This window comes from Camarhynchus parvulus, chromosome 1 (assembly GCF_901933205.1).
Source record: "Camarhynchus parvulus chromosome 1, STF_HiC, whole genome shotgun sequence".
NCBI lineage: Eukaryota > Metazoa > Chordata > Aves > Passeriformes > Thraupidae > Camarhynchus > Camarhynchus parvulus.
In genome coordinates, this window is record NC_044571.1 from 4,279,581 (window position 1) to 4,351,669 (window position 72,089).

The window sequence follows — 72,089 nt, forward strand, 5'->3', positions numbered from 1 at the left end:
GTGTTCTCCTAAAAGGGAAAAGTCCAATGAGTATTCAAGGAAAAGAAAAATCAAGAAAAGCCATAGTATCTTTATTCTGAATACACCAAGAATATTTAGCAATAGGGATGGAAATAGTGATTTTTATCAGTGGCAGGAAGTCTCTCCTCTGTTGCCTGATACACAATTTCATTCTTGATACCTTGAATGCCAACACTCTCACAAATACACATATGTCCATATAATTGTAAATACCAGGGAGAAAGGAAACAAAAGACCAGACAGAAGTGCATTCCATGACAGCAATTAAACATGACAAAAGAGGAGCAGGATAAAAAAAAATCTCACAGCAAATATTAGAGATAATAAATTTTATTATCGGAGCTTGTGTGAGGGATTTTTTCTACAATTTAAAAAAAGGAAATTTTGAAACATATTTTGAAATTCAGCAGCAACAAAACCCCCAAACTGTCACAGGGTCAAACATCCAGCACTTTTCACCATTTTCCCCAAGATGCATTTCCAGCAGAATTCCCCAGGCAGCCAAATGAGTTTACTGCAAACTTTTGTAAATCCAGGGGACTCCATGAGGAAGTAACTAAATGGAGTCACTCTGGCATAAAACTCCAGCAATTCAGAGGAAGCTCAGACCCAAGAGATGAAAGGTTATGTGTGAAAAACTCTGAGAAATAGGCTGAGTATTCACATGGCAATACAAAACCGCCCCCAGAAATACATAAAGTGTAAAGAATTTGTATGGAAGCTCACTAAACTACCATTGGGATTTCATTTTTTTTTTTTTCTGATTTTGATGATAAGCCTGTTTTTACATTCAAATAATTAATTTATATGCAGGTGTGACTTCTGAAATAACAGCGTATTTAAGATTTTTGCAGAACTTAGTGAAGTCCAGAGATTGGAGGCTTTACTAAACGATACTCAAATAATCAAAACAAAGTAATTAAATTATGGAAAAGGAAAAGAAAATAATTTTAGAGTAAAAATAGTGCATTTTTTCAGTAACTTCACAATTACATAATTATTAAAAATCTTTGCTAGAATTACAATAAATTGTTGATGTCTGATATGCTTTTTTGTTGGTTTTGGGGTTTTTTTTCCCCTGGAAAATAGGCATCTTTATATCTGGCTGATGCACAGTGTGAAAAGCACCAACAATGTATAAACCTGTTGGCAAACCAATAGAGAAATATATCTCATCTCTATCTTGAGACACCATGTGCCTGTTTAAGGATAATTTGTTTCTATCCTAGGACCCTGAATGCTATACTTGTTATTTAAGAGCATTCATTTAGGTTATTAATACCCTTAAATCAAATTTCACAAGCAGCAAACCCTGAGCTTTCACCACATTGTGTGCAATGACCATCCTTAAGGATTAAAACTCTCAGCAATTTTTCTGTAGGTTCTAAAAAATAACCTTATATGGGAACTAGAACATACATTGCAAGCAGGTCAGTTTACTTTAAATATTTATTATGGGATTTTTGTCATTATTTTTTTACTTTGACCCACAAAAAAATTCTTCCTCGAGCAGCACGTTTTGTATTCCAATGAATTAATTATTTGTCATTTCCAAGACAACTCTAATTTAGCAACACCCAAACCATCAAATCTCCCACCTTGGTTGTTTTGTTAATCCTGAAACACTCTCAAAAAGCTGCTGGGATTGAGTTCTGCCAAAACAACACCTGGGGAAGGGACCCCCAAAGGTCACTGACCAAGCTCTGGCAAATGAAGAGGCTTGAGATGCCAGAGCAGTGGGGGGCTGCATGAGCCACCTCAAAACTCTGCTGGTTTAGGTTGGAAATGGGGGTGTGTGCTCTATCCCCATCTGTCAGAGCTGGGGCAGTTCTCTGCTGTCCATGGGGCAGTTTTTCTTTATCTCTCCCACAGCCAACCCTCCCTCCAGGAGATCTCTGCTGTCCATGGCCACTGAGTGTCCCTGCAGGGCTGATCCAATTCCAGCATCCCATGGGGAGATGCTGCGCCCAGGGGAGGAGCCAAGCATTCCTACCTGGATCCAATCTGAGCCTGGCACAGCACAGCAGCCTTTGCCCACTGCATTGCCAGAGGAGCAGCTTTCTGCTGCCCTGCACTGCCAGAGGGAGCCCAGGCCCATCTGCAGCAGCCCTGGAGCTGCAGAGGAAAACTCCCCCCTTGTGCAGGATCCCTGCTGCAGCAGCAGCACAGCTGGCACTGCAGGAGGGCTGAGCCCCCATGGGATGGGGCTGTGCCACCCCCTGACACACAGGGGGCAGGGCATGGTCTGACTCTGGCAGTGTTTTTTAGTTTTGTACTATTACATTTGTATTTATTTTAAATTTTCCTAATAAAGAACTGTTATTCCTACTCACATATCTTTGCCTGAGAGCCCCTTAATCTCAAATTTATAACAATTCAGAGGGAGGGGGTTTACATTTTCCATTTGAGGGGAGGCTCCTGCCTTACTTAGCAGACACCTGGCTTTTCAAACCAAGACATCTGCATTAATGTGTTTTTAGTGCTTTTGAAATGTTGCAGCCTCACACCTCAGGGGACAGAAGCTCTCCAGCCAGATATTAACTCAGGCAGCACGAGCTGCCCAACGTTTGCTCGCCAATATCCTGCAGAGAGCCAGAAGCAAACCCTGTTCTGGCCAAGAAAATCAATGTATGCCAAGCACCACTTTTCCTGGGTTCCTTTTGGGGTGAGGGAAACAGAAATCTGGTTCCAACCCAAGGCTGATAATAGTGGATAAAACCCTTCTGTCAGGGAGGATACAGGGGGAAATCACATTTCCTTCAAGGGCAGCAAAGTTTGCCCAAAGCTGAGAGTGACTGAAAATCACACCCTGCAGTCTGCGCTGAGTCTCTCTGGCTTTCTATTACAGCAAATGCATTTCATGTTAAGGTTTGAAAAATCAGTATATTTTACATTTTTCTGCCTTTGTCTAATAGAAGGGGGGTTGATCTTTCTCCTTAGAAATGATAGCATTGCTGCCTTCAAACTCAGCTGTGAAAACCAGCAAGAATTCTTAGGCTCAGGGAAAAGACAAAGAGTTAACCTTGAAAATACACTTTTTTAGTCAGTAACATTTTATTTGATTTTTTTTCTTAATCTATCTTTAAATATAACAATTTTTCAAATGTCTCTTGTAAATACACATTTTTAGGAAAACATTAATTCCAAAAGCTGCGCATAAATCACAGCAATTTAAAAAAAATTAAAAACCCTAAGCAAACAAAACAACACAAAACATACTCAAATCCAGACCAGTCCTAATTTCTTCCCACACCAATTTTTAGCAATAACAAAGATGCAAGAAGAAAAAATTCTACTTCAGACCACAGAGCTGAGAAGGAAAGTGACTTCAAGAGTTCTTACAAGTCCTCCTCCAAAAAAATACCCCTGGATAAATGTTTGGTAGTCAGAAAAATATCAAAATTTATCAGCTGGACACACACTTTTATCAATGAATTCCAGGAAAACTCCCCATTAAACAATTCATTCCAAAAATTTGTGACCAGCTTTTTGTTCTGCTCTAGCCTCAGATTTTGTCTTTTCTGGTTTAATGGCTCAGAACATCTCCATTTGTAATGGATCAGGTTTCTTCTGGTCTCTTTCTCCCGCAAGATTTCAAAAGGAAATACAGCCCTGCTTTTGAAGCAGTCATACAGGCACAGCCCCAAAATTCATTCACGGTATTCAGAAGGTCAGGAGGACACTGAAAAACACAAAAGAGGTGCAAAACCACAAAATCGCTAAAATTAGCATGTAAGAACTATTTGTCTCAAGGAGGAAAAAGAGTTGCTAAACATTTCTTCTGCAATATATCCAAAAAGACATAAAAAATGTGGATTTCTAGGGTTCTTCAAGCCCACCTCAGTTTATTTTCTTCAGGGCTGACAGCTTCACAAGCTAGTGAGTGTTAGAGGCAGTGATGCACCAGGTGCCATTTTTGAGGTCTGCTGCTTTACCTTTCTGATGCAACTTTTCCACCACCACCTCCCTCCTGCACAGAAGTGAGGCTTGTCTTCTACTTGGGTCAGTTTCACACAACTGATTGTTCCTCTTGGTTCACAAATTAAATGAACCAACAAAAAAGGAGACAAAGGGAGAAATTTTGCTTGCAGTGACACAGGTGATTTCTTAGGGGGGTTGTATCTACCTTGTAGGTCTAAATCTTACTGTATCCATGCTTATTTTGGAAAATAATGTATATCTCAGAATATATATTACATATATATATATATATAATATAGTCAGAAGACTATAGTCAGTCTGACTATATATATATTTGTATTATATATATATATATAGTCAGAAGGAGCTTGGACATTTAGAGTTGGCAGAGGAATAATTGTGTGGAAATAGCAGAGTTGTGGGTTGTGCCAGAGTGTGGAACAAAAGTTACAAAAAAGATTTTCTTTTGGGTTCGGGGGCAGAGGTGTTTTTATTTTGGTCTAACCAAACAAAGAAATAAAGTGAAAACATGAAGTAAGGCAGGGGAAAAGGCTGAAAAACTGCCATAGCAATAAATAAATGTATTCTGTAGGATTACAGAATACATTTAATCTGTAATATTGTATTCTGAACACATATTCTAGCTGGGAATTGTGGCAGCCCTGACTGTATTTGGAAAGTGCAAAAAACTTTGCATTGCCAGAGAGGCAGCACCAGAGGCAAACTCTGCAATCAAGATCCAAGTGGTGGCTTGACCAGGCACTGAAGAGAACTCTTACCTGAATAATGATGAATCAGCTGACCATGATTTTCATTTTCCAAGTTAAAATTGTAGTCCCTTAAGTAAACTCTCTGCTTTGATAGATAAAAAGTTTGGCTTGTTTTAAAGGCAGAAAGCTCAGAACTTAAATTCAAAATCAGGGATGCCAAAAAGTATTGCTAAAGAGGCTTCATAGAGCTTTCTCAAATCAGGCATGTAATATCAAAATTTTGTCCTTCTGTTCACAAGAGGGATTCAGGTTACCTTGATTTCTTTGATCTGCAGAGTTATAAACTCAGCTCCTCCTTCAATTTCCTGGGAAGAGCCCATTAGAGATAATGCCCTTTCATCCAGGGGAAGGGCTGCTCTTCGTGAATCTTCTTTCTTGGCAGATTTAGAATATTTTGATATTATCAATTCTCACAGCATAAAGTAAAAATTATTAGATGACAATGCTTATTTAGTTGCATTGGTGGAAAGACAAAAATATTTTAAAACATTCAATAATTGGATATATTGCTAAGGAATATCACCAGCTCTATCAAGCTGATAGATGTTGCTTGAGGCTTCACTGAGCACAAGATGTTTACTGTCTTAAGTCAGGTCAATCTGCAGAACTCTTGGATTAAATTCCAATTTATTTTGAGACTTATCTTCCTGTTTCCTCTTCATTGTAACCAAAATGAATTTCATAAGCATTTGTAGATAATGACCTGTATCTCTCTGTGGATCATCTCAGTCTTGGGTCTGATAAAGCACACGAGGGTTATTGATGATATTCTGTGCTGTTATTTTATGGCCTTTTGCATTTCACTGTTGTATGTGACAGCATGATTATAAATAATTGATAGATAGTTTCATATTGCTCACAAAGAGCTTGATAGGTGGCACAAAACCCAAATAATTTTTGGTTTTTTCTGGTGTATTTTTAATTCTTCTCAACCAGGAGCTATTTTGAAAGACTTTTTATACTTTTTCTCAATGCCTGTGGCTAATTAATGATATACTTTAATTAATTTATTATGGAAATAACTTTTCAACAAAGCAAATATCAAGCATGGCAAAGCAGATTAAATTGCAATATCTTCTACTGTAGTATGAAGGAACAAGGCACAAGATATCCATCTCTTATATTCCCATGTACAAAAATACAATGACTCCAGGACCCAGACTTTGCTGTGGGAAAAATGTTGACACTTTTTTTTCCACTAAATTTATTTAGAGCTGGCATTAAACTTGGGACATTTAAATTAAAGGTTTCATGCCTTCAGTGTGGATCCCAATCATGGCACGCTGCTGAGCAATTCTTAATCCAAAAATATGTTTAAAGGAGGGAATCAAAGCATTGAAGACAAGCCAAAGACCTCCCTGTGTGACCACAGGTTTGCTGTGTGAATATTTATCACTATTTCAACATCAGGTAATTGGGAACAGGTATTCTCTGCTGAACTAAACCAAAATTTTCAGCCTGTTTTCATCCCACTTCCAACCTCAGGCACCTGCTTGAGGTGTCAGGAGAATATTTGCCTGAGGCTTCAGCTAAAGCCAATGACAAAACAGAGAATAAATTGCCAGCTGGAAACACCTGTGGGGCTTTGACAATCCTTGACAATCAAGGGTATCTAAACTCCTAACACCACATCTTCTACATAGTTAAGTGTATTTTGTTGGGAAGCAATCCAGGCTCTCAGTCATAAGAAAGAGTGGAAAGAAGGAAATGTCAGCGTCTGATTCATCCAACATCTCCCCACTGTGCAGATCAATCCTTAATTATACTATCTGCTTGAGAACAATTTCTAGTCTTTGCCTCAGGGCAAGTTTCCTAAAAATAAAAATGTATTTCTTTGAGAGGAATGATGAAAGAAGGCAGCCATGATGCTATAGAAGCCATAGATGGTGAGCAGTTTTGATCAATACAATTTAAAAACAAAAACGTGGCTGGGAATGTCTGTGCTATTTTGACAGTGTTTAAGTGTTTCTAATCAAAAGCATGGATTTCTCATATTTTAGTGCATTTTGCTAATTTCCTTATATTCTCTTTAGAAGACTTATAAAAACTTATTTCACAGGTTGTTCTGCAATCTTACACATTATAAGAACGTAGAAGCTCTTCTGACCTCAGAAACAATGTTTGGCAGCGTTTGGATGTGCAGAGTCTATGGAAAAGTGGATTCATTTTTGTTAGTCAGCAATTTTTCAGACTTTGGAGAAACCTGAGGCACCTCTAACATATCTCAAGGTGCAGGAACTGACAGTGTGCCTGAGCCTAACTCTGTCCTTCATGGTATGAGTGAGGGACCAAAGGTACTTCAGAGCTCACACCAGGAAAAATGGGCAGTATCCTGATCACCCCTGCACTGAGGAACTCTACTTAAACCAACACACACACACAAAAAAGGAGATCTGAGCCAGGAAAATCATATTTACTCACAGCCTGGAAAGAAAGTCAGCCTAATGCAGCAGCTCATCATGGAGAGAGAGGAGAAAGAATTATCTCCCATGACACAGCTGAATACGAGAATTAGAGCTACTGAAACAGTTGTAGTTTGTAAAGCAATGAGTATCAAGGGACTGTGCTTGGGATTTTTCCTACTGGACACTATTTCTGCCTGAGAGACCTTTAAATTTGAGATGCATTTGTGATTCTGCTGGGGAGTAAGGGCATTGCTCAGTTGCTGGCTGTCAAAATGCAATAACATATTTTATAGTGATAAATTATTGGCCACCCAGCCACAATCATGTACCAATAAAACAGTAGGATTTTCTGGGATGCATCATTTTACACCTTTTTCTCTTTCACTTAGAATTAGTTTGCATTAAAACATATTTTTGTCAGAGACAGGGAATGCAAGTGAACCTGTTAGCTGAGCTCCTCCACAGTCCCTGGACAATAGCCAGGGGACACTTCAGTAAAACCTCCTGCAGTTGGTGGGATAACTGTCTCCTTGCCTCAGGGAACCTCAGCATTAAAGTTATTAAATAAAACAGCAAGTCTGGCAGTTGGCTATGAGAAGCAATTTGTACCATTGTAAATGGATTAGCGAAATGTAATTTCTTTTAACGTTTCCGTTTCAATTATTTCAAATAGATGTGCAGTTATAAATGTTAAGGAATTGTTTAAATGTTTCTCACAATGGGAAACGTAAATATAGGTTAGAGCTCCGCACTCCCAAGTGAATTTTCTGTTTTCTATATTTCAAGGCTTTTCATGAATTGCTATAAAAATTTGCCTGTTTGGAGACCAGGAGGAAAAAAAATATTTGTGCTCCTGATGAAGCAGGGTATTATACTAATCAGGAAAGTATAGATTTGAAATGTCTTGAGGACCAGAGGAAAGCCTACGGCTGTTCTTATCCTACATTCTCAGCTGGTGTATTTTGACATCAAGAGCCTGGAGCAGTGCATGAGATACCAAGAGAGAGACTCCACCACATCTCTGCATGTGTGAGAGGCGGGGGGAGATCTCTCTTGAAAGTACAGCTCTGTGGATTTCCTCTGAGAAGGGTTAATTAACATACATAGCCAGCAGCTCCCAAACGATCACCGTCTCTTCCGATGATTTCAGCAATATCTCACCTGATCTCTGGTTTTTTCCCTTTCCCCCATTTTCCCCCCTCTATTTTTACTGTGCTGTTGCAATTAAGCAATAAGGTCTAACAAGAAGGATGACTACTGGCATGGGATAATGGTGTCCTTGGGGTGTAATCAAGCACCAAGAAGAAACCAGAGCTTCTCGTCCCCAATGGGCGCGATTTCCTCGGGATTGGCCACGCCCGTCGGGAAAGGCAGAGGTACCACAAATGGTCTGCTTTTAAATTTAACTGTTTTAGCCAGCCAAGTGGCCGTGTAGGTCCCCAGCTGCCACATTGTGTACGAGCAGGCAGAAAGGCACGGGCTGGTTGCAGCCAGCCCCCTCAACACCCCGCCAGTGCCGCGCACCAGAGCGGGGAAATTTCCGCCAGGGATTCAGCCGGGTGCGCAAAGCTCCCGCCTTTCAAAACCTCTCTCCACAGCGAGCTGAATTCAAGTTGCTGTAGACTTTAAGAGAGGGGGTGGTGAGGGGCAAAAGTAGGGCAGCAAGGAATAAGGGACGAGGCTATCTCAGTTGAAAGCAGCCGTGGAGGAGCCTGAGGGCTGAGATGGCAGTCATCATCGATTCCAGGGAAGGGAGATGTCAAGGACAGGGAATGTCAAGCAGGAGCAACAATAAGGGTGCTTAGCAGAGCCAAGTCTTCCAAAAACAGCACAAATAAAGCTGCTGGGCTGCTGTGATTGGTCTGTTTGCTGCTTGAGATCGCAACAAAAATGAAAAAAATATGATACATTTACAGTGTACGTCTGTCCTCTCCCTCCTGCCTACACAAAACTAATTAAAAATATTCTCTCCCTCTCTTCCTCTCATGTCCCCACCCCCACTGGCATCATCTTGAAATAGTCTTTGCAAACAAAGTTAGATACAGGCAAATGCTCTACATGGAACCAATCTTGTCAATATATAGATAAGCAGCAGCACCACGCTGGCCCTGAACAAATAATCAAATGTTAAAGGAAGAGCTACAAAAAACACAAACACACAGGTTTCCGCAGTCTGCCACACTGTGTGTCTGTATTCCTGAAGCATCAACACCTGCCTTTGCAGGTGACAGAGTTTTATGGCACAGAATGCATTTATCCAATGGTTTTTTACACATCATTTACAGCAGCTTCTCAAATAGGTGACAGAATGAATTATGTTTCTGCTGATGCAGCACCAAACGTGCTGATACTTTCAGGTGTGCACACACACAGATTTACACACAAACGCATGCAGAGAACAGCTGGAAAGCCAGCTCACCACAATATCTGTTGGGTTGGACCGCTGAGCCTGTTGCTGAACCATCAAATAAATGCCAGCACCTCAGGGAAGCAGCAAACAATGTTTTTAAGATGCTGAATGGCTGGTAAACATTTTCAATGCTTTCAAAATTTGATTTTGCTTCACATTGAACGATTTTTAAATTATCCGTAAGAGAGAAATAAGTATCAGCACTTGGGGTCATTGACCTGTACTGGAATCACATAAGCCCTGAAAATCCCTGACCACAGAGGAAATGATCTGGGACTGCAGAAAATGGTGATTTTCTAGGCATGTTTATAAAGGAAAATCAAAATCCCCTCACATGCATATTATAGGGTTATGGAGCACTGCAGGAAACCAAGAGAACTTCAAATTATATTTTAATTTTCTAAATTATCTCTGAAACTAAAATACATTTGTTTGACTCTGACTTCAGTGAGAAAACCTTCCAGTAGATTATTCCCAACTCAGCTGAGGCATTTTGTGACCCTTACCACCCAGAGGTGATCCTTGACATACAGAACGTTCCTTAGCAGAAATAGTATCATCAATTTAGATACTCCTGATGTACAAGTCTTTTATTCCCTTCACCTTTCAACACATCAAAATACATCATACTTGCAAGGGAGGAAAGCACACCTTTTTGTGGAAAAGCTCATTTTCAACCCTCCTAAAAGCAGTGATTCTGTTTCACAATAAATAAGGCACGATATTCACCCGAAACTTGCACTTACCCGGGCCCTCTGTGACATTACTCATTACTGTGACATTACTTCTGGCACAGTAGGGAATTTCACTGCAATAAACTGTAACCAAGGAAGACCCTCCTTTTTGCTTCTCCTTTGCTGTGCCTTTGATTTTCTGCATATTTAGAAAAAGGAAGATATTTCTGTCTGAATAAATTAGTTTTCTTAGTAAGGGATTTTCCACATACACGAAGAAATATTATCCCCATTGCCCACAGTCTTCCAGTTCAAAGGGGAAAAAAAAAGAAGCTGAAAAAGTGAAACACAAGGCAACACTTGATCATGTTGTTTCTTTCCAGCAGGGACCCTTTCTGTAGCTATTACCAGATATTAGATTGAGTACTCCTTGGCTGGAATAGGACAGGCTTAATAAGCAGATACTCGTGTTCCTCAAAGGCTTTTGGCCTCCTGTGTCAGAGCTGGAGTCTGTCTGTCAAACTCCCACACCAGATTAGAGGTTAAAACCTCATCAGCCCACACTGGGGCAGCCAACAGAGAGGAGGAAGGTTCCTGGAGCATCCTCTTTCCTGGGAGAGCCAGAGGTGGCTTCGGGAATGGCACTGCCCATAAGGACAAAGGCAGGCAGAAGCTACAGATGGGTTTTCACCTTTTGGTAAGTGCTCTGGCTGGGCCTGGAGCACTCCTCATGGGAGTGAGGAGGTGCAGAGTCAAGGGCACAGCCCCCTGCCAGGGGCAGGGACACCTTCCCCTATCTCTGGCTGCACAGAGCTTCAGCCTGGCCTTGGACACTTCATGGGGATGGAGCAGCCAGAACTTCTCTGGGCAACCTCTTCCAGGGCATCACCACCCTCACAGTAAAGAATTTTTTCCTGATATCTGCTCTAAACCTGCCCTTTTTCAACTTAAAGCCATTATTCTTTCTCCTATCAGCACATGCCCTTGTAAACAGGCCCTCTCCTGCTCTTCTGCAGCCCCTTTTAGGCACTGGAAGCTGCTCCAAGGTCTCTGGAGCCTTCTCTTCTCCAGGCTGAATAACCTCAACTCTCTCAGCCTTTGTGGGAAAGGTGCTCCAGCCCTGTGATCACCTTCATGCAGGTGCCCATCTGTCCTGTGTTGGTGACTCCAGAACTGGAGGCAGCTCTGCAGGTGGATTTGCAGGAGAGCAGAGAGGCAGAGTCCCCTCCCTCACGGCCCACACTGCTGGGGATGCAGCACAGGGTAGGGTTGGGTTTCTGTGAGTGCACATTACTGGGTCACTTCCTCTTCTGAGACACAAAATTTCTCTACAGAAGCAAAATTTCATCTGTAAAATATATCCTGGGCTTTTAGTGACGGAGCAGGCTTTCCCTCACATTATTGCCAGAGGTATTTGCACAGCCCTCTTGCCTCCTTCCAGCTCGTGACCCTGCCATGGGGCTTTGACAGATCCTTTTCCCTGTGTCCTGGCTCAGCAGAGCCTTGTGCACCTTCACATCTCCCCCTCTGCACGAAGATCTGAAGGGGATTTTGACTCTGGCAGCGTCAGGACCCTGATTCCCAGCGGGTTCTGTGAATGTCTCATCCCAGCTCTGCCTTCCCATCTGCATGGATTATTGCCTTGCTAAAACAGAGCAAAGGAAAGGCTCTGAGGGGCTGCCTTGTCTCGAGGCTGTTTGTCTTTTCTGTACAGCTGCAGGCAAGCATCTGTAAAGTTTCAATATTTGCTCAAAATGAAATGTCTCTCAGCTAGAGCTCCATTTCATGTAGCACTGCTGGTGCAGACAAGATGTACCCTGTAAATAAAAAAAGAAAGCCCCTTGGGACACTGGTGCTGCTGGTAACAGGTGTTAGTTACCCTTCCTTGGCCTGGTTTTTGTTTACCAGTGTTTCATCTTTATTATTATCAATATAAATTCCTTTCTTATGAGTTAAACAGCCACCATAAAGTTACATGGACATAGAACAGTTGCTGTCAGATATACTGGATGTCTTTTTTAACTATTATGTGATTATTAGGGATTAAGAAAGCACAGGTGTAGACAGAGAATACATTGTATTTTTACAAATTTAATAGCTTGTATTAAATTAAATTAAATTAAATTGCTTAATACCTTGTATTAAACACAAATTTAATGCAATATTAAAGCTAACCCAGTTGTTTGTCCCTACCCCCAAACAAGGGCCACTTTTAATATTCTGTTATTTCTAATAGGTGATAATTTAATTTGTGCTTCTAGATCTCCACAGACATAGAAAAGCTGCAATTTTGGTAGTGACTCCATTCCTGGGTGTCATCAGAACATTGTATCATGCACACCGGTGTGAATATTTCTTGTGATGACATTAATTTGCTGCTTCTCACCTTCTCCAGCATTACCATGCACCATTTCAGCACTTGGCCTTGCTAGACCTGGTCTCCTTTTAGCCTCAGACAGCTCTCATGTCACTTTTTAAGACATAAATCAGGGATAGCACCAGCCTCTGCAAGTACCCCTGAAACATTGTGAGATGCTTCCTGGGAGAGCAATATTTAAGAGAGATTTCTATTTTTACCTTTAAATTTGCAAGTCCAAGAGCTGTACAATCAAATCAACAGGAAGCCTTAACCTCTTGCACTGCAACCAAGAGAAGAAGCTTGTCTTTACTCCAAAAACAGAGAGGAAATTAAAGAAACTATTACACAGCTACATAGAAATGGCAACAGCTTTCAGCTCTGAACTCAGGTGTGGTCAGGTAGAATTATGCAGAGGTGAAAAATGTCTCTTTTCTGCTAATAAATCCCTAAGCAAAATATATTGAATCTCCCACTTGCTAACAATAACTGAAATTTGCTGTTTTGGTTAGGTTTCCAAAGCCTCTTTTCTCGTGTAGCTGTTTAAAGTATTGGATTGGGAAGAAGGATTTTAGCCACTAAATTGCACAATGAAATTATTTTCAGGTTTTTTATGTGCATCATAATAGCTACATTTACCATTCTATTATTAGTGCTTGAGGACATCTTTCATTTATCTACTCAGAGGTTTTTACATAGAACTCCCAGAGGTAAAAGTCATCATCTTGCTGAGTTTGAAAGTTTTCTTTTCCAGCATTTTATTCTTCCATCTGAAGGGCCTGACATTTTTTTTAAACTCTTGGCATTCTCTTCAGTAACAAGGTTGAAATTTGAATATGCTACATCAATTTGGCTCCAGTTTGATGCCTCACTCAGGCTCACAGCCTGGCTGAGGAGAGAGGAAAAAATGAATATGAATGCCAACCATCTATTGGGATAACTCAGTAAAAATCAGCAGGTCTCAGGCTGTAACTGAGAAGGAGCACTACCCCATAAGTGAGAATGAATCTATTTTGCATGAAATTATAGAAATATAAGTTGCCAGTGATATAACAAAGTTATATAAATTTAGCAGCAATCCAAGAGGAATTTAGAGTAACCAGGTGGCAAGGCAGAAACTCACGGCACTTTTGAGGACATGGAATGATTTCATGAAATGATTTAATTGTTTAAGAAATATACAGTCCTAAGAGGAAAAGAAAACCATACAAACCTAAGGTTAATGTAGACTGGTCCCAGTGGATGTCTTTTATTCCTTGATGCTGTCTCTGAGGCTTCAAATGTTCCTGTGTTTCTATGCAAATGAGCTGCTTACAAAATCCAACTCTTTCAAGTGTGTTCTAAGTGCTGCTGTCTATGTCGTTTTACAGTAAACACATTTTTGTTGCACAGCAATATGTTTCTCTTAGAAGATGGGTAAATATGCAAAATGTTTCTGTAACTATTTGTCAGATAGTCAAACAGATTTTTTGTCTATCCTCGGGCCCCTTTTATGTTCGCTCTCTGTGAACATATGCGACAAGAGCTCTCCCAACACAAACACTTGAAGGAATCAAATTGCAGGCTCTTTTTCTACCAACATTTGCACAAAAAAAAGGGGAAAAAAAAGAAAGAGAAGATGAGTATATTTTATCATGTGATAGAGTAGAAGCATCCTGTGAATTTCAATCAGCTCTTACCATTCCTGGTTTTGCAGGAACTTTTAAGGTTTGGTTGATCCTTGTGCTGGTGCCGTTTGATATATTATGATTTCAGGAGGTGAAGTGAGAAATGGAGGCCAAAATCCTTGTTAATATGTCAGCAACCAGATGTCAACGAGGCCATCTCCCAGTTTCCTTGGAGTCACTCCAGATGCAATGTGTGACAAATGAGCAGTTGCTCAAACCATAGCCCAGGCAAAGCAATAATGCTGCTGAGAGAACATGGATGTGCTAAAGGACTTCCCTCTTCTGCTGTTGAGGGCATTTGTTCAGGGACTGGTTCTTTTTGCATTTTCAAGAACTCTGCACTGGTAAAAGTCAGGTTCCCCAGTTCCTTGAGCCAGTGATTATCCACAGGCTGCTCTGGGCACACCCAGCTCACCAGGCTTCTTTCAACCACAGATTACCAGTGGGAAGTTGGTATTTATGGAAAAAAAATTCTTCCTTGTGGGTGGTGAGGCCCTGGCACAGGGTGCCCAGAGCAGCTGGGGCTGCCCCTGGGTCCCTGGCAGTGCCCAAAACCAGGTTGGACATTGGGGCTTGGAGCAGCCTGGGACAGTGGAAGGTGTCCCTGCCATGGCAGGTATAGAATAAGATGAGGTTTAAGGTTCCTTCCAGCCCAAATTATTCTGGGATTCTATTTTATTTTATTTCATTGCAAGTGTGGGATGGAATCTTACCTGGAGGCAGCTTTGCCTGGCTCCCAGTCTGTCTGCCCTGTGTTTCATCAGGCCTTGTCCTTGTCACGTCTCTGTGTGCAGGGGTTTCAGCCCACCCAGTGCCCAGAATGCAGAGTGGGTATGAAGTCATTGAAAAGCACACATCAAGAGCTGGGAAACTGCCATTAAACAGGATTCTGTGATGTCACTGGGACAAAAGCTTTTGTTGAATATGAAATTTTGCCTTTCTTCACTTAATAGAAAATGACCTTGTGAGCAAACAACCACATCTAAATCATATATGACTGTAACAATCTGCATCTCATGGGCCATTGTCCTGATTGCAAGAAGGTTAGTATGGCTTTTTTTATTATTTTGGGTCTTTGCAACCTCAGATAGAGCCCTTAGATATCTGAAAATCTTATTTTCTAGGCAAAAAACACATGATTGTTGTTGATCACAAATAGTCTCTTCAAAATATTCTGGAAGACAGAAAAGACAGTCTTTCACTCTTCCCCTTTCCTTTCTGTGCCCAAATCTAAACTTCGGCTGTTTAGGTGGTTGTGTTGTTCCATTTATGCTCTGATATAATGCACCAAAGATTCAGCCATAATTATTCTTAAAGCACAACTTCAACAGCATCTTTTCAAGAGTCGTATAAAGGATGCTTTGATGAAGCTTCTGTGAAACAAAATGAATGAGACCTTTTATGAAGGGCACTTTCAAATGCACCCAGGAAGCCACAAATGGTGTGACTGGCTACAGGCAAGCCTCCAAACCACTAAGAACTGTTAACACAGTCGTTCCACTTTATCTGGGAGAAAGTTTTTCTGTTTATGAACCAATCATGCAGTCTGCCACTCTTCCTGTGACTCAAAACACGTGCAAGGAAGTGTCATTTCCACACAAGTTCCCAGATTTTGAGATTTGTTTGGTAAACACTGCTGTGATTTTTTGTTCCACAGTCACACAGCCATGGAAGCACAAATGGTTTTTGTTTTTAACAGACCAGCCAACACTCCCAAATTCTTTTCCTGTAGAAGCTCTACTTTTGTGCAAAGCTCCATGATGTAATATTGCTGGAAGTCTTGCAAGCTCTATACATTATCTTACCAATTTCTTGTGTGATATGGCAGAGGATAAAAATTTAGAGAATGAAGGCATCTTGCTATGGACAGAGTCAATTTTATACCCATTTTTACTCCAAACCTGTCATTCTGGAGTTATGAGAGCAGATAAATCAACCCTTATGTGCCTTTCACCAAGGAGACTTGCGTTTTTTTATTGCCTCAGCAAGAGGGGCCCCTCAGCCTGCAGCAAAAGTGGGGCTTCTGGAGGAAGTGATGAATATGAACCTCAGCAGGAACAATTTACTACTAAATAGAGGAATTTTTGTAAAAATGAGGAGTAAAATCTGAGAATTTTAGTTCTTGTTAGCCATATGAATAAGAATGTTGTTGCAGGTATTTTCAAAGCTATCCGGGAAAATGCCAAGGGTGTTGATCAATGCAAAGAGATTCCAGTGCAAGGGAAACCAGGCAATGATGAGGACAACGGTTCACCTAAGTTGGAGGAGTCTCCAAGGTGAGGTTGGTCCATGTCCTGCATCAAAACCACTTCCATGAAGAAAGAAAAGGGATATTGTCATAGGAGACTGTCCTGAGGAGAACAGCAGGTCCAATATGCAGACTTCCCCAGTTTTTAAGGAAAGCCTGCTGCCTCCCTGGGACCAGGGTCAAAGCTTCCTACCCTGCTACAGCCCTCAGATTATTATCCGTGGTGATATTTTTCAATGGGCTGTGATCAAGTTGAAGCAAGAAACCTCAGGAAAGATTTCAGGTCCTTGGGACAACTGTTTAAAGGCTCAGGAGCACAAGCAGTGTTCTCTTCTACCCTTCCAGCTGCAGGGAAGGATGAAGGAGGAAACAGGAAGAGTCCAGAGATCCATACCTGGCTCCAGGCTGCTGTCACTGTCAGAATTTTAATGGTGAGTTGGTCTGTAGGACACACAGGGCACAGCTGCCTTAAAAGGGGGAAAGAACTTTTTGTGCAGGAGTTAACAGGGCTCACTGAAAGAGCTTTGAACTAGATTTGGTGGAGGAAGGAGATAAACCAGGCTCACTAGAGCTAAGCCTGGGGTGGCACATCAGTGTTGGAGGGGTGGTGGTGGTGAGGTCCTGCTGTCTGCCATGTTAGTGGAGACAGGGCATGGAAATCCATGTGGCAGAATAGACACAAGGGTTATTCATGTGTGGGAATGGTCATACCACCAAAAAAGGGTGGCAGCATCAATAGCCCAGCTGAAATTCATCTACACCAGTGCCCACAGCAACAAACAGGAGGAGCAGGGAGCCCCTGCAGAGCTGGAAAACCAGGATGTAGCTGCAACCCTGGAGACATGGGGGCTGACTTCCACACCTGGAGTGCTGCAATGGATGGCTGTAACTCTTCAGAAGGGAAGTGTCATAGACATTTCTTTTATGAAAAATCCTCTCTCAGAATTTTTCCTGCTGAAACTGAGAAGTTCAGCAACAAGATGTAAACAATGGGTTATCTGCTGCTGTGGAATGCAACAGGTCCATCCGGATTGGCCCATCTGGGATGTTTGTGGTTAGTGGCCAATCCAGGACTGAATTCTCTCCGACAGAGTCGGAGAGAGCGCCTTTGTTTTCATTCTTTATTTTTCTGTTCTTAGGTTAGGTAGCAGGTTCTGGAAACCCTCCTTTCCTTTTCTTTTTAGTATAGTTATAATAGATGTATATATCATAAAATAATAAATCAAGCCTTCTGATCATGGAGTCAGATATACGTCTCTTCCTTCATCCCAAGAACCCTTGTGACAGCCGTCCCAGGGAAGTGCAAGGAAGGAGAGGTGGTGGGGTGTTTTAGGGAGAGTTTTGACTGCCTGGGGCTAAATGATGGCAATGACAGGGTCAAGTGTTTATGGGTAAGAGTTGGGGAAAGATGAAATCAGATATGGGGGGATTCTGTTACAGACCACCCAGCCAGGGTGAGGAAATCAATAAAATATTCTGTGGATGGCTGGGAGAAGTCTCACCCTTGTTCTCTATAAATTTCAACTCAACAGATGTCTGCTGGAAATACAACATAGCAGAGAGGAAACAGCCCAGGAGGTTCCTGGGGTGTGTGGGAGGTGATTCCTGACACAGCTGGTGAGGGAGCCAGGCAGGGAACGTGCCCTGGTGGACTTGTTTGTGAGCAGAGATGGACTGGTGGGGCATGTGATGGTTGCAGGCCATTTGGGGCACAAAGATAATCAAATTATAGAGTTTTTCCAATTCTTGGAGAAGTAAGGAGGATGATCAGCACAACGTCTGCCTTGACCTTCCAGATGGCAGACTTCAGAATTTTTGGGAGCCTGGTTGACAGGAGAATCTGGGCTGAAGGGCAAAGAAGTCCAGAAAGGCTGGAGATTCTTCAAGGAGGAAATCTCCAAGGCACAGCAGGAGGTTGTTTCCTTGTGATCAAAGAGGAACTGGTGGGAAAGAGATTTGTGGGTTTGGTGCTTTCCTGCCAAAGGTACCCACATAAACTAACAGTCACATGACAAAATGCAAGGACATCTAAGAGAGGGGCTGTTGCAATTTAGTCCAAAGGACAGAGAGGAAATGAATCAATATTTATTACTGAAAAACTCCGCTGGGAATTTCTGCGCTTCAAAGGATGCAAAAATTTGTCCTTGAGGAGTGAAAAAACCTGCTTTTCTAGAACAGTGGCCTGACTGGAATCCAAATGCTAGTTCTAAAAATTTAGGAATATCCAAAATCAATACCCTTAGCATGCTTTCACAGATTTCTCTGCAGAATTCTCATTCCATGTATTAACAGAGAAGACTATGAAAAAAGAAAAAGAGAAAAGTAGCCACTCCAAAGCAACCTCCAATTCTCTGGAAAACAATAATCGGGCCAGATTATGGGATTTACATTTGATATCTGAAATAAATTTTCACTAGTAACTACTTTAATTTTCTGTTTTACACAAGCAATATACATGGAGCTTGTGGCAACCATAAGAAGACATGGTTTGCATTTTGTTTTTTAAGCTGAATTTTATCATAACCTAATTTACTGAGTTACACTTTCCACTGGTCTTATTATTGCTAAAGTACAAAGAAGTCATAATTCTTGAAGTATGTTGGCCTGACAATAATATATGGTGTAGAGTACTCTGTATTAAGTCATATTTTTGAGTTTATTGTCTTTGGGTTGCCTTTCATTCTAAAGGTAAAAGAATTGTCAGGGAAGTGAAGGTGTTAGCCCTGCTAAAGCCATACTCCTTAGTCATTGTACTGTCACACTAACCATAATGCAATTAATTACTAATTTACACAAGGCTTTGTCCTTCTTTTCCTACAAATTCAGCTTAGCTCATTCCCAACCCATCTTCCGATGTGCGTTTGCATATCAAGTAACATAAGCAAAAGAAAAAAATCACCTCACTGCCTTTTATAACAGCTCTCATTGGTGTGCTTGAGGGGCAAAGGAAGGAGAATTTCCCCATAATTCTGAGTCTTGCTCTAAACCTTCATGCTGTGTTGAATAAAAAAAGTAGGACCCATTTTTACATTAATTTAAAATGTGTTCTGCATTTCTATTTATGGAAGCCATTCAATGTGTGCAAATACCACATTCCTTTGAATCCTGCTGTATTTCCATTCTTGCTCAATAATTAAAACAGATAGTGATTACCCTAAATAAATACCAAAAGCTCAGAGTTTGGGGTTTATTATTCTTCTTTTGTGTGCCTTAAATTGGTCAGCATTTATTCATTTTTGTTGTGTGGGCTTTGCATTTGACAATGCTTTGGGAGAGCATCTCTAATCTCCAGAACAACACCAGCACTACACCTCACTGCCCCTCCTGGAAGCATTTAATCCATATTCATATTAATTAATTCCAACTTTCTCCTTTTATGGTACTTAACTGAATTCATTTTTTACCTTCCATTATTTTTAACACTAATCCTATAATAAATTGGAGCTCCTGTAGCCATTTTGACAGCCATACAAAACACAATTATTGTAACTCAACCCTCCTGAAAATTATTCTACCTTCTCTGGAACATGCACAAAGATGCTGTATGACCTTGAGCACTCCCTGGCAAATAACCTTGAACATTCTTTATAAATCCTATACTTTGATTTAGTAGGAATATTTCTTAAGAGATTTAACTGTCTTAATTAGACTGTATTGTACTATCCGTTCTATTTATTTTCTTTTTCTTTTTTTTTTTTAAGGATCTTTGATATTAAGTAGAAAACAATATTGTTTGAGACAATTTTTCTTCACTAAATAAACACATATTATTGAATTATCCCTTTAAGTCTGATTACTAAATTATCTCAATAATGACTTACTCTTGTCTTGTAACTATGGGATAAAAATATCCTTTGAAGTTTTCTGTGCTCTTAGTAATAGGCTAAATAATGCCAAGATGAAATCCTGTTTTTTACTGAAGTCATTGGCTTCCACGTTACTCATTATTTCTTTTACTAATTCATTACTAATTACTGCAGTGCCCAAGAGACCTGCTCATAGAGCAGAAAGTGCAACACTGCACAAATATTGAGTAAAAAAAGTTTCTTCTTTCAGATAAAAATGGAAATATTGTTAAAACTGGTGACAGATATATTTCAATAAGATATATATTTTCACTCACCTTTCTACTTCATGAAATATTATTCATCTGTGTATTTTAGGCTTTCTTGGTTTAAATTATTCAATTATTTATTTTCAATTACTTTAATAAACTTTGCTTTATTTTAAAGTGTAGTTTTATTTTTCTATTTCAGCAACCCCATTTATCCTATCCATTTAACCTCATCATCCTATCTATTTAGTACCCTAAAAGGATAGGAATGGACTGTTAGTCTCATGAACACCATCTATCAATAATTCCATGTGTTATATTTGTTTATGAATTAGGATGGTGAAGGAAAAAACTCAGGTAATCCTGAATTGCACTAGATGAATTTTTCTCCTCTCTGTGATTTCCAGTTTTAGAGGCATCAGATCCCAGGTGTCTCTAAGGTTACCCTTCCAATGTTTTGTAGGATTTCTCTTGCCAGGGGCTCCTCAGCCCCTAAAATGCTGTCCTAGGAAGCACAAACCTGCGAAAAGTCTGCCCAGACATCATCACTTTAAAATCTAAATACAAAAATACTGGTTTTGCCCCCTTTGTCTTTTTTCCCTCACCATCCTCTTATCACAGAGGAAGAAAAATTAAAGCAAAAAGGCCACGGAGTACGAGTCTTGAGAGAATATTGAGATGTCATTCCTTGTCATTTGGTCCCAAATCATTGTATATTTCTGGCAAACACCTGAAGGAAATATCTTTAATTCTCAGAGCTGGGGAGGAGGAAAGGGAACCTTCAGATAATGGCAAACCATTTTACAAGACATATGCTTAGCCTACAGGGAAAGAGCATTGGTGACACACAGATTTTTAGAAAAAACAATGCAGAATTCTACAAAGCAAGATAAATAAGGCAAAGATTAAGTTGCTTTAATGACAGAAAGAGGATCAAGTAGGTTAAAAGACTAAACAGAATCAAGTACACTGAGATTTTATGCTGGGCCCTGCACTGACAGGAGAGAACATTCCAATACATTTTTGGTTGTTGAACATTTCATTGATCCTGTGGTGTTTTGCATTTCCCAGACATGTGCTACTGCTCGTTTGACACAGCAAGTTGTTGACCATATGCTTAACAGAACGGGGTACTTCTCACAAGAAATCTTGTCTCCTGATAAAACCATTGTTGACAGATTTAAAAGTTGTTGTTTCTTCTCTCTAGAGAGAGATTGTGCGCAAGTAGCTGCAGTGAGAGTTCTGTGTTTATTGTCTTGCAGTCACGTTCAGATCCAGCCCACTCAGTTTGTTCCGACTGTCACCCGCTGGATTCTGAGAGCCACGACTGCAGATTCTCTCACTGGCATCAAACCAATAAATCTGGCAAACAACATTTGTTATAAGGAAGACCAGCTGAGGTCTGAAAAGTCTCTTTGGCCTCTATTGGAGGTGGAGATTCTGCAAGCAAAATTTAGTTCACAATTCCTCAGACAGCAGGCGAGCGACAGTAGAGACCTCCTTGCTCTCTGCTGCCTTTATTCCCCTCACAGCATCAGCAGACGTGGAAAGTAATTCAAAAAACATTGTCAGAAAATTTAGAAGATCATGCTCAGGAGGGAAAGCAGAGATGGGAGGTGTGGGAGAGGATTATGCATCACATGTGAGTAATAACACTTCTTCCAAGTGAAGGGAAAAACAGTTATGTAACAGAGAGAGAAGGGAAAACAATCAAACTGTAGCAAATCTTCATGTGAAATGTTTTCCATTTTTCTCTCTACTTGAAGATTTAGGAACTGAGAAGGGTAATTTGGAAATTATGGGTCAAAATTCAGTAAGAATGTTTTCTTATGAAGTTCTGGGTTTGGTCAAAATCTCAGAGAAGCTCGCCCTGAGGAAATTGGTGCAGATTATCAATGATTAAAGTTTTGCGGAGTTCATCCAGGTCTCTGAGTCCCAGAATATTGACACATCAGTACAAGGCAGTGATACACAGCAAACAGAGAGAAAGATACCTTTCCTCAAAAAGATTTTGCTATGTTTATTGAGATCTACCACAACCATTGCCTTGCCCAGGCCAGGCTGGATGGGGCTTTGAGCATCCTGGGATAGTGGAAGGTGGTGGAATGGCAGGGGGGTGGAACGAGATATCTTTAAAGTCCTTTTAACCAAAATCATAATGCACAAATGGAAGCAGGTCCAACACAGACCCCTAAGGTAGGGAGTGAGGGATGTTCTTCATGGCCAGATTTTGGGCAAAGATTATTTTAGCCACATGGACTGACAAAATTTCCTCACAGAGTCCTGAAATAGGGGAAGGAGAACCCACTACAGTTCTTCTCCCACATGTTCCTGCCACACCTGACCAAAACCTCTGCGCATAGGCAGAGCTCTGTCTGGGCCAAAATCCTGTGAAAGGCACAGATTTTGCCTGTGGAGGAGAGCAGCCAGACAACCTGAAGGCAGCTGAGTGCTTTGGGGAGACTCTAGAGCACAAATCCCTGAGGATTTCACCCACAGCACAGGTGCAGGCCTTCATTTTAAAAGAAAACTTCCAGCACTGTCTTCAGCAAAGCTGATTTCCAGGCCTAACTCCTTCCTTGCATTTGCTGAAGCAGCTCTTAGATAACATGCAGGAAACAAAAGACATGTTGCTGTAGCAGGATTTTGAAGAAGTTATTCATTGCTATACTTAAGTTGAGATCTGTGAAGAAACACATGCGGCGTATTTTGAGAATGTGCTATGCCAGGTTACCCTAAGTCACAGAGTGTTTAAACAACCACTTTCTTCTGCCATCTGGTACATGATAGGTTTCTGATAAATACGTGCCTGCGCTTTGACTGTGGGATGCTCACAAGAAAAGAGACTGTATTTTTCCAAGATGTTTGTCTAAGTCTCAGACAAACAACTTTGGCAACGTGAAGGAGCTTTCTGTGGGTGCAGCAATAATCACAGAATCATAGAATGGCTTAGGTTGGAAGGGACCTCAAAGATCACTTAGTTCTTGGCCTTCCACTATCCCAGGTTGCTCAGAGCTCCAAACAGGCCTTGGACACTTCCAGGGATGGGGCAGCCCCAGCTTCTCTGGGCAATCTGAGCTGAGGCCTCAGCATCCTCTCAAGAATTTCTTCCTGATTGCTAATGCAACCCTGCTCTCTGTCAGTTTGAAGCCATTTCCCCTTTTCATGTCACTCCAGGCCCTTGTAAATAGTCTCTCTCCATCTAGAAGGCCACAATTAGGTCACCCTGAAGCTTCTCCTCTCCAGGTTGAGCAATCCCAATGTCTCAGCCTTTCCTCACAGCAGGGTTTATTCATTCCTCTAATCAACCTGGTGACCTCTTGACTCCCTTCAGAAGATCAATGCCTTTCTTGTGCTGGGGACACCAGAGCCCTTCTCTCTAATTTTCCTCCCTTTTGGCCTCCCAAACACCCCAGACAGCATGAGGGGAACTCAAGAGTATTGCTGTAAGCCACAGAGGTAAATGTAGCTCAAACAAATGTAGGCAATTATAGGCTGGGATTTATGTATAGCCAAAATCAACATTTGCCTTAGGCAGCTGACTGCTGAGCACCCCAGGGTCCTGCTTTGGAGAGTGAGAGGAGAGAGAAGGTCCAGCAACCTCCAAAGTCCTCTGCCACTGCTCTCCTGCCTGGTTTCCCACTGCTCACTTCTGTTTGCCTTTCTGTGCTGCAGGGGAAGGCCTTGCCCCTGCCCTGTCCCCTCCTTCTCACACAGCAGCAGCAGTTCAGGTGAGAAAAAGCTCCTGAGACAACAGCAGGAGGAGGATGCTACTCAGAAAGGAGAGGGGATTTGGTCAGGGATGCACAGGTAACATGGTCAAATTGATACTAAACCTGCTTTTGCCCATATCTTTGACAGTGATTCTTTAAGTAACCTGAACCACTCATTCACAACACCTGGGGCAGGAGGGAAAAGCTCCTGTACCAGATGGGAAGCAGTCACAGATAAAGAAGCAGGAGGTTTTCTTCCAGAAAATTATAATCTTGGGGATAAGAAAGAGAGGGAAATAGTCCTATGAGCACCAACAGCCTTCCAAAGTCTGCACAAGACCCCACAAACCCCATAGATCTCTCCCAGGATCACAGAAACTCCAGGAACCCATCCAAATATAATTTTTTTATCGGCAAGCTCCTGAAGCTGTGTTCCTATTCCAGCCTACATCATCCAGTTCTCCTCAGGGTTTCATCTTAGCCTTCCTCCACCCTTTACTGCCATCAGAACTGATCATATTTCCCCCAAGGCTGCCTTCATTCAGCTTTGCCAACACCACTGGCAAACCTTGACCTCTCTCCAGGTTTTTTTTTTGCTTTCCATAGATTGTGGCAATGCTGCTGCAGTAACGTTGCTCCATGCAGGCTGCAGACTCTGCCCACAAATCTGGGAAATGCTCAGGTTTTTAAACTGAAAAGACAGAGCTGTGAGGTCAGATTAACAATTCCACACATTTTTATGGACCATAGTTCTGGTATATTTATGTTGAGCAACTAATAGCCTTTCTGGCTTGGAGAGTATCATGAGACAACACTTCAGAGAATATTTTATTGACAATAACATCATGTAATGCAGAATGGATCAGATGGCTGGGGTCTAATCCCAAACCTAACATGTTTTACTAAACTTCAGTTTCCAAGAATTTGCCTTCTAAGCTTTGCTATTTCAGCCTCAGCTCAGTACATGAAGCTTCCCGAAAGCACAACCTCTTCATACCTATCACCATTGGGATTGACAAGCATATAAGATAAAAGAGGAACAACCCAACTCCGTGCTCTCCAAATTGTGGGACTGTTGCCATATTCAGTCAGGCCATTCACAGATTCATAGCATTTTCTGAGCTAGAAGGGACTTACAAGGATCATGGAGTCCAAATCTTAAGTAAATGACCCACACAGAGATTGTACCCACAGTCTTGGTGTTATCTGCACCATGATCCAACCAACTGAGTAATGGGACATGTCATCAGACATGTCACCAGCCTTGGCCGGTGTCTGACAAGGCTTTGCAGAGAGCTACAGAGTGCAAGAAATAAACACCCTCATTACTAGGATGAAAGTTAATTAGTTCTTAATTTATATCCTGAAGTGCAAGTGTTGGGCTCTCATAAAACTGCATCCTTTGGAAAACAAGTGCTTCCATTTTTCATCCTCTGCTGTAGCTCTTTTCACTGCTATCAGCATGCTGTTTAATAATATCTTGCAGCAGTAGGTTTTTATATGAAAAAGAAAAGCAGTGAGCTTTTTTAATGTTAGGAAGAAATTCTTCACTGTGAGGGTGGCAAGGCACTGGAGCAGAGAAGCTGTGGATGCTCCATCCCTGGGAATGCTCAAGGCCAGGCTGGATGGGGCTTTGAGCGTCCTGGGATAGTGGAAGGTGCCCCTGCCCATGGCAGGGGGGTGGAATCAGATGATCTTTAAAGTCCTTTCAACCAAAACCATTCTGTGATGTTATAAGTTCCATCAGGGCGTTCTGTGCAGAATAATATGAGGAAAAATAACCTGATAGAAGATTTTGAAGTTGTTACCATGGTCTCCATCAGACTTTCTCTTGCAGACCTACCATGCTTCCCGTTAGACATCTGAGGAGCAATCTACTTTCACCTTGTTAAATCTACTCTATCGAGGAACATTTTCATATTGCTAATCATTTTCATTGTCTCTTCTGAGTCATTACTACTTCTTCCCCCTTATTTGGGTGGGACAAGCAAAACAGAGCAGTGGTTGGGGTTGGCACATTTCACCCTTCGTTGTTTTTCCCTGAGCTGCCATCCGACCTTGGGAAAAAGTTCTGTTCAGGTTTGCACTTGTGTCGTTTCCTGAAGTAATTGCAGTTATTTGTGAACACAAAACCTCCAAGATCCTCTCCCTGGCGTGCTCTGCCTCGCTTTGCTGAAGGGAACATCTTGAACTCTTCACATGCATTGACTCACTGTGACGGATGAAGTAGGATGTGACATCCCACTTGCAGCTTCCCAGCATAAACAGTGGGAACATAATAAGAGCTCCCATCTGCCTCGTTCCTTTGCTCCCCCAAAACTGAAAGTAAAATGAAGACCAGGAGTCATTCACATCTTCATTCAGAATTGTGTCAGAAAGCAGGGACATCCACGTCTTCAAGCAGGTATCCATGATGAAGCTATGTCACAATTATTCCAAACAAAAGTGAAATTCTTACATATTCACTGAGGGGATTTGTTCCTGGTATAATTTTATGTCTGCCTGGAGATGTTTTGCCCACAGGTTGGCTTAGGTTCCACATCACATGCTGGTCTCTGACAGTGCAAACTGAAATTTATCTAAAGGGAAAAGCAGGGATGTGCTATTTCTTACCACAGCATGGCTTTAGCAGGAATAAAATAATCTTTGGGGATAGAATCCATTTCTTGACCTGATTTTCTCTGTAATTAAGGAATGTGCAACAGTTCACTGAAAGTCTCAACAGAACTGCAGTGTCTACAAATGTTTTTAAAGGTACCCAACTGCAACAAAATAAACTGTAATTTTTCCATTTCCTGTTGCTACTTCAAGACAGTGAATGCCACCCAGGACTTTAGTTACCAGGAATGGAAAAGTAATTCATGCCCAAAGCAACAGGGAGAAAAGAAGTCTATAAAAATGAACTTGAAAAAAATACCATTTTGTGGTGATACATAAAAAAGCTTCCAAAACCCAGCTGAGATTTAAGCCATGTAAGTCCAAAGTACTCTGAGTGCTTCGACAGAAAGGATGTAAAGCATTATTTAAAATAAAATCCAAGCTCTGTATAGTTCTACAGGAATTTGACCTATTCTATTGCATTTTATTACTGCTACTTGATATGTTGGGGTATTTCTAAGACATGTTAACTAGAAACCTTATGTCCTCTCACTTAAATGAAATTATTGAAATAATTTATTTTTAAAACACTTGTTTAAATTTTTTTAACTGTTGAAATAACTTGGTTTGGTAAGTGCCTTACTAAACAAAATCCTAAATTAGATTAAATACTTTTTTTTCTAGTGAGAAAATTACCCCCAAGGAGCAATTAATGTATATTTTGGGCAGCGGCTATGTCTGCATAAATCCATCAATACAGAAATTGAGAAAAACACATTCACCTGTAAAGAGCAACATTTTTTCTCCCTCTTCTCACATCAGAGTGTACATTGGAGCAGCTGTGTTTCACCAGATCAAAAGCTCACATGGATGAAAGGTCTCCCACTCCAAGTGGTGGATACCCTGGAAAGGACACAGAGCACTGTCCCCAGTGCCCCACTGTCCCAACAAACCTCACAGGTCCTCAGCCTCAGCTGCATCTGAGCTTCTTGACAAAGCTATGCCCATGAATTTTTGATACACTTTTTTTCTTTCAAGACTGGTTATAGTTTAAACTCCACAGCAACCTGTGGCTGTGAACTCAACAACACAAATAAGTCAATGAAAATCTACTTTTAGTGTGTGTGTGTCTTAATGTATTACTTAATCATCTTGCTGGGTGTCACCTAATTTTGGTGATATGCACAGCATAGGGGATAAGTTTTGGGGTTTCTTATCATAGCAAAATTACCATGTTACCCTTGTTGGTGCTGATTTAATTTCCAAGATAAAAATATAGCATATTTTGTTCTCACTCAGCAGACAAGTTACTCTGTGTCCTTGGCCATCTTTCCTTCCCTTCTCCATACCTTTTTTATTCACTGAGGTTCTGTCTGAGAAACCATGACCAGAATTGTAAAATTTTCAGGATATAAATACACCAAGGAGTTTAGCACAGACACAAGGTTTTCCTCTCCAGTTTGTATTTATTTCTCCTTTTTTTCATGATCCAACTTGCTTTTTTGAACCCTACAGACAATGAGATAATGCTTTCAGAGGGTTATTCACATTGATTTCCCTAAGGACTCTTTAGTATCAGCTAATTTAGAGTCTATTATGCTTCTGCTTAAAATGATGAGATATATTGAGTACAACCCTGTCCATTCCATCATTTAGTTTCACCAACTTTATTACTACCCTTACATTGATTATCTACTGGATCACTGGACAATAGATACAGCAGTATCTTGGGACAGTGTTTTTAGCAATATCAGGCAGAATCCTTGGCCCAGATATCCAGAGATTACATGACACATGCAGGAAAATCAGTTTACTAACACGTTGCCTTGCAATTTTCTCCTACATTCTTAATTCTGTTCCTTGTAGAAGTTTCAGCTTAGATTCAGGTAAATAACTGCTAAATAACAGGTTTTCCAGAATAGATGATATTGCCTCTTCCCAGATATTTTCTCTCAGATATTCTTTTTCTACCCATTTATCTGTTCATTGGCTACACCACATATGGAAGTTCACAATTTAAGTCTGACCTTGCATTTCTTTGTGATAAAGTATAAAATGGCATGCAAATGTAACACACATGAGATTAATCCTTATTTTAATAAACAGCTGCATTACTTCATGTCAAATGGAAATATCTCATATAAATAGACTGTTGTGACAGACTGTTACATAATTCATTAAAATATATATTTGATTATGCATTTAGATATTTGTGGAAACATTTTCTTAATTAATCGTTTCAACACACTCATCAAACCCTATAAAAGGTTCTTCCATACACTGAGGTCTTGTTGAGAAGAAGTATTTACAACTGCTGAATGGATCCCTTTCAAAAGTTCAATAAATCAAAAGGTTTTAGGAAGGTGCTTGAGGAGGAACCAGTAACATTGCTTTTCCAGAAGAAATTCTTTACAGTGAGGGTGGTGAGGCACTGGAACAGGTTGTCCAGAGAAATTGTGGATGCCCCATCCCTGGAAGTGTTCAAGGCCAGGTTGGATGGAGCACTGAGTTATTTGGTCCAGTGAGAGGTGTGCCTGCCCATGGCACGGGGTTGGAATTAGGTGATCTCTAGTGAACTTTCCAACCCAAGCCATTCTATGATTCTATTTGTATAATTCTTCTGGAAAAAACTCTGTCCTGGAAATAGGAAGTGGGTTTGAAGCTGTGGTTTTAGCCTTGGTAAAGTGATGCTGGACAGCATCAGGCTCAGGTCAAATACAGTCTCCTCCAAATACAGAGGAGATTTTCAGGAGGGAAAAGGGGCTGTTACTACTTGGTCTACCAAAAGGATATTGAAAAATGTGGGTTTTTTTCAAGAGAAAAGGATTCTGCAAATCAAAATCATAAGTTAATTACTTCAGAAAAGCTCTTGGCTTGTGAAAAGACAGATTCCAACACTGAAGTTACCAGAGTATTGTGTCTACCATGCCACATCCCTGCCTACAAATGCTGACAGATCCCTCGAGTTTTGGCTGAACTGCTCAAGAGCAGCTTCCTGCAAACACTTTGCATGGAAAATTGTGCCAGTTAGCAACACAAAACTGGATTCCAGGCCAGTGGCTCCACCTGCAGTGGTCACAGACCCCTCAACCGCCAAGGACATCAACTTCCTGTGCGCGCATTCAGAAAGATTTAAGGGAGAGCTTGAAGGGAGAGCTCCTGGGCTGGGTGAAACCTCTCAGGTGGGAGGCTGACCCTGGTGGGAGGAAGGCAGGGTGGTCAAGAGACACCGTTGCTATGGCAACTCTGCCTGGGAAAGACAAAAGAGGAAACCTGTGATGGAAAGGGAACAGCTGAAATAGGGAGGGAAACAGGACCCAGCCGTGACAAACTGACACACACTTGTCACCTCCAGCGGCTGAAGCTGCCACTCACCCTGCCAAGCCACAATGTCACTTGCCCATGTGGCCAAGTGCCCTGAGCTCCTGGGCTGTCATGGGCTGAAAATGAGCCCATTTATTCAAGCCCTGTTTGGGGGGTTTGAATAAAGAGTTCCAATAATTGGTATGGATGTGGTGCCCAACACAAATGTTTAAATTGACTCTAAGTCTCAGGAGCTACTTGGCCTCCCCCAGCACCAAAGTAACTTCCAGAGGGAAAAGACATTGTTAAATGATAAATATATCTATATCTATCTATATCTATATCTAACCGATATCATCTATATCTATATCTATATCTATATCTATATCTATATCTATATCTATATCTATATCTATATCTATATCTATATCTATATCTATCTATATCTATATCTATCCATTGCACCTATACGAGTCAAACATGAAGAGTTGCCATCTTGTACACTCTTTCTCTCATGCTTATAGTAAAACCAGCTGCAGGTTGAGTAACCCTGACTTAACCACTCCATGGCACAACAGCAAATGCCAGGATTTTATTTGTGAATTGGTCTGGACAGAAGAATCAGGTTGGGAGCATTAAGAATCCTTAAAACCACCCTCTTGACTTATAGGAACCCAGAAACAGGGTGCTGCAAATTACTTTGAGGAAGCTGAGTCATCTGTGCAGCAACTCAAAACCAACATTAATCTGTTGCCCAGATCAGCTAGTAAAAAAAAAAAAAAAGAATTTATGATAGAAACTGAGCTAAATTACAACAATTGGCAGACCAATGTTCCCCTGTCAAATGACCACATAAAACTACAAGCAGCCACTCAGCTTGTGTATTTTCTAGGGCAGTTTCCACTGTAAATATACTGCTTCTAGCCAGAAGAGAAACCCAATTGCCTTACATAGAAAAAAACCCCTGATGCAATTAGTTCTCAAGACACCACAGGCTCCTATATCATTACTTTCTACTAAAATCACAAATAAAGGCAACTGAAAGAAAACCAAAAAGGAGAATGAAGAACTTTTATATATATATAATCATATTTTCTTTCCATGGCTGTTTATCTTCTAAAATTTTTACAACACATTTTCAAAACATCATTGAAAAAAATGTGAAATAACAGCCCTCTTTTGTAGTGTAGGGAATTGATACAAAAGGAGATTAAATGGATTCCTGAGGATCACTCAGGAAATATGCACTGGAGCAAAAACCTGCATTTCTCATCTTCTTGTTGAGCACCTGAGGAAGAGGTTGGTGTTCCCTCAGGCCCAGGTGCTCTGCAGCATTGCCACAGACATTGGGAAAATAAGGCCAAGGGCTGCAAGCACTGAACCTGGCACAAAGAATCAAAGAATAGGTTGTTTTTTGTTTTTTGGGGGGTTTTTTGCTACTTTTGTTTTATGTTTTTCCCAGTGCTTGTTCAGAAAGTAAAATAAGTTATTCAGGCTCTGCTTTTTCATAATCTCCAGGGTACTTGGTGTGCGGATAAGCCATCGATTTTTGCTCTCAGTCTGTTACAGTCACATATATGCAGTAAAAGTAATTTCCTCGGGACTAATATCATTTGTTCTCCAGGGTTTTTCCTTATGAAAACTGAATTTTGAACAATCCTTATGTAACCTTTGCTATTAAGGTTACAAGAGATTGAGATCCATTTGTGAGATGAATAAAGCATAACATTTTGCTTCTGCAAACTTTCCTGACAAAGCTCTTTATGTGACGGAAAGGATGAAGCTTTTACTGTGTGACAAAATTTCCAGTTGAAAATAAGGGATCTGTTAAATTACTTTCCCTCCCTGCTTTCTGCACCTATTTGCTCTAAAATCTCTCTTTAATCTAATTTTAACATTCACTCTAAAATTATTAAAATTCAGGTTTTAAGAGAACATGACTTTTCCCCCTCTTAGGGAAGTATGACATTTTTCATTGCCATATTTATTCTAAATCAAAAAAACAAAAATGGCTTTTAAATGTAAATTAGTTGTTCTATTAGAGTTTTATAAAGGAATATATGGGAATACAGTAAGTAAGTTGTATGTCTTTAGGCTACAAAAACTGGGCTAAAAGTTTACTACAATCATTAAAAAAGCAGAGAATCATTTAGGTTGGAGAAGACCTCTGAGATTGTTGAGTCCAACCTTTCATTGATCACCACCTTGTCAGCCAGACCATGGTGCCACATCCAGTCATTTCTGGAACAAAAATATATATTTTGACAGTGGGCATTTGTCCACTTTAACTAAAATCATAGTCAACAAGAAACATTTTTTTGGGGGGGGATAACTTCTCCCAGAAAATAACTTCATCCTAAACAAACCACAAACCACAGTGGTTGCATTCCCGAGGAAAAGGTGGCAGGGTCAAAAGGCTGTTCTCAAATTTAACAAAGAAAAACAACTCAACCCTGAGCAAAAAGAATGCAGTTTGAGCCCAAACACACACAGTGACTCCTGGAGTCTGTCATATTTTAACAGATCAGAAAGAGAAGTCTGGGCAGCACATCTGACCTGGCTGGATGTTGACTTTCTGGTTGTCACCATCTCATTGTCCCCGCGGAGAGGTGTTGCTCGTTAAGGCACCATGGTGATTACAGTGTGCAACACCCCTGAGATACAAGTGTGAGGCATAAAAATTAGCTGCCTGCCAGCTGCTGAGTGCAGGACCTTCTCCTTTTTTGGTTAAAAGTAAGATTTCCTCCAAAATTTCCTTTGTGTTCCTCTTGAAAAAGAGATAAAATAACACCCTTCTTTTATCCTCTTTTCATTCCTATTGATCATGTTTTTCTCTACTTAGAGATAATTGAGGCCTCTTAAAACTAGTGCAGCCAAAAATATTGTTATTGTTTGAAATGTGACTAAAAAGAAGCCAAAAACTCCCCTCTATCTCCAGAAGCACAAAAATATCCCTGAGCACCTACATTAATTCATGGAGCATCTCATTACTCCTGGAAGGGAAGCTCTGAAGGTGGGGTTGTGGTGAGAATTCCATTGCTGTAGTTCCTGACTGAAGGTGGGATCAGTGGTCAGATCTTTGTTCCCACCCCTGAATCAGGTGTGCCCAGTGGGCAGGTCAACATCTGTGGGGTTCATATTTTGTTCAGCACATCCCATATTCTCTTAGACCACCCCATGTTACTGACACATTCCCAAGGCACTTCCAAGCACAGAATTCCTATGGAAAAAAAGGGGTTTTTTGTGCCAGTTTTTGCCTGTGAGGGATTTGGGACAGAGAAAGTTTAAGCCCCCTGCTTTGTGTAATCATTCAACCCCAAGCCTGAGAACCACCTCCCCTTCACCTGCATGATTCCAGGCCTTGTGGAAAATAGGGAGAAACAGGAAGCAGCAGACATTGCTAGAGTTATTTGTGGGTTCCACTGTGGGAGAAACAGGATCAGTGTGAGACCAGGAGATGTCCACTGAGTAATTTTTATCCACTTTGTAGGAGAATGAATGTCCTCTCCAAACTGCTTACATCCAGCAGGACCTGGAACTTCAGAAGAGAAAGTACAGTACATCGTGAAACAGTTCTTTTTCCATGGGGAGCAAAGCACATTCCCAAATTATATTGGTAACAATAAACCCCTGAAATAATACAGAACATCTCTCTCCAGTGAATGGTGTCGTTCTGTGTTCTTCAGAGCTGGGCGGAATAAAACTGCACAGAACAAAGGTTTCAAGTTTCCCCTTTTTGATGCTCTCAGACCTGAGCTAAAAAATAATTAATTTCTCCACATTCACAAAGAATTTTGGCAGTTTTGCCATCCGTGGAACACAATAATTATCAGTGAAAAAAGAGCCAGTTTTCCTAAAGAAACTAATGTGTGAGAAAACAGGCAGTACACAGGAGAACGCCTTCTCCTCTTCGTTTTAAATCAGAGTAGAGACAGGAAGCTGGCTTGTTTTACTTTTTAAAGCAATGTAGGGCACAAACCTTAACTCTCCTCCCTGAGGATGTGAACATACTCCTGCTATGTGCAGTGGGAATTACAGCGCAAGTCCTGCTGGTTTCCAGCTGGGTCAGAAACTCTGGGGCTCCCTAGTCTGGGGATTTTCTCTTTTTGGCTCATACAGATGATGAATATTTCTCCATGGCTGTGATGTTGTGGTCAGATAATGCAAAACCATCTCAGGCCCTACATCAGAGGGTTAAAGCCTCCCCTCTCCCTCCAGTGCTAAATGGATGGATGGATGGATGGATGGATGGATGGATGGATGGATGGATGGATGGATGGATGGATGATGGATGGATGGATGGATGGATGGATGGATGGATGGATGGATGGATGGATGGATGATGGATGAATGGATGGATGGATGGATGGATGGATGGATGGATGGATGGATGGATGGATGGATGGATGGATGGATGATGGATGATGGATGAATGGATGGATGGATGGAGGGATGGATGGATGGATGGATGGATGGATGGATGGATGGATGGATGCTGGATGGATGATGGATGATGGATGAATGGATGGATGGATGGATGGATGGATGGATGGATGGATGGATGGATGATGGATGGATGGATGGATGATGGATGAATGGATGGATGGAGGATGATGGATGGATGGATGGATGGATGGATGGATGGATGATGGATGGATGGATGGATGGATGGATGGATGGATGGATGGATGGATGGATGATGGATGGATGATGGATGGATGGATGGATGGATGGATGATGGATGATGGATGGATGGATGGATGGATGGATGGATGGATGGATGGATGGATGGATGATGGATGGATGGATGGATGGATGGATGGATGGATGGATGGATGGATGATGGATGGATGGATGGATGATGGATGAATGGATGGATGGATGGATGGATGGATGGATGGATGGATGGATGGATGGATGGATGATGGATGGATGGATGGATGGATGGATGGATGGATGGATGGATGGATGGATGGATGGATGATGGATGGATGATGGATGGATGGATGGATGGATGGATGATGGATGATGGATGGATGGATGGATGGATGGATGGATGGATGGATGGATGGATGGATGGATGGATGGATGGATGAATGGATGGATGGATGGATGGATGGATGGATGGATGGATGGATGGATGGATGGATGGATGGATGGATGGATGGATGGATGGATGGATGGATGGATGGATGATGGATGGATGGATGGATGGATGGATGGATGGATGGATGGATGGATGGATGGATGGATGGATGGATGGATGGATGGATGGAGGGATGGAGGGATGGAGGGATGGATGGATGATGGATGGATGATGGATGATGGATGAATGGATGGATGGATGGATGGATGATGGATGATGGATGGATGATGGATGGATGGAGGGATGGATGGATGGATGGATGGATGGATGGATGGATGGATGGATGGATGGATGGATGGATGGATGGATGGATGGCGGGATGGATGGATGGATGGATGGATGGATGGATGGATGGATGGATGGATGGATGGAGGGATGGATGGATGGATGGATGGATGGATGGATGGATGGATGGATGAATGGATGGATGGATGCTGTCCTGGATGCAGGTTGGTAATGCAGCATTACACCTAAAGAAGATTTTCCAGAACTTTCCATTCAAACCCACCCCATTTCAGCATTTTCTTTTATTCCTGAACTGCGATGACCAACTTATGGAGCTTTCACAGCTTCCATTAAGAGGTTTCAGTTAAAGATTTTTGGACTCTTCTCTGCCAAATCCAACTGACCATGTAGAAAAATAACCTCATCGTAACCATTTACGTTGGAAATTCTAGGTATTTTATTGAATCTCAATAACCTGAAACATGAAGGAAGGGCAGAGGAAGGCTGACCTGCTCTAAACCCAGTGATGTGCTGTGGGCTTGGGTTTGGCTAAGGGTTAAAATCAAGACAAAAATGAAAATTCCAATTCACTAATTCAGACTGGCATGTTCCATGTTTTATTTGGGCAACTACATGGGTGGAGCTGGGCCTGCTCCATCTCTTTACAAGTTCCTGGTGTCATGTAGATTAAATTCTTGCATTGCCACTGAACAGATACCACTCTAGGGATGGAGGTGCTAAATGGAGTTTCCTTCTAAAATTTCTAGCCCTCCTACAGAGATACCAAGAATGGGAGCAGAAGACAAGAGGAATATTTCTATTTTGTTCTCAAATTTTCACTTGTCTGCAGCTGCCCCACTTGTCTGTAGGAAGGGCAGAAAAGGGAGGGGAAATATTATTCGGTGAGGTTATTTTGTTTTTCAGATGCTAAGCTTTGCTCAGCAATACAGACAGAAAACCCCATAAAAATCAGCAAAGTCACAAAGAATTTAACCCCATTCCAAGGGCTCTGCCTCTTGGATGTGCTGTAGGGCACAGCCTGCCTATGTAAAAATTAGCATGGAGGCATGTAATTAAAGATTGTATCATTCCACATATAGAGGGGAATGTAATTTAAAATACATGCCACTAGAACTTCCCTCTGGCATCCCCTAAGGTTTGGGGCTTTGGCTTCAGAGCATTATCATTTTTATAATATTTTAGGGATGTGGTTTTACTTAAAAATATGTGTCTGACTAACTAGATTTTAAATAAATAAATACATAAATATGTATTCTTATAGTTTTAAATATATATTTTTATTTATAATTTATATATAAACACAAAACCTATAAGAAGTAGTTCTGCTGCTGTGACAGTGCTTCCACCAGTGGTGCCTCCTTGCAAGGGGACCTGCTCCTGTCCTGGATTTTCTGTCAGATATTAGGATTCTCTGTGGAACACTTCTCGTGCTTGCTCAGCAAATCCCTGTATTTTTTGCTCTGGGAAGTTGCTCACAGGTACTCCATCACTCTGACATTTTTCCACCAGGATAATGATGGAGCAAACAAGCACAGGAGCTGACTCAGGAGGAAGGTGTAAGGCTGCAAAATGGCTGAGCACAGAAGCTACTGTTTCTTTGTCTGTTTATTTATTCTTAAAATTCACACAAGAGAACAACCTTTTCTTTTTTTTTTTTGTTTTTTGCATTATAAGCAACGCATTTTTCCAAGTTTAGAAAACTACCACTTCTACCAATAGTATCACTTCTTGTTTTGTGCATTATAAGCAACACATTTTTCCAAGTTTAGAAACTACTTCAGCTGCTGACCAAGGATAGTATCACATCCAACAAAGGCAAACAGCAGCCACTGAAAGGATGGCAGCAAAGATGGAGGAAAATAAGTATTTTAAAGGTGGGTAATATGGCTGGAAACTCCCAGTAACTGAGGGATCATACATGTCTGGATGAATGAAACAATGAGGAAAAGGCTGTCTGGAATTTGAGAAAGACTTCTCCACGTGCAGGAAACTTCATAAACAATTCAACATAAAAGCAAAATATTTAGAGAGTGTTCCCATAAATGTGAATACAGATTTTTTTGTTTTATTTTTGTACCATAGATAAACCTGTCATTACATTTCATATTGTAAAGTGACATAGCTTTATATCTGTTCATTTTTACCTTCTCACTCTGATATTATCTGTCACGACTTGAATACAAGCTTGTTGTCCCATTTTAGGAATGGAAGTAAAGTCAGAGTGTTCACCAAGTCACCATACTTCAAATTTTCCCCAGGGTCATATTCTCCCCTCTCTGCCTCAGAGAGCTTGCCAGCTTCCAAAAAACCTCATTACTTTTACTTGGCAACTGATATTTCTTTCATCACATTGGTAGTTTTACTTTCTCTTGAACAAAGAGACTGGTGTGGTTTATATTACCTGTCTGCAAATAGTTAATTAGCATCTCATTAAGATCTAGCAAGGTTTATGGCATTGTGGTGTACTTTGTCCACATGTCCCTTGATTTTGATAATTTTCTTTTAGCTACTGCACTATGTCTTGGTCATTGTCTAAGAAATTCAAAAAAATACCTTTCAATAACCTGCACCACATCAATGCAGCTTTAGCAGCTCAGAGAAAATGAAAGAGAATATAATTCCAGTGCTACTGCTAATGTAACTCTACAGTGCAACGTTTCCAGAAGCACTTCAACACTTGAATTCAAGTTAATTTTTGTATAAATAAAGTTTTAAGTGGTCCCTAAAGAGAGAAGAAAATGAATAATTTGAATCCAGATCTTGTCAGATAAATCACTCATTTTGGAGATGGAACAGCAATCCAAGAACTCCAGCAAGTTTAATCACATCTATGATGCTAAAATCATAGGATGGCCTGGTTTGGAAGGGATCTTAAAGATCATCTAGCTTCAAACCACACTTTTCACTATCCCAGGTTGGTCCAAGCCCCAGTGTCCAACCTGACCTTGGACACGTCCAGGGATGGGGCAGCCACAGCTTCTCTGGGCAACCTGTGCCAGGGGCCCAAAGCAAACTGTGCCTCTAAATGTCCTATACAGGAAGATTTATCCTCACAGCTGACCCTAAACTGGGATCTGAGCAGCTCTCAGTGTCAGCAGAGGTTACAGAGTCCTGCAGAACTTCCCAGAGACACAGAATAATGGAAGTGAGGAGGCACCTCAGAGGTTCCTGCTCCAGCCTCCACCCCCAGCAGTCAGGTCCAGCAGCAAGATCAGATCAGGCTGCTCAGGATCTGGTCCAGGAGTGTCAAATCTTATCTTGCAGGGTATTCTGGAGTGTTCAAACTAATATATTACCCCCCTGTCCTAAAGTCTACTGCCTCTGGTGCCAGCTTTCAGCATAAATGCTGTGGTTGAAGGCTCCATTTTGGCAAAGAAGGAAACCGATTTTACTGGGCTTGGAACCTCAGCTGCAGCATTGGCCCTCATTGACTAAAGTGTCACACCAGAAAATCTTTTTCCAAGGGTGTTACCAGAGAGGAAACTATTATTTTAGCCAGAAAAAAAAAACCTCCCAGAGGCACCTCAGAGTTCCCCACACAGTGGTGATTAAAACACATTGGCAAAACTAAGCTCAGCTGAGGTCAAAAGCAAAGCTCCTGTTGACTGCAATTAATCACCAGAGGACCCTTTCATCCCAATTCTATCCCTACTGACATAAAAGGCAAAATTCTTGCTGTCCTTGGTGACCCAGCATCAAACCTTCCAAAAGCCACTTGGGTGCAGGGGTGGGGGAGCTCTGTTCTTTCACATCTCTGCATGTATTTTTAATTTCACATTGGAGCAGCCTTTTATGGCTGAAATAAAAATCCCTGGAAAATAAGTTTTTTTCACAGAATTGCTGACAGACTGCTAAGTAGAGTGCCACAAACAGCACTGCTGTAATGATTAGTTGAACAGGCTGATTACTCTGGGCTCCTGTGCTCTCAGCAATGGCAAAAACTCATTTGATTTTCAATATGCCAACCCCTCTCGAATCAATATTTTGTATTATGTATTCCATTTGAAGTACTTGCATAAAGACTACAGTAGTATTTTACCTTAATATTTTATTTTTAGAGCTCATGTAGCATAATTAGGAACATTTTATGTAGATTTGGCATGCAGTTTAACAATAGGTAGAATTTACCTGTTGGCTTTGCAGTGAGCCTTGCAGTGTGTGCACGCTGGCATGTGTGAGAATGCACATCTCTAATTGCAGTTCCTGATCTCAGCTTGCTGACCTGTGATTTTGTGAGCCTTTTCCTCCTGGATGCCAACCCAGAGGCACCTTTAAGAGGAATAATTTTCAGGATGTATTGAGCGTTGCCCACAGGGGCCTGGAGGCACGGAGATATTCAAACTCAGCAGTCATTTTTTAAAGGTTAGGTCACATCACAGACCTCTTGTTGTGCATCTCCCTGTGTGGAACAACCAGTTTGAGTGGAAGACAGACACAAAAAGCTGAAATCTGCCCAATCTTTTCAAATTTAAAGGTGCACAGCACCATGGTCCATGCAAACCTGGACCTTGTGTTACCTGGGTGTTTAATGTCAAACTTGTGGTACCTGGGTGTTTAATGTCACCCAGGTAACACAAAAATAACAATCACCATGGAAGTGGAGAGTCCTGGGGCTACTCTTAAACACAAAATAACCCTGCTTCCTTCTTAAATTACTTATTTCAGAGCAGGTGAATGGTGAGAACTTGCCCCAAAAGGAGCCTTGCCACAGGAAAACAGGTCCCTGTTGCACCCTGTCACCTGAACTTTCCATTGCCTGGGGACAAATTATTTCCTCTTGGGCAACCTCACCCACAAGAGGCCTTTGGTGAGCTGGGGATCTTCACTCTGGAGCCAGAGAGAAACTCAAAGGTCTGAGGAGATGTTGTGAGATCAGCACCAGAAAATTCTCAGAGCCAAGTGCAAATTGTGGCTCATGCAGAAGTAATTCCAGGGTCAGTACCTAACTAAAGCTACCTGTGAGTGAAAAAAGGAGCTGCTGAGGGAGCAGAGGGGTTTATCCAGGAGAAAACATGGCTCAGGGGAGATTTTATTGCTCTCTGCCTGAAAGGAGATTGAAGCCAGGTTGGGGTGGGTCTCTGCTCCCAGGGAACAAGGGACAGGACAAGAGGAAGTGGCCTCCGGCTGCACTTGAGGTTCAGGTTGGACACCAGGAGGGATTTCAGCATGGAAAGGGTTGTTAAGCATTGGCAGGGGCTTCCCAAGGAGGTTTGGAGTCCCCATCCCTGGAGGTGCCCAAGGAAGGTCTTGAGGTGGCACTCAGAGCTCTGGGCTGGGGACAAGGTGAGGATCAGGCACAGCTTGGACTTGATGATCCCAGAGGTCTCTTCCAATCTCAATGATTCTGGGACCTCAAAGGCTCCCACAGATTCAGAAATTTATGGCTGGCACCACTGTCTGGCTGAGATTTACCCAAGTGTGACATATCTGAACAGGTCCCATGTGTCCAGGCAGGAAGGCAGCCTTCCCATTTGTGGAGTTTTTTTTGTTTATTTCCCTTTTCAAACCACTGATGATTTTACTGGCACCGTGTAATGCAGTCAGGGCAGCTGAGTTCACTGCTGTCTTATGGATTTTGGTGAAAGCATTAAACTCCAGGACAGTGAATAGGTTTTTAAGGAGAAGCATTTCTGTGAGAGCCACACAGAGGCTCACTAACATATAGGAATTTTTATTTTGAGGAAACAGCATTAAATTTATGAATATCACCCCAGAGTGCAGTATCTAAATACCTTATTTGCAAGAAACTCTTTGGCTGAATAAAACCCTGGCTTCAGCGGGAGTTTTGCCACTGACTTCAATAGGGGAGGATTTTACTGGGTTTATCTCCTGGGAAGGAGAAAAAAAGGAAAATCCAAGAACACAAGCCAGCTAAATAGTGATTACCTAAAAACACTGAGTAAAAAAAAAAAGAAAAACCACTTGGCAAAAATCAAAGGAAATTTCTGCATTACCAAAGGGACTGAAAAGTGTTAAAGCAAATTCTAGTGCCTGCTCATTTATACAAGGATCAGCTTACAGTTTTCTCAAGGCAGTGATTAAACAAACTGCAGTTTGCCTTAAGTTTACTTGGCTGCTGATAAACAAATGATGGTGTAAGTGAGCATAGAAAAATGCAGAGCAGTGAAAACAATAACAAGGAATCCTCACCAGCAAAGGAAAATATTCCAGATCACACTCAGGCACATAAACAGAAATATTCCAACTTCCCTTACTTCACTATGTGCTTAAAACATGCTGAAGTGATGTTTCTGGACAGAAAAGATTTCTTCAATCAGGACAGAAAGTATTCTGAAAATATCTCTTTCAAAAGTAACACCTGGTCTCTGGCTTCTCCCAGCTGCATGTCAAGGCAAACTCAGTTCTGGGGTTTTAAGGAAGTTCTCTCATTGATTTGAGATTTGACTGGAAAGGAAGAAAAGTAGACCTGAAATTGGGCTGAGTAACAATCAAGTGCTAAAGAGCCACTGAAATCTCTAACCTGCTATAAAATATGAAGTCACAAGTCAAGCTGGAGCTTTCTGAATAGGGACAAATGGATTGAGAATCTGAAATACAATGGACATGTTTTCTAAGTTCTGTACATAGAAACAAAGATGTTTTCTAAGTTCTGTACATAGAAACAAACCAGCCTGTTACAGGAGTTCCCATTCCTGAGTCACAAAAAACCAGCATGGCAAGAATTTGGAAAAACTCCAAGAAAAATCATTCTTACAGGTGCTTCTCAGGATTGTCCAGGAGAACCTGCAACAAGCAATAAGCATAAATACATGGGATAACCTTTGACTTGTGATGTTATAGACTGAAGAAACCCACAGGGTCTGAGAGGGGCCTACAGGCTAACTTTGGGAGATAATTCAGGATTTTACCCTGTTGCAATCATAGCAATCAGAATGGTTTCTATGCTGCCAATTACCTGTTTTTTGTGGTTTGTCTTTCCCTTATCATCTTGTGTGTGCAAAAAAATGCTGCCTCACTGCTCCCTGACATTCACATCTGTGAGTTTTCTCCACACTCCTTGTAGCAAGAAATTTTCTTGGCATGGAAAGAAACCTAAGATTCTTAGATGGCTTTTAGGAAAAAAAAATCAGTTCTCAAGGCTTTAGATAAAACCTTAAGAAATAGCAGCAACCTTGCAGAGAAATCATGTGGTTCTATAGATTATGCACTGGGTAATTCTCAGAAACGTTGGGACAGTAAATCAATAGTAAACTCTGAGAGATATATTCTCAGCTCATTATGTAGTGCTTTAGTTTCTATGTTTGTATTAATTTGAAGGACAGCTACCCAGGTCTAGTCCCAAGCAGTGAGTTGAAGCTGACAAAATGTGCATTTTTCTCCTAGTTACAAATAAAGATTATCCAAAAGCCCATATAGATGTTCTGAATGAATACAGAACAGCAAAATCTTTTGTAATCTCTCCAGTTCTGTTCCCACATGATTGTCAGAGCTGAAACAGGAAAATAAGATGAACTGGTGTAAATTTATCAATATGGGACTGGTAATTAGAAACTCAACATGCCCTCAATGTGACATCCCCAGATTTGGGCACAGCAGGAAATAACCAAACTGCCTTGGCTCTGGGAATTGGATCAAAATGGTCCCTGTAGAGAAACTGCACTGCAGGTTCCAGGCCATGACTGTCTGTGCCTCATTCCCAGAAGTTAAAGGCACCAGCCCCAGCTCTGTCACGGTCCAGCCACTCTGTAAGTGTTGATGGAAAAGGCTCATCCCTTCTCTTCCCATGCACAGGCCCTGCTGTCTCCCTGAAAAGTCTGAAAAATAAGAGGTTTGTGTGATTCCTGCCAGAGAAAGCACTGTTTAAAAGACAGAAAAAAGCAGCAAGCAAGGAAAAGCCTCCATCTCCTCCAAAACACCACCCACCACTCTTGTGGAGAGAAAAAAAAACGAATCCAAAATGAAAGGCAAACCATGACACAATGCAGCATTTCAGGAATATTCTGCACTCTGCCAGGGAAGATGTGTGAGTAGCTGAAATGGAAAGTTAAAAATAACCAGTTGCATGCTGAGGCCAGGGTTGCAGAGGATCAGACTATCCCTGCATTGTGTTATGAACCACACTTGTCAAGGCTGAGGCAAAGGCTGAGCTGGGGGCTCACCACCCCACAGCTGAGCACAAGGGAGGGTGGAAAGGCGGTCAAGCTGTCCTGTGTCATCCAGAGGGTGAGTACACTCAGAATCACAGAATGCTGGATAACACCTCCAAGCTGTGCCCCATCCCCACCTTGTTCCCTGTCAGAACCCAGGACATTCCTCTGACTGCCCTGGAGGACTTGAGACCCTGGCAGGGGACTGAGAGACCTTGGCATGGAATCAAAAATACACCTGTGCCTTTGATTTTAACCCATGGAAACAATTACCAACTTTGTGTGAAGATTTACAAGCCACAAGGGTTTGAGTAGAATGATAGTGAATTTATCACAGGGTGAAAAAGTAGAATTTTGGGGTTTTTAGAATGGGGGTTCAAGAGGAAAGATGGCGGAATCTGGGTGTGTCCTGTCCTTCTTCCTCTTGCCCTCCATCTTCTGCTGTGATGGGGACACTTCTGGATTGGTTTAAAGTAGAGACAGACTGTCTAACATAGGTGATAGGTATTGGAAAATTATTGTAAATAAAGTACACGTAGTTTGTAGTATAAAAAAACTAACACTGCGCCGAAGGGTGGTCAGTGTGCCACAACCCAACCTGCTGGACAGATCTCAGCAGCTCAGAGAAATAATGTATTAGATAAGAGAAAATAAACAACCTTGAGAACCAGAGCTGAGGAATCTCAACTTCTTCCTTGAGTGTAGGGCTGGGACGAAAGACTCTTTTTAATACCTCAGGGAGCCATTTCAGCAACACGAAACCCGAGAATCCCCAGTCTAGAGCTCTGAAGTGCAACATCCAAATCTGCCTTGGATGCCTGCAGGGATGGGCACTCCAAAGCTCCCTGGGCAGCCCCTGCCAAGGCCTGAGCTCCCTTTCCATGGGCAAATTCCTGCTGCTGTCCCAGCTGAGCCTGCCCTGGCCCAGCCTGAGGCCGTTCCCTCTGCTCCTGTCCCTGTGCCCTGGGAGCAGAGCCCGACCCCCCGGCTGTCCCCTCCTGGCAGGGACTTGTGCAGAGCCACAAGGGCCCCTGAGCCTCCTTTGCTCCAGCCTCAGCCCCTTCCCAGCTCCCTCAGCCATTCCTCACAGGATTGACTCTCCAGACCCTTCCCCAGCTCCCCACAGTCCCAACTCACACACACCTGGCCCTGACAGGCCAAGGAAACAAAACCCCATCACTTTGGGCAAACAATCTCCATATTGCATTCTACTTTTGCACAACCACCGGCACAGCAAATGAGATAAGAATTGTTTTTCCTTTCTCTGAGGTTCAGAGAATGTGAATCTCAGAGATATCCTTGGGAAGTTGTACCTTGTGATGGCTCTGTGAAACGTGGCTGCAGTTGCCCTCTCTGGACCCGCTCCAGGCTCTCAATGTCCTTCTCACCTCACCCATCCCAACCTCCTGCTCAGCCTCTGCAGGGAAGATTCCTCACCCCCCATCCCAAAGGACCAACAAACAGCCAAAATCCCGTGTGCCTCTAACTCAGCCAGAGTTAAATGTGCTTCTAAAGCTGCCTTGCTTTGGCACAGCTCCTTTGCTCACAAGGAACCCACAAACCCCTGGAGCAGAGCGCAGGCTCAGCGCTGTGCTGGAGTGGAGGATATTTGCTCACAAAATCACATTAACATCCCTGGAACCGGAGAGCTTAATTCCCCACACATGGCTTTGAAAATGCAGCCTCAGAGCAGCCTCCAGTGCAGGATGGGGGTGGGGAAGGGGAGGCTTAGCCCGAGGAGCAGCTTAAATTAAACTTCTCCTAAAGCTTCCCAGCTTTAACATGACTGCAGGCCTTCCCTATCTCCAGTAGCTCACAGCAACTCAAATGATCTCGTGTGCAGAGCCCTTGTCCTCAAAGCAGAGGGAAATCCTCCCCTTGCCACACCATGAGGATGCAGAGAAGGTTCCTGGAGGGATGAGCTGCTGTGTGTTTACCCAGAGGGGTTAGCAGCCTTGAGCCTGCAGAAAACTTTCCAGTTTTTCTTTATGCATTTTTAATCAATTCTAAGCTACTTACAAATATGTGCAATTACTTTCTGCACTTCGCTTTGTAATAAGATTTAATGACTGTTCTGTAATCCTCTTGGTGAGCACTGATAATCAAACAGTATGATTTAAATTTTAGATTTAACTGAGCAGTTTTCTACAAAATGAGGAGAAGTATATTTTTAATCTTTTATCTTTTACTGGAAGTTGGGAATTTTTCAGCTTTCTTATACACAGTCATAAAATAAAAGGCAGGATTGGGGTTTTTAATATCTTTTTCAAACGGGTTCCAGAACATCCCAGACCTTGCTTACTTTTTTTGAATTTTCTTTTTCTATGAAAATGTTTTATCTCTTACAAATTTATGGTCCTATTTTCAGCATTCTGAGGCACCTATTAAAGTGGATGAGTGGTAAAATTATGTATACCTACCACACAGAGAGATCCCAGATGTGAAATAACTGTTTCTGTATATTGGCATGACAAGATGCCAATGAAAAGATGGGCTTTTCTCATAAAACTCCTTGGAACTTTCTAAAGTGAATTTAATGCTCATGGAAAAACAGGCAGTGACTCAAACTGTGAATCCACCAAGCCAACAGAGCTTTCTCTTCTCATTAGGAAATGCAGAACCCCTGAAAAAAGGACAAAAAGCTCAAGGGTCAAAAAGGCTGAGCAGGGTCTGGGGTGTGAGGTCAGCAGAGACCTCAGGGAAGGAGATGTGACACTGAAAACAACCATCAAAGCCCTGGGGAATGATGGCAGCCTCTGGGGGGATTTTAGCCAGCAGCTCCTGGTTCTGCCCCCACTTTTGTCACTTCACTGAGGTAACAATGCAGGACTGAATGCAGCAGAGAATTGCACCTTGTTTCTTGCCCCAGACAAGCAGGTAAAGCAGCTCCTCTGCAGTGTGTGCCAAATGAGCTTTACTCCATCAGCCAGCACGTTTTCCATATCCACCTTCAGTGACAAGAGCTGTGATGGGGCAGCAGGAGGAGCCACAGCTGGGCAGGTGTTGGTCATGTCTTGCAGAGTCCAAGCAGGGTCACCTGGACTGTGACAGGGCTTGGGAAGGTCAGCTCGGGGCTCTGCCCCATCCTTTCTACAGGGCTCAGCTTGACTCATGGTGCTGAGGTGAGAAACGGAGCTTTATCTTCAGAAATCTGCTTCAAGATGAGTTATTTGTTATTTTTCTTTTTTTTTTTTTGGCAGAGAAAGCATATCCCAAACATGAGAAGGCATCCCCACCCACTCTCTAAACCACCATTTTCCTTCTCTATGAAATAAAAGAATTATCTTGTGCAAAAGGAATAATTCAAGCTCACCACCACCTTGTGAACCACCACCAATGCACCAGAGCTGACAAATTTCATCCTGCTGCAGCTGCAGACAGTTTTCCAGGTTTACATGCAGGAATTCCAAATCCCTCTGCTCCAGCACTGATAATCCCTTGCCATTACCCCCAGGTGGAAAGGCAAAAACTACTGACTGTCTTGTGCCTGTAGATGACTCCTCATCTGAGCCAGGACAGGGGTGCAGGAGGATTCTAAGCAATAGAAAATCTTCAGTGGAAACTTTATGAACAGTGAAGTTTTAGGAGAAAGCTTAGGAGGATTTAATATTTGAGTGATGGGTGTGGTGAAACTTCTTAAAAGGTGATAGATGTGCGCTGCTCACAGGTATTTCTGTGAACCAGAGAGTTTTGTGGGAGGTCTTTAAGAGGAAAAGGATCTGAGAAATCTATTTTTCTGGGGAATGTGGTTCTGCCAAAAGAAATGGTGCAGAGTTTCCTTAACCCTGGCCTCGCAACCAAAAATATGCAGGGAAAGCAAAGGTCTCAAACCTCCCAGTGACACAGGTTACTGCCATTTCAGTTTTGCTATTCTGTGTCATAGACAGGCCTCACCATGTTCATGGAAAAGCTGACAGTCATCCCAAATTCTCTGCCAAATCAGGAACAAACACTGTCTTAACCCAAATCTGCTTTAAATAGGAATAAATAAATAAATAAATAAATAAATAAATAAATAAATGCAACAAATCTGTGTTCACTCAAGGGCTTTCTTTAAGCACTTTTGGAGCTAAAGTCACTTGTAGTCCCAGCAGCAAAGTTCCCCAGCTCTGCAGCCACCCAGGATCTTCACCATATCCCAGCCTCACCCACTTCCTCTCACATTTTCATGTCCACACCCCAACCACCTCCTTAATCTATAGAACTAGAAATGTGAACCCTAAAAACAAAACAAAGAGACAGAAAACCACACATACACACAAAACTTAAACCAAAAAAAGCAATTAACCCCAGTGTTATGGAGTGTCAGAAGGAAATTAAAAGTTCATTCCATCTGCTTCTTCATGCCAGTGCTGGATCAGCTCCATCTGTACCATTCTGATTGGCATCAGTTTGACCTTTTACATCTTGGTGTTCCTTCCCTGCAAAGGTGATGATTTTCCCTTTCCTCAACCTTTCATGATTTAGCAGAAAACACCTCAGGATCAGAGCTGATCTCCCACTGCACGTTCACACAGCCAGCACTACCCTGGACCAGCCCTGATCCAAACCTCTGGGGTTTGCAGGAATAATAACATGGAATATTTTATTATTTAACTAGAACTTTTTAACTATTTCTTTTTTATTATTTAACTAGAGCAGTTTGCACTGTTTCATGATGGTTATAAAATTAACATTTGCCAATATCAGCAAAAGACAATGCCCCTTACTGTGACAGACCTTTACATCACCTCATTGCAGGGCTGAATTTTGATTTCCACAGATCTGGGTCCAAGTTGAGGCCATTTAGGGTTATTCAGGCTTTTTAGTACCCTCAGGATCCTGATGTCCACCCCTGAAAGCCGCAGAGTCTGGTCCAGATTGAACAGTTATACCCAACCTCCTCAAATGTGTTCTTGTAACACAAAGGCTCTTAAATCAGTTATACCCACATTTTTCCACATTATTTCTGGAATTAGGAAAAAAATAGTTAAAAAATTGTATAAACTGGGAAAATATGATTGTGAACATGCATCATCCTTCAGATGGGACATGCTTATTATCAAGTGAAACACATTGTAGGGATAGCTGATTTCAATTTTTTCAGTGAGTAGAGTTGTTTGGAAAGTTGCTTTATCTGTAATTTGGGGGAAAGAAGAGACACAGAAGGCTTCCAATATTTGAGTTAGCTTTGAATGACTTTGTTCAGTGTACCTCCCTTTCATTTAAAGGTAATGCTAAGAAATGGGAACATAATATTACAAAATTCAGCAGACAGTTTGATTGCTTCTGCTGTTTTAATTTTGTTCACTAGGTCTGTATTTGATTAGTTCTGAGGTGCATTTGATAAACATACAAGTTAAAGCTACAAGAATAGGGTAACAAGGAAATTTTGGTGTTTGAAGGAAAAATCTGTATACTCTGTAAGAATGTTACTCTAGAGTATTAACCAGATTAAAAGTGGTTTAAAATAGGAAAATGGCTCCTTGGACATGGAACAAACCAACTAATATTGTTAATTTCATTCAAGATCCCTTCCATCCCAAACTGTTTTATTATTTTATCTGTGTACATGCACACAGTCATGCATATTAATCTTTTACAAAATGGAAACACAGCAGTGATTGATAAGGTGGGATAGAAATTGTAAGGATTTGGTTTATTGTTTGCATTCATGAATTCCTATATTACTCTGAAATAATATAGTTATTATATATAATATAATATAATATAATATAATATAATATAATATAATATAATATAATATAATATAATATAATATAATATAATATAATATAATATAATATAATATAATATAATATAATATAATATAATACATTTTGTATTAATTTATATAATGCTTAATTTATACTATAATTATAAATTATATATTATATAAAATAATAACTGTTCTTAGTATAGATTCTGGTAAATGCTCTAAAATCTTTTCACTCAGTGAATGAAAGCTATGTTTAAAAATTAAGAGTATAAATGAGAAAATTGAGACCTTTGCTGTATCTGCTGAGAAAGTTAAGACAAGAACTGAAGTGAAGCCTGAGATATGTGAATGAGGGAGAGGATGATGGAATCTTTTTTGTGTTTGCAGAAAAGGCAAATGGGATCCATAGCCACTGGATACATAATAGGAAAATAGTGGAATTGTGAACTATTAGGGGAAACAGAAATTTCCAGTGGGTAGGCACAGCATCTCAAAATGAAGTTCTCTATAAAAACAATCACCAGCTTGAATTTTCTGTGTTCAATACACAGAGTGGCTGTTTTGCAGTCTACTGTGCAAAAAGTGAAAGCTGATGATCCATACCATCCCTGAATTGCAAATAGGAGGGTTGTTAGAAAGACAGAAAATGCTGTCACTTAAAATAATATCTACAGTCTGAGTTGTTTCTTTTTTTTTTTTCCAACAGAATTGTAAAGAATTCAAAATTATCCCCCAGAGGTACAGGGTAATGGACAGAAATGTTCACCAAAAAAAAAAAAAAAAAATGCTCTGGGTTTTTATTATTTCTTGAAAATACCTACTATTTCGATTAACTGTAATGATTATGTCATTGATTGAATGCATCCAGTCAAATATGCTTAAACTTAAAAGTAGCAGGAGGAGTTCTAGGAATTCAGCATGGAAAATCCAAGTATTTCAAAACAAGATAGGAACTATGTCAAAATTTAAGGAGCAACACAGATATAATCCAGAATTAGCTGGAGATAACTTGTCCAACATATGAAAAAAAGATGAAAATTTTGTTTCTTTGGATTTTGGTATCCCATGTGCCATGAACTTGGAAGAGCAGACTACGGCTGTTGGGAATACAAAGCAATGAAGACATCACCTTCTCTAACATCAAAATGCAATTGTGGTGTTAATTAGAGCTCTTGAATCCTATTTCACAAAACCCACTGTCCTCGAGTCACTGACTGTAGGAAGAGGAATCAAAGCACCAGTTTCTCTACAATACTTCCTTGGCAACCTCAGGAAAACTGTTGGTATCTGCATCTAGACAGGAAATTTATTTTGAAATTTGCAGTCAGCTTCTGAGACACCACAAATGGACTCCATTAATCTTTTCCAAGCACTTTCAGATTGGTCTGGTTGAAATTTCAGTCAAGACAATCCAGTGAAATAGCAAAGATGCTCCACAATGAGAATCCTCATGAGAGTCAGCAAAGTGAGGGCTGTGTTACACATGCAAATCACACCTGGAACAAAACATGCCATGTTTTATTTTATGCACAAGTATCCTATAAATGCTCAAGTCTAAGTTTCACTTGAGAAATCTTCACAGGTGCCCTTGTCTTCTCTTTTACAGCCTTTGCTTCTTTAAAGCTAAGGAACTAATCATGCCAGGCATAAATTTCTCTACCTGCATCTAGACAGGAAATTTATTTTGAAATTTGCAGTCAGCTTCTAAGACACCACAAAAGGATTCTATTAATATTTTCCAAGCACTTTCAGATTGGTCTGGTTGAAATTTCAGTCAAGACAATCCAGTGAAATAGCAAAGATGCTCCACAATGAGAGTCAGCAAAGTGAGGGCTGTGTTACACTTGCAAATCACAGCTGGAACAAAACATACCATGTTTTATTTTATGCTATAAATAAAATACTCAAGTCTAAGTTTCACTTGAGAAATCTTCACAGGGGCCCTCATCTTCTCTTTTACAGCCTTTGCTTCCTTAGAACTAAGGAACTAATCATGCCAGGCATAAATTTCTCTAGTATGTTATCTGCATAGTCCTTGTGGTACCTCCTAAATCAGACAAATCAATTTTATTGTGGGCCAGATCACCTCATTTTGATGAAGAATCCCTTCTTTTCACCCGCAGTTTCTCCTCAACAGAATTTACAAATTTACAGCATCAGAGCCTGATGCAGCAGCATTTCTAAAAGGGAAAACTGTGACTTTCTTTTCTCATCTCACATTTCTTCCTACAGCAGCATGAGGCCACTTCTCCAATGGGGCATCCAACGTCCTGGGGTGCAGGGAAAGCGACTTGAAAGGCACCACACAAGTGCAGTGCTTCCAAATAGACACCTACATCTCTTCCTGCTGCAGAAAAGGCACCAGCAGGGTTTTGCCCGGCTGTTTGTCACCACATGGAACTGCAGCCCTCTTGGAACTCCTGACATTAACACAAATGGATCAAGAGGCAGCGTGGTTAAAAATAAAATTCCTGTTTTCTCCTGTGTCATTGCTGCCCAGCGTCTCTCGTTCTTTGTGTAGAATTATCGTATACAAAGAAGAGAAACACACTCATTACTTTAGCCTCACCTATTCTTTTAACAGTATCTTAAGTACTCATCATCTTTGGCATTTATTCTTTCATTTCTATTCACACAGAAGGCTGAGCCATAGTCAAAACCCCCCACATTTCTCTGTTCTGGTGTTGCTTTTTTCATAAAAGCTTTATAAAGGTTTTTTATAGAGGCCACTGTGCAGGATTTATTTCTCAGAATAGAGTTTTATAGGCATATAGGATTCTTTACCCCAGAAAACAGAAAGTCAGAATGGATTTTTTCCATGAGAACTGTGTACCAGGAAAAGAGGATGTGGAGGAAGCTGAGGATGGGAAGGAGCTTGCATAAACTTTTAAAGTGAGAATTTTAAACTGGGAATCTAAATGGGTGGTTTGAGCACCACCTTGACTGGGGGATGGATGGAAAAGTATATTTCCAATAGCAGAGGAAAACAAATGTGTGGAGATCACTCGCCCAGGCTGACCAAAGAAAGAAAAGGAGGAACCAAGAGCAGAGAATTGTAGAGTACCAGAAAAAAAGTTACAGAGCTGTGGCCAGTGAACCCCTTAAAACTTTAATGAAACCAACCTGACTGATCTGTTTATTCATATGGTGTGCTTTCTATAATTTCAGCTTTCTCAGAGGAATCAGCAGGAATATGGAAACCAGCAGAAATGACAGACAGCTGACCCAGAAAAAAAACCCCACAACTATTTTCAGCTTTATTATACAACACACTGCCTACAAAACAAAGGTTTAATTAAAAAGTTGCTCGTGATCTTTTCATAGAATCACAAGAAGAAGCACACCCCAAACATTTTTGGAAGAGCTGCATAGACTGTGTTCAGCTGTCAAAATTGCTTTAGGTTCTCTGAGTGCAGAGGGCATTTCAGTCCAATGTGGGAGGGACCACAGGCAGCAGGCACTCCTCTCTCAGACATGTCATCAGATATTTTACCAGTGCTTTAGTGAAGAATTCTGATCAATGGAGCGTATTACCCACAGCACGATGGAGAAGCCACATTTTGCTCACTAACAGCTGAATTTCCCAGGAGCTATTGATAGCACAAACATCTCTGGCCATGCAGACAGGACACAGCTGGGTAATCCCTCTGCTCCCTCAGCCTGGACAGTGTGCAGGGTTAAAACATGGCAGAGCATGGCACCCAGGAGCCCTGTGATCCCAAAAACCAGAGGAGACACTAGCACAGAGTGCCAGACTCTCAGGCACAGAAATACCTTCAGCAGTCTGGGTCACAGGAGAGAGCTTTTCTGAGGGATGCAGTAGATGTGGAACATTTCAACATTTGTCTTCCCCTTTCCTGCCAAACCCATCCACAGCAGGGCTGTGTGGGCAGGGGAGGAATAATAGATCCACAGAATTATTTGGGTTGGAAGGAACCTGAAAGATCACCTTGTTCCTGCCCCCTGCCATGGGCAGGGACACCTTCCACTATCCCAGGTTGCTCAGAGTCCTGTCCAACCTGGCCTTGGACACCTCCAGGGATGGAGCAGTCACAACCTCACTTGTTCCAGGGCCCCACCACCCTCACAGTCAAGAGCTTCTTCCCAATATCTAATCTAAACCTGACCTACTTCACTCTGTACCCATTCCCCTTTGTCCTGTCACTACAGTTCCTGAAAAAGGCTTCCTGTCTGGCTTCCTTGTAGTCCTCCCAAAAGAGAGGCTGGGAAAAATCTGTGGTCATGGTGAGCAGAAACCTTATGGGGTTAAGAAGAAGCAGTTTGGGATGGAGCAACCCCATGCATCAGTACAAAATGAGGAACAACTGGCTCTGCAGCAGCTGAAATTTGTTTGTCATGGTGGACACCGGTGTGGCCTCAATCCAAATTAAAAAAAACATGAGTCTGCATTGAAGGAGCAAGGTCAGGGGACCAAAGGAACTTATGAATCTCCTTTTTTTCAGTTTAGACCACAACTGAATTTACTGTGTTGAGCTGGGGCACCCCAGTTCACAAGGAGAAAAAGTAGGGGGCTGTCTTTTTTGGAAAGACAGGTGCCTGCTAAGGAAGGTAGAAGCCTCCCCTGAAATGGAGAAAATGACCCTGCCCCCGAATTGCTATAAATTTTAAATTAAGGGTCTCTCAGGTGACAAAAATTATGGGAGCAGGAAATAACAGTTCTTTAGTAGGGAAACAAATAAAAGGATAAAATAAACAATGCAGTAAACTAAAGCAACACTGACAGAGTCAGAACACAACCTGACACCCTGTGGGTCAGGGTGCTGGCAGCAGTCCCATTGGAATTGTGGCTCAGCCCTCCTGCAGTGTCAGGGGTGGTTCTGCTGGAGCAGGGATCCTGCAGAAAGGTGCAGTCTCTTCCTCTGAAGATCCAGTGGAAGAGGCAGCTGCTGTTCCTCTGGGAAATCCAGTGGAGAAGCTGTGCTGGTGTTCCAGAATCTCCAGATTATATCCAGGTAGGAATGCTTGGCTCCTCCCTCTGGGCTCACATCTCCCAATGGGATGCTGTAGTTCTTATCAGCCATGCAGTGACATTCAATGGCTGTTATCAGCAGATGTCCCCTCCCGAGGGAGCAGTGATTGTGATCACTCAGAGAGAGATAAGGAAAACTGCCCACTTGAGAAAAGAGAACTGCCCTACAGATGGTAATAGAATACATCTTGCCTTGCAATCTGGAACAGAGGCCCTGTGGAGAAGAAAAGGTTGGCCCAGGGCCTACACCAGCTGAGGGAACTAAGCTTCTTGAAATTGATGATGGGAGGATCTGGGATCATGAAGTAGATCACAGAACCACAGAACTGAACTAAAGGGATCCACAAGGATTGTGGGGTCCAGCTCCTGGCCCCCACAGCACCATCCCCAAGACTCACAGTCTGTGCCCTAGAGCATCATCCTAGCACTCCTTGAACTCTGTCAATAAACCTCTACTTGATGAGCATTTTGACAAAGATGACATAGCTAAAATCTTCTCTTCAGGAGAGCGGAGTAACACTGGGACAGGTCACCCAGAAGGACCACAGATTCTTCATCAGGGCTGGGATGGGCAAAGCCACAGCTGCCCTGACTCATTGGTTGTGATCATTCTGCTCTGCAGGGGCAGGAGCCTGGACCAGGTGATCTCCAGAGGTCCCTTCCAGGAAGCACTTTTACAGTTCTGTGGTTCAGTTTCATCTTCTATGGGCCAAGTTAAAGGAAAAATAATATCACATAGTGTGGTTATTCTCTGGACAAAGCAAGTCACATTTCAGAGTCATTGCTCTGTGTTTCGGCAACAATTGGAAGGAGTGAGGTTCCATTAAGGATAAAAGGCTTTTTGGAGGATAAATAGTGTAAACAAGAGACTAGGACAGGTTCCTGTCACCAAAGACAGGTTCCCTGAGGAAAGACAAGCTCTAGAAGACAGATTTCTGGGACACTTGTGAAAGATCTGCAGAGAGCAGAGGTCTGAAACTGAAAAGACTGGAAGTATTGAATCTGGTGAAGCCAAAGGCCCTTACTCACTAGAAGAGCAATGAGGAAGAACCAGTTTAGCAGATTAACAGAGCCAATTCCACAAGCTGAAAGTCAATAAATGCAGGATTTGCTTTCAGAAGTTCTGCAGATCTCCCAGTGGTATGGTTTATTGGAGAAGAACGTAAGTTATTGTGAAGAGGTGGATCTCAGGAAATATGACTGCAATAAAATCTCATGCAAATGACTTGGAAAACAAGGACCTGGAAAAGAATACAAACACCCCTGACTGTCTTGTTCAGAGCTTTATGTGAACTGCTTTGTTCTGGTGGTCTGCTAATAGCTGGATTAACTGTAGTAAATTGTGCTGGGAAATTAGTTTGGAATAGAATTTTGGGAAAAGAGAGTCTTTCTAGTCTGGGCATGAATCTCATGTGGTAAAGATGTGCCTTATTACAGATTTGGCAGGCAGGAAAAAAAATTAGACAGAAATCTCCTCTATGGCCATCACTGAAACTTTTTGGATTCATTTGGTTGCCCTAGATTTCCCTAGAGCTCCACTAGGAATGGACTTCTTTTCTGAAAGAAGAAAATGTTCAAAATTAGAAAGCATTTCCCTTTTAATTCTACTGCTTTCTCTGTTCCCACCTTACTGAGGAGATGACAAATGTCACTCGAAAGCTGTGGATGTTGTAAAATGAAAAAAATATTGGAATATGCATCATGATGTATGTGCACAGGCAGAACCTTCTCTTCTGAGCCAGACTATCCAAGATCATCCCATGGATATGCAAACACACTGCAGAAAAAAGCCTAAAAGGAAAGCAGTGAGTTCCACATTCACTGGCTATGTTTTGATTCTAAAAATGCAGAGAAGGACATGTCCCACATAATAGAGTAACAGGGGAGGAACTGAATGATTTGGAGCCCATCATTCTGTAAAGATGCTCTGGTGATGAACAAGGACAGTGAAACATATGTTTTTTGAGTAGTCACTCAAATGTCAGGGGAAACATATGATACAGGTCTTGTCTCTCAGTGCTCACCAAACATAGCAGCTACTCACACATGTGCCTGGAGATTTGTTTTTCCAGGCTTAAAAGGGGCACTCTTCTCTAATTCCAGATATCACCTTTATTTTGTAGACCAATGTGCTCTTCTCTTTCTCCAGTAACACTCCAGCAGTCCCTCTTAAATTGCCTTCTCTGGTTTTCTTCCTAGACAAAGACTCATAGAAATAGGACTAGTGGCTTCTACCAGGGTGTGTGCAGACACCAGCAGCAGAGAAACTGGCACACTTTTCCCTCTTTCTGCAATCCAAAGTACACTCTGGCACAAAGTCTACCATTCAAGGACTTTCTTGGAGAAAGTTGCTGTGTTTGTACCTTGCAGGGTAATCCAGCACAACCACCCTTCACCATAAGCATCACGACAAACAAGGCAAACATTCCTTGCCCTCAGTTTCCACAATAATCTTGAGGATGGCTTGAGGTGCAATTAGGTTCATCCAGGGCTGCCCCTCCCTTGCCTGACTTGTCCAGATCAGAGTCACTTCATCCTTCAACAAATTTTCTCTGACCTTGTGCAGTGTTTCTGCCATGGAAAGTCAACCTGTTGGCCTCCTCAATATCACCTTTATTTCTCTGTTCTTGCTGAGCAAGTCCAGCCAAGACAGAGATGCTTGGAAAAGCATTTTCACATAGGAAGTGTCACCCTGTTCCTCTAAAGTTCTTCTTAGTCTTCTGATGTTTACATTTTTGTAATGGAGTTTCTCATGCACTTTTCATGTCAGTAATGATTGTTTTGCATTCCTTTCTGGAGGAGAAGAGAATTGATGGACTCTTAGCTTGACCAGTGTGGTTGGAGAGGTGGCAATTTCATCCTCCAATCCATGGTCACTTTTGGAATTCTATAAATATCGAGGTCCAGAAATAAATGCACCTTTTTTGCTTTGGACATCTCAGCATGTGAGTGTTGTAAATTTCATGTGTCTTGCAACAAGGAAGTAGTTTTCCATGTGGAATGGAGCAATTTAGAATCACAGAAATGATAAGGTTGGAAAAGACCTCTAAGATCATCAAGTCCAACCATCAACCCAGCACCACCTCCATGTTCACCAATACACCATGTCCTCAAGCACCATATCCATGTGTTTTTTGAACATTTCCAGGGATGGTGACTCTATCACTTCCCTGAGAAGCCTGTTCCAAAGCTCACCCACCCTCTCCATGCAGAAATTCTTCTTCATATCAAGTCTAAACCTCCCCTGGCTCCCTATCATCCTGACACTTGCTTCCTGAGACAAAAGACTGACATCCTCCCGGGATACAACCTCCTTCCAAAGTGGTCATGGAAAGCAATAAGGTCTCCCCTGAAACTCCTTTTCTCCAGGAGGAGAACCAGAGAACCCTCAGCTGCTCCTGCTGTGCTCCAGACTCTTCCCCAGCTCCACTGCTCCTCTCTGGACAGGCTCCAGCCCCCCAATGCCTTTCTTGTAGGGAGAGGGGCCCAAAACTGAATTTAGAACTGGAACCTAGAACTGGATATAAGGTGCAGCCTGACCAGTGCCAAGAACATGGGAAAAACTGTGAGAGTGGGAAAGATGCAAAACCAATCCTTACCCCATAATTCAGAGAAGATTAACACATCATTTTTATGTCTAGTAACAATTTTTTCAGATTTTCAATATTTGACTATCATCAGGGTAGGACAGATGTTATTGTTTATGTCTGGATTTTCACATCAGTTCTTATATTTCAACTTTAAAAATGGTTAAAACATAATATTCACTTTTGAAGAGGGAGAAAAATGCTGAGGTAATGGTGGATCTGCTTTTTCTGGCCATTTCACCCAGAACAGCTCCAGCCCCTTGAAAGCAGACAGGGGGTTGATCTTGCAGTTCAAACCTGCAGGAACTTAACTGACATGGCACAGCTTGAGGAAATGTTTTATGAGCTTATGCTGCTTCTTGCAGCACAGTGTTTGGCAGAGGTGATGGATGAATGTGATGCCTGCCACTATTTCTCTTTGCTTGCATGTCATTAATATATTGCTTCTTAAGGTTAATAAAATATTCAGCAAACTTTACAATGTAAAGCTTCAGTATCATAAAGGTTCTTTCCATGAGAATGGGTACTATAGGTGCCTGTAAATCTGGGTGGAAAAAGAAGTTGCAAGACAACATTATGCCAAAAATAAAAATACATGCTGAGAATGCAAGGAGTGAAAGCTTCCTGAGAAGTGATGAGCCCTGGGGACTGATAATCCTTTTTTGAACCTGCAAGAATTGATAAACACAGGGCCAAGAATTTGCTGCATTTGTTCAAGGTCACATGCACACATGAGCCACAGGACATCACTACAACCCTCTGCTTCTGGGTAAATGGCCCCAGATCTTCTGCTCCAGCTGGGAGCTGTCTGCTCTGTGGTGGTGCAAGTCCTCTGCTGGAGTGAGTGTGCTCTCTGAATAGTTATTTGCCATTAACAATAACAGCTTGTTTTGATCCCTAATAGCAGCTTAATGAATAATAAGAATTCTAGGAAATATTGGCTGTGATCCTTGTCTCCCACAACCACTACCCCACCAAGAAAAAGGGAATTTACAGCATGAAAAAGGTGAACATTTCATTTCAGAAGCTGAATAACTTCACAATGCTAAGGGGAAAAAATATAAGGCTTTTTTGTTGTTATTGCACTGAAACCTGTTGGCAGAACTAGAGAGTTTTATTCAAGGACAGTCTGATAGTTGGAAGTAATTTGGAGAGGAAGGGAGGGGAAAAAAAGGGGAAGAAGTGGGAAGGCTGCACTTCCTAAATAAAGACAGATGGTGCCTGTGGTTTCTCTCGTAGGTGTGTTCTTGCTTCCTTGGGTGCATTTGCAATTGAACACAGTTTGGTCACCATCTGACATGTTTATAAAAAACTGCTTCTTGGATCGGTGAGCCTGCTGATTTCTCTTGGTTTTCTTAAAGATTCCAGAACTACTGGGTAATAAAAGAAATTGGAAATACAAAATCCAGAATCCATGGGAAGAGTATGGCTTGTTCCTACAACTTCACTTTCTAAGACTCAATAAATGTCTCTCAAACAATCCCACAACCCCACCCTATTGTGATATATTCCCCTATTGTGATATATTTATAGCTCAATTTATTGTCTTGTTCCACACAGGAAAGCGCAAAACCTGCAAAGGCTGCCTGGCACCACAGGTTATCCCATCTGTAGCAGCTGGAAAGCACAAAGATGTGGAGAAGTGAGTGTTAACAAGCAACTAGACAGAGTGAGAGACACAGCTATGGTTATTTCTTGAAAGACAAGATGCATCAAGATGTGGAGTTTTTTTACAGCAGCAAAATGATCAAAACCACATGACAGCTTCTGCTTACAGGTATTCCTGTCATGTCACCCTTCTCTTTGTACCAAGTGCCTTCATTCCCTGGAAATAGTTGTATCTGATAAAGATTAAAAGAGAGGATTTAAGGCTCAGAGTGTGTGTGCATACCCATCCTGTCCTGTTCCTGTCTGATCATCCAAAAGTCCCAGCTGCAATTTTTGCAGCACTTCCTTCGTGCTGTGTTGTGCTCCTGAGCCCTTCATTTCCTTGGGTTTAGTCCATCTCTGTAATATGGGATGACACTACACTTGCTTCCCCTCTTTAAACTTCCAGTTTTGATTCATAAGCTGTTTTATCAGGCTGACAGGTGATCTCAATTCCTTCAAAACAAACACCCAGCAAATTAATTTTCTCTCTTTCTCTACCCATTCCTGCAGAACACTGGGGAAAAAAAAACATACAGAAGATAACAAATCTATACAGGTTCATAGTTCTGCTCATACCCCAAAGGAGGCTGGAGCCAGGAGAGGGTCAGGGTCTTCCCCCAGGCAAGCAGAAAAAGAAGACATGGCCTTGAGCTGCGTTAGGAGAGGTTCAGATTGGACATCAGGAGGTTTTTCTTCCTGGAAAGGGTGCACAGGCCTTGGCAGAGGATGCCCAGGGAGCTTTGGAGTCCCCATCCCTGGAGATGTCCAAGGAAGGCCTGGAGGTGGTACTCAGAGCTCTGGGCTGGGGACAAGGTGGGGATCAGTCAAAGGTTGAACTCAATGATCTTGGAAGATTTTTCCACCTTAAAGGATTCTCAGATTCTGTGAAAGAATATAAAAAGTTCCTAGGACCATGGATAAACAAACCCTTTGTTTCTCACTAATGATGTTCATAATCACTTCTTAGCTCCTGTATCTGCTCTGGGAGCTGCAGAGCAAGCTGAGTCAGCTCAAAATTGTGGGAATTACCACACTTTCAGTCAGTGGGTACAGTCACCCCAAAATGAACAAACCACTTGGTCCAGAAATCTTGTTCTTAATGCAACTTCTGCTGGAGAGTTTTAGGGCCAGAGAAGGTCTGGAGGTCATTCCCATCACTTGAATTTGTCTTCAAGTGGGGGCAGCTCCACTCACCCAGGGCCTCAGAGAAGCTGATCTGTACATTTTCATATAGGAGTGGTAGAGAAAGGCTCATATTGCCCAGCTTCCCCTCCACAGCCAAATTACTGACCCAGACTGTGCATCCAATCAGTGCCCCTCCTGGAGACTTTGCTGTATTTCTGAATTTATCCCCAGACCTGGCCTCAAATATATTTACTTCATTTATAACACTATAATCAAGGTTTTCCTTTAATTGTGTATGCCCAGCAAACTGGACTAGAAATCTGACAGAGGATTACAAAATAAAAACCATTCAGAGAAGAATAATCAGATAATCTCAGTGGGGGAATTTTTTAAAATTAAACATGTAAAGAAATAAAGTAATGCAGTGTCCACTGCACTATCTATACTGCAGTAAATTTAATTTATTTCATCCTGCTTTATACCATCAGTGTTCTGCATGCTGCAGAGTTTTGTTCTGAAAATGCAGAACAGCACACTCCAAGTTGCAAGTGAAAGGGAGACAAACAGAGCTTTTAGCATCAAATAACATCATCCTGGAGGCCCTTGGGAAAGTCCAGGAAAATTATTTAGGATTAATACATAACTATATTAACTAGATGCTTCTGCTAAATTGATTAGCAGTGAAATTAACTGCATTAACTTTTCCAAACTTTAGGTTCCAAGTTGACCCAAAAGATTAATTTGGGCAATCCAGGTGTCTCAGAGCTGTTGCTGCTGCCTACAGGAGCAGTCACCACACTGGTCACACATGACTCAAGTAATTTTTTTTAATCTCTGTACAGATAGAGGGGTAGGCTGGGCTTGATTCAGACCAAGACAAAGGAGAGGGTAAAAATCACCTCTCGCTGCTGCTGGTGGTGGCTGTGTCTGCCAGCAGCGGGGAATATTTGATAACTGCACAGGAGGCAGCTGTGATTTCCTGCCCTGCCATCATTTCAGCTGTGACTCACTGGGGATTGTGTGCTGCTGAATGCAGCCCCTGAATGATGAGCTCACTCCTGTCCCTCTCCCAGAAAGAAGCATTGTCCAGTGGGAAATGCACCCAGCTGCACAGCCAGGGAGGCAGCCAGTGCTGGCATTTCCACTCTCTCCTCTTCAGCACGCTGCTGTCCACCCGTTTGGAGCTCAGATCCTCCAGGCAGCTCATCCCATTGATGAGCACTGCTAAATATTTTTATTTATGGCATTAAACACATCCTCACAAAACTGGTGACCGTTAGAAGTTTCCTCAGTGAATGGAGTAAGTAAAATGCATGGATTGACAGGTATCAATGTGAGTTTATCACATCAAACACTGATTCAAAGACACAAAGCTTTGTGCAGGCACATCATGCACAGGCAGGAGAGAGCTGCTTTGCTTTCCAGAGACCCTCAGTGGCCTGCTGTGAGAAATTAAGTAAAAATTAAATTAGTAAATAATTCTTTGGAGCTCTCTTGGGATGATATCTACTGAGAGTCACAGAATCACAGGATGGGTCAGGCTGGGAGGGACCACCCTGGGTCACCAGGTCCCACCTCCCTGCTCCAGCAGGGCCATCCCAGAGCACAAGGCACAGGATTATGTCCCGATGGTTTTGGAATATCTTCAGTGAGGGACACTCCACACCCTCTCTGGGCAATCTGTCAGTGAATCTGGACAGGAAACTGGAGGTGTAAAGGCATGGACACAGCCTTAAACCACCACAATCAGAGCTGGGAGTTTTTCCTCTCTCTCCAAATCACAATGCTAATGCCATTCGTGTCTCACAAAATGTTCACTACAAAATGTTCATTGTCTTTTGAAGAACCCTGTTGTCTTTTTTGGAGAAAGAAAACTCAGATAACTCCTCAGCTCAGGTATTCCCTACAGCAGCACTTTGCTCACGCTGCTAAATCAAAGAGTATTCTAATGCAAAATAGCTCTGTGCTGCACATTAGCTTCACAAGAAACATCACATGAACTTGGAGCTCGGGCCAGTAATCATGAAGTTGGGATATGAAACACATTTTACAATATTGTTGAAATATAATAAATACCTCAGGCAAGTTTCTCAAAGCTGTCAATTGACTGAGCAATGCTGTCCCACCAGAGGCTGCTGAACACATTACCCCTGCTGTCCTTACACCTTAGGAACAGTAACTGCTTCTCAAACTTGGAGCCACAGGAAACGCAGCTACATCCATCCCTGCCCTCCACATACTGAGCTACACCATCCATCCCCATCCCATGACTATTTTAATGATGTTTTCCAGGAAATCAGTAAATTAGTAAATTAGTAAAGCTGTCTTAAAGGGAAAATTGTGGCAAAACCTCAGCTGTGTTGCTGCTACTTCTGTTTCACATAGCTACATGTCCAGTTCAGCTGGAATAATCTTAAAGAGAATGCATTGCAGCTGTAGAAAATAATTCATGAAGATTGCAGAAGATCAACAAGCTGGCAGTGACATGTCCCTCCCTGTCCCCCACTGCCATGCAGCAGCACAGCTCCTCTCAGCATCGCTCAGCACCTGCAGCAATCTGACTCCTGGTGTCAGCCTGGATTGCCTGGATGGCTCTCACTGGGCATGGTGGTGCTGCTTCTTGGTTGCTTTTGAAGTGGTGAATGGAGGAAGCCACCACTGACTGCCACAGGAGTTATCAATCCTGTCCCCAAATTGCTCAGCACGGCTCTCTTGCAAGCACAATGCCTGCAGTGGTGCAGATAGGGGAGAAGACTATCATCTGTTATCATGAATTTTAATGCAATGCTTTATATTTATACCCGAGCTATAGGTCATAAAACTGAAATGAATTTCTAATGCTGTAAGTATTATTTGCTGTTTTCCATTCTGGTTGCCATTTCACTCAGATTTTCTTTAATAATGCATTTTATAGGCCTGTACCTCTGCAACTCTCCTCTGCCAGCTCAACTCTTCTGCTAGCAGTAGCAATGCTTCACAAAGCCCTGTAATTTGAAGTGACCTTGGGACTACCCTTTTCCCTGTTCTCCCCAGGCTGGTAAAAATCCCAGCATTAAACTAAAAGTAGCCCCATATTTCCCAGCTTTTGTTAGCTTAACTCGGATCCTCCCAACACGCGTTTTTGATGTTAAATTTGTTTTGTGCTTGGCCACCCCTCTGAACTAAAAGGAGAGCAAAACACTTCTTCCCAAGCAGCAGCCAGGAGCATTAGCAGGCACCTGCACACCAATGAGAAGAGTCTCAGCACCAGAGCTCCCAATCAGCACAACCATCCCCTCATCAGCACAGCCCTCACGTCCCTGCCACAGAGGGGAGGTGAGGCTGCTAAAAGTTGCAGAGACAGGCAAGTTTCCTGGAAGCACCCTGCTGCTGGCTCCTGCCTCGTGCCTGGCATGCTGATCACAGCCCTGCCAAGTGTCATTTCCCTGCCTGCCTCCCCAGGCAGGTCCCTTCTAGCTCATGGGATGTGGAAACCTAGATCACCAGGAATATTTCTCTGTCTGCTCTGGGGTGCCCTGGCCCTCAGGGCAGCACTGACTTTGACCCTCATTCATGGAGAAAGTTTCCCAAACTTCAAGATAGACCGGAATCCACAAAAGTGTGAAATAGATTATACAGAGAGTAGTGTAGGTGTATCACTTGGTGAGAAATTGAGGTTTTGGGATTTTTAGTAGGGAAGCAAGACGGAGGGCACAGGGTGTTGTCCTGGGTTTCTTCTTCATGCTTCTTCTTCCTTCTTCCCCATGGGTTTGGGTGGCATTTTGTAATTGGGCAGAAAAGTCCCCCTTGCAGATCTTTGGGATCAGTTATTGGGTTAAAAGGGAAAATAATCTAGGAGTCTGTTCTTAATTGGATAGTTTAGTCTTAAAAAACATTGTAACAAAAGATTGTTAGGCATTTTGTGCCTTCTAATAAAAAGCTACCAAACTCACAGTAACAAGACTGCTTTACTAATAAAAATAATAAACACTTAAATCCAAACATAAACTACCATCTCAAGTACCTTCAACCCAAACTCAAAAAAACCAACTGGTACCCCAACAATGGGATGCAGCCTCTTGCATAGTAAAAGCAACAAACCCCCTGTGCCATCATCTTATCCACTTCCTGGACTTCAGTTAAGCCTTGGAATCACTCTTCCTGTAGTTGTATCTCCCCCTCTGGGGCAGTGCTCCCTCCTCATCCTTTCCCTCCATCTCCTCCCTACTCACCCTAGAGCAGCAGAAGACTTTGTCAGGAGGGAAAACTTCTCCCAGCCCCAGATGCCTCACCCCACTGACACCCTTGAGTGTGAGGCCATGCTCCTGCCATACCTTTACAAAGGAGTGGCAAACACTTTTGGCCAGGTGTGCCTTGGAGCTGCTTTTCCACCTCAGTTAATACTTTTTAACATGTTTCCTTTGTGGTCAGGTGCTGACTTCACTTTTTCAAGCAGCACATGAACAAATGTTTGTCCAGGTTTGTATCACACACACAGGGAAACCAACCTTTATTTTTCTTCAAGAGAAATACACTTCATTTGGCCTGTTGTATCATAAAGGAATGGAGAAAAAGACACCAAAATAAATGACTGAAATATGTTTTGATGGGGTATAAATCCCTGTCAATCAAAGCCAGTTTGGATGGGACATTAAGCAACCTGGTCGAATGGAAGGTTCCCTGCCTTCCATTGGAATGAAATGATCTTCAAGGTCCCTTCCAAACCAAACCATTCTGTGATTCTCTGATTCTGTGAATTTAAGGAAGGCCCCTGTTTGCTTAGTGGTGACTCAGCAAGCAGCCTCACCTTGCTGGCTTGTTCTCACACAATACTAAACACAAATAAGCAGTTTTAAAGCTAGACATTAAGCAAACATGAAGAGAACTTTAGGAAACGTTTCTCAGGCTGGTCTCGGAGTTTTGAAAGCTTCAGTTTTAAGGCATAATTTACTGTTCACTGTCACAGTAAAACAAATACCACAGATTCAAGCAAAATATGCTTGTAAATCCACAAAACATGGAAATAACGCACATGGAAAATTAAAATCTTCCTAACCATCTGGAGCATAAGTATTTGCCATGAATATTGGATCCAACAGCACTGTAGCTAGTTAGAATTTTGTCACTGGTTCCAGCAGGGCCAGGATAGCCACAAGTGGTTGGAAATGGAAGCAATGCTCTAGGTAAGCAGAACTCATTTCCAGCAATTACAAAGTTAGGGGTGTGCAGCTGCCTGGGTGATTTTATTTTTTTGTACACTAGACAATAGAAAAAGGAGAGTCAAAAGGGTTTTTTTTCCCCTTGGTTTTCCTCTTTAATTACCTTGGATAATTCTAAAACTTCTACCAGAGAATTATATCCATAGGTAGGTGTTAGGTAAGATACATGTCTAAAGCAAGTCAGATCATGAGTTGAAAGTTTGGAACTCACCCATTAAAAATATTATTTTGTACTATTCCATGCAAAAATCTGCATTTCATGCAAGACACCAAGTAAAATCCCTCCTCATGCAACATATAGGCAGCACAAGCCGGTGCAATTTTCTCTTCTACTGGTCTGTCAGCAAGAATGACCATCATTTAACAAAAATTATGAGAGTTAACAGGGTATTATAAAGGAGAAAATCTCATAGACTGCAGAAGTTTTTTCTGGGAGGCAGGTGGCTTTTCTCTAGATTTCCTCCTAATCCATCCAAAGATTGTCAAAACATCTCAAAGGTTTCCTCCTCCTCATTCTCTTAACCATTGGACCAGTAGTTGGAAGGCAAATAATTAGTATGGAGGAATAAAGCAATTGAAAAACCTGAACCTGCCCATTCCTGCACCTTGCAGGAGAATTCCTTACCAGGTGGGAAGGAGGAATGGGATCTGGGTGTGTTCTCAGGACAGCCTGGTTTTGACACTCACTGCAAGATTCAGCAGCAAGAGTTCATTTAGTCACTGTCCCCACACATGCCCCTTCTAGGGCCTGCCTCACATCTTCCAGCTGCTGGCTGGTGTTTTGGATACCCTGGAGAGTCTCAAATGGCATTTCCTGCCTTGGATTAGGTGACACCATCCCTGATTCACTGCATGACCAGACATGTCCACAAAGAGGGTGCAGGAAGTACTTTTCTCCAGCCCCTTTTGCATCTGCTCAACCAGAAGGAAATTACAGCACAAAATCCTAGAATTGTACAATAGTTTGGAAGGAACCTTAAAGATCATTAAGTTCCAGCCTCCTGCCATGGACAGGGACATCTTCCTTTAGACCAGATTCCTCAAAGCCCATCCAGCCTGGCTTTGAGCACTTCCAGGAATGGAGAATCCATAACTTGTCTGGAAAACCTGTGACAGTGTTTGACCACGCTCATAGTGAAAAATGAGAGGTGCAGAATCACTTTAAAGAGTGTCTACTGGCCAGACACCAAAAAAACCCACAGCACTAAATTAAATACTACCTTGGAGCTTCCACTCTGAAATCATTCCATTAAAAGCAGCCCAAGTGTTTACAATTAAGGAATATTACAGTGATGCAAAGACAGGTGAGTGCTCAAACATAACCACAGAGTCTGTGCACCACGAGGTCTTTTCAATATTTGCTGTAAGTGGTAGATGGCCCAGTGGCTCCAAATACACACTGCAGCACATCCAGGGAACATTGCCGTGGTGCAGCTCGATATCCAGGGAGACTGAAAGGGCTGGGGAGAAGAGCCTGGGGGAGGGAGGCAGAGGCAGCAGGGGGAAAGGTTGAGAAGGGAGAGGAGGGATGCAAGAGCGTACAGCGAGCGTGAAGGCAATGCAGAAAACACCCTGTCCATGCGGCTGCAGGCAACAGACCAGGGCTCCTCTGCAGCCCAGCAGCTCCACACAATCCCAGGTGCTGCTGCAGGCCAGCACAATCCCAGGTGCTGCTGCATTCCAACAGCCCAGCACAATCCCAGGTGCTGCTGCAGCCCAGCACAATCCCAGGTGCTGCTGCATTCCAACAGCCCAGCACAATCCCAGGTGCTGCTGCAGCCCAGCACAATCCCAGGTGCTGCTGCATTCCAACAGCCCAGCACAATCCCCGGTGCTGCTGCATCCCAGCAGCCCAGCAAATTCCCAGGTGCTGCTGCAGCCCAGCAGAATTCCAGGTGCTGCCGGCAGCCTGCAGCGCTCAGGGGATGAGAATACCTCGCCCTGCAAGGGGGGAGCCGAGGCGGGATGAGTCGAGGGACAGAGGGACAGAGGGACAGAGGAAGAGGCAGGTGAGGTTCAGCCGGACCAGGCACTTAGAAGGGCAGGAAGACATCGCTGCCGGCAGTGCATTCCTGAAAGGGAGAAAATGCACTAAGAAATGCAGTGTTTAGGGAGGAGAAGGGGAGAGAGGATTTTACGTGGCGCTGCGATGATGAGGGAGGGAAGGAAAGCTCCGTGGTGCAGGGGGGAATCCAAGCACAGGGTCAGCAGTGAAAGAGAGGAAGGGTCAGGTATCAGAGGTGGGGGTAAGGAGAGAGGAACAGCGTGAATTCTTGTACAGAGTTGTAATAATCAAAACATTGGCAGGGCCTTAACTAGGCAGCCCTGCTGGGTGCCCAGATAATACAGCTGATTTTAATTGCTGATGTGTGCGTTTTGTGTCATTTGCCTGATGCTCAGCCCTTTTATGACCGTGGAGTTTGACCACAAATCAACAGTCAGTCATAAAGCATCACCCAAACGACCTCCTCCCCAAACAGGATGTGTTATTTTTATTGATATTCAATATTCAGATTTTAATGGAGATAGATGGATAGGCATAAGGACAGGAGCAAGACGGGGCACGGAGAAATGGATTTGGAATAAACAGATTGACAAAACATAAAGGCAGGAGGCAAGAGACAGATGAATACTCAGGGAGGTGCCTGCCACCAAGGTAGGCAGATATCATCTGGAGGCAGACTGCCCAGGAAAGGCCAACAGATGACAAAACTCTCAGGGAACAGAGAAATATGAGTATGATATGGGAAAAGAAGGACTAAAGAGAGCGAAACCAAAAATAATCTCATACACAAATCCCATTATTCCACCTTCCCCCTTCCTCCAGCCCAGCACTCTGCCCCCCCCCCCCTCCCCGTTTCCAAGGAGCGTGGTGTAAAAGGTTTGATTTCGAGTCCAGCAGGCTGCACTCTGTCAGATGTGGCATTGTTAGCTGGAGGTCTGGGAGGATGCCTATTGCTTCTCTCCCACCTGCTGTTCATTTCATAAACTGCAATCAGCACACAGCCAGTCCACACCTCTCTTGTTTATTAGCTGGGACAGCAGGAGATGTCATTAGACCTTTAAAGCACTGGACCAAATGCCACACATCCCAAATCAGTGTCAGTGCCAGTGGGTGAGCCAGGAGCTCATGCAGCACCCACCCCCCATTTGCCACAGACTTCACAGACTGGTTTCATTCTCATTGCTTGGAATGAGAATCTTATCTCTCTTCATTCTACATTGCTTGGAATTCTTTTGCATTGCCCTGAATTTCTATTCCCATATTTGCTCTGATTCACTTGTTATTAGTGTATGCTCATCCAGGAAGCTGTTAGAGACTCCAAAAGTAGCATCCATTTGTCAGGGACAGGAACAAGTGACCCCTGCATGGTCAGATATTTATTGTATTTCTAGTATGACACAGCAAAGAGATATCAGCTGCAGAGCTCCAGGGTCCCAGCGCAGGGAGGAGCTGGAGCTGCTGCAGAGAGCCCAGAGGAGGCTCCAGGATGAGCAGAGGGATGGAGCAGCTCTGCTGGCAGGAAAGGCTGGCACAGCTGGCATTGTTCACCTGCACAGGAGAAGCTTTGGCCTGAGCTCAGGGTGGCCTTGCAGGGCCTGCAGGAGCCCCAGGAAAGCTGGAGAGAGACAATTTCCAGGGCATGCAGGGACAGCACACAGGGAATGGCTTCACACTGAAAGAGAGTAGATTTACATTAGATATCAGGAAAAAAATCTTCCCTGTGTGGGTGGTGAGGCCCTAGCACAGGCTGCCCAAATAAGCTGTGGATGCCTCATCCCTGAAAATGTTCAAAGCCAGGTTGGATGAGGCTCTGAACAACCTGGTCTAGTGGAAGGTGTCCCTGCCCATGGCAGGGGATTGGAACTGAATCATCTTTAAGATGTCCCCCAACACAAACCATTCTGGGATTACATGATTCTATTATTTTATTCTATTATTTTATTTCCCCTTTTCTACCGCTCCAAGCGCTTGTAAGGAGCCTCTCTCCATCTTTCTTGTGGGTTCCTTGGACCCACAAGTGTCCAGGACATGCAGATACATGAGCTCCTGTTTGAAAAAATGATATTCCTGACTAGAAATTCCAGACAAACAGGGGAATTCCTTGTTATTTCCCTGTGTATGACTCCAGTCAAGAGACAAAGACTGTGTCTCAAACCTTCACGAGAGAAGCAGGCCAATAGAATATTTTGCCCATTTTAGATGCGGGATCATTTGCCAGTCGAATATTTCACTCCCTGCAGACGTGAAATTATGACTTCAGCTGTAAGGTGGCAGATTCAGGTCTCCACCAATGACTCATCCTGTCTTTCTGCATGAGTGTATGAAGTTTATGTCCCTGTCAGTGACATCTCTAAGTGACCACACTCCCCAAAGTCACAAATAAAATCTAAGAAATATCCTTCAAACATTTCTAGCTGGCAAACACTGTATGACCCCACAGCAATGTCTGTCTTCCAGACTTTTTTTTTTTTTTGTGGATAATAGATAGAAGGAAAAGCAGTCACTGCTCCCTGACATTCATGGGGCTTATGTGGTTGAGACCTGAATTGGGAATCTAATGACAACTGCTACAAAACACTCACTCAGGTCTCATGTGATTTGATTTCAATCTTCCAGGGTTCTTTTTTAAAGGACTACATTCAAAACGTTGTATTGCTCAACCAAACATTTTTTAAAAAGTCAAAGAAAAGGGAAGAATGTGAAGCTATAAATCTAGTTCTGCATTCATGCACAGCTTCCATTATGCAGTCACATTCCCTGATCTATGAGCTCTCTGAGCAGGACAGGGCTGAGCACACACTCCTGGGAAAGCAGGATGCAGGAGCTGCCTTTAGCCAGAGCTTTCCAGCCCTGGCTCTCCTTTGATGTGAAATATCACTGGACTGTGATGCCCCACTGGACTGTGGGCAGGTTTGGAGGTTGCTGACAAGGTCCATGTCTGTCCCTGTCCCCACATTATCCTGCACTGTCCCATCCCCTGCAAATGGGCAGTGCACCAACCCTCTCTGCTGTGGGGAAACAAGAAGTAAACTCTGCACCTCTCTTGGATAAAATGAAATGGCTCATCCAGAGTGGATCCAACCACTCATTTCTGCTACAGACCATGAACAGACTATAACAGATCATACCCCTGGCCTTCAGGAGAAAGAGCTGCTGCAGAATCTCTTTCCTACAAATTGTTCCCAGCTTCCACCAAGCCTGAGCACTCACAGGTCATTGTGAGCCTGAAAATCAAACCTGTCTTGCTTCTGAAAATGATTGGATTTTGCCTCATTCTCATTTATGGGCAAATATTACAATAAGATGTATCCAATCTGTAAAAGCAGATCCAGAAAGTGAACATGATTACATCAGAAATTATACTTTCATTTTCTCTTACTTAGAAGGCCTTCCAGGAGATGAGGAAAAGGTTATTTAGAGGATCTTACTTTCTGTTGGCAAAGCATTCCAGAAAGATCTCAGAGATGGAGGTAACAGCTGAGTGAAGCACCTGAAGAATCTGTCTGAAGTGTTAAAAACTAATTTGGAGCACCCAGGAGTTTGCAACCTGGTCACCCTGTGACAGCTTGCACTATCCAAGAGCTTGTGCACAAAAATTACCAAACCTGCACTGAAGGTCACCTCTGAGAGACAGCAAAGCTGCCACCCATGAAGGTTTGGAGCAATTCTCCTCAGGAAAATTCATGTAGTGAGAAGGGGTGAAGGTGCCTTACTCACAGGGCCAGGCACTCTGCTCTCCAGCTGAGCTTGGAAGCGGAGTGAGGAATGTTCCAGAAAGGTTGGAAGCCTGGTCTGCAGCAAATGCCCTGCAAATCCAGTCCCCAGACAGGGATGCTGAGCCCATGCAGGGAGTACATGGACTGGTAAGGATCTGAGGTGAGCAGACAAAAGCACTGAGGATAAACCAAGTCAAAGTCAAAAAGCTGGCTGCTTAACACTTTTCATGAAAAAAAAAATAAAAAAGAAAAAGCTAAACAGAACCATATCTGCCTGAGATGGGGAAGTTCAGAAGGGAAAAGAAAGGCTCCTCAGTTTCACATTTTCTCCCATTTTATTTCTGCTGTGACTCTGATGACCCAGTCTCTTGGTTGCCAAAGCTGAAAAAATTCTGGGAATGGAGACTTTGTAGAATGTTGCTCTCCAATACAAAAACCTTTCCCTTCATCTTCATTCATCCTGGCTGAAGAGACTGCTTT